Source organism: Saccostrea cucullata, unplaced genomic scaffold, assembly GCF_032062105.1.
Source record: "Saccostrea cucullata isolate Sc308-1 unplaced genomic scaffold, CSIRO_AGI_Scuc_v1 ctg3624, whole genome shotgun sequence".
NCBI lineage: Eukaryota > Metazoa > Mollusca > Bivalvia > Ostreida > Ostreidae > Saccostrea > Saccostrea cuccullata.
Genome location: NW_026932132.1, coordinates 1 through 51075, shown reverse-complemented (window position 1 = coordinate 51075; position 51075 = coordinate 1). Strand labels below are relative to the sequence as shown.

General features: G+C 33.8%; 3 protein-coding genes and 2 long non-coding RNA genes across 10 annotated transcripts; 4 read left to right on the top strand and 1 right to left on the bottom strand.

Moving 5' to 3' along the window:
* The first annotated feature begins 6 nt into the window (after nt 1-6).
* On the top strand, nt 7-1612 carry LOC134234501 (uncharacterized). Its single transcript, XM_062716579.1, has 5 exons — nt 7-153; nt 285-456; nt 557-657; nt 793-963; nt 1215-1612. Exons 2-5 carry the CDS (start codon nt 432-434, stop codon nt 1257-1259), a joined length of 342 nt encoding a protein of 113 aa, XP_062572563.1. The 5' UTR covers nt 7-153; nt 285-431; the 3' UTR covers nt 1260-1612.
* A 17234-nt stretch (nt 1613-18846) lies between these two features.
* LOC134234499 (uncharacterized) lies at nt 18847-26812 on the top strand. 5 transcript variants are annotated; one of them, XR_009985185.1, is made up of 8 exons: nt 18847-19114; nt 21002-21172; nt 21408-21549; nt 21903-22058; nt 23912-24158; nt 24474-24613; nt 25885-26080; nt 26263-26812. It is a non-coding gene; the product is annotated as an uncharacterized LOC134234499 (long non-coding RNA). The 5 variants fall into 5 exon arrangements; XR_009985187.1 differs by having other exon boundaries at nt 18849-19114; nt 21950-22058; XR_009985184.1 differs by having other exon boundaries at nt 18853-19114; nt 21954-22058.
* A 257-nt stretch (nt 26813-27069) lies between these two features.
* Nucleotides 27070-28142, top strand: LOC134234500 (uncharacterized). The gene is made up of 2 exons (XR_009985189.1): nt 27070-27767; nt 27919-28142. It is a non-coding gene; the product is annotated as an uncharacterized LOC134234500 (long non-coding RNA).
* A 2548-nt stretch (nt 28143-30690) lies between these two features.
* On the bottom strand, nt 30691-34567 carry LOC134234498 (uncharacterized). Of its 2 annotated transcripts, none has more exons than XM_062716576.1 (7): nt 34410-34567; nt 33626-33769; nt 33361-33454; nt 33077-33244; nt 32838-32935; nt 32122-32268; nt 30691-31390 (listed from the first exon to the last, which is right to left on the bottom strand). In XM_062716576.1, the coding sequence occupies exons 2-7, from the start codon at nt 33655-33657 to the stop codon at nt 31369-31371; spliced, it is 561 nt and encodes a 186-aa protein (XP_062572560.1). In that variant the 5' UTR covers nt 33658-33769; nt 34410-34567; the 3' UTR covers nt 30691-31368. The 2 variants fall into 2 exon arrangements, with proteins under 2 accessions (XP_062572560.1, XP_062572562.1); XM_062716578.1 differs by lacking the exon at nt 34410-34567 and adding an exon at nt 34270-34306.
* A 4325-nt stretch (nt 34568-38892) lies between these two features.
* Nucleotides 38893-40712, top strand: LOC134234497 (uncharacterized). The gene is made up of 5 exons (XM_062716575.1): nt 38893-38929; nt 39054-39115; nt 39336-39590; nt 39686-40056; nt 40163-40712. Exons 1-5 carry the CDS (start codon nt 38893-38895, stop codon nt 40710-40712), a joined length of 1275 nt encoding a protein of 424 aa, XP_062572559.1.
* Nucleotides 40713-51075: the final 10363 nt, after the last annotated feature.

Below are 51075 nucleotides of genomic sequence, written 5' to 3'. Positions count from 1 at the left end.
TCCGTCAACACTGAGAAAAAGGGCCACAACGTTAATGTATCTGTGCACCCTCCACTTCATGAACAAGGGGAGTTTGTTTTGAAGATTTATATTCGGGACCCCAATGCCTCAGAATTTATCAACGTTTGTAATTACCTACTGGAGAGAACAGAGGTTAGTAAATATTCACTTTCTCTTGAATTAAAATTGTTTTAGGACATCAAAGGGTAACTACCTCTTAAACTAGCTTACAATGACTTTTTAAACCCTTTTTCTTGCTAAAGATTCACTTTTCATTATAACAGACCCAAAGTCAACGAAAAGCAAGAGAGCGTCTTCTGAAGTTACTAAAGTCTGAAAATGCTAAACCGACAGAAGTTCAGAAAGCCAAAGAAGAGTTCCAGAAATGTGGCGGAAAAGACTTTGGGGAGGTTGCCAAAGCTGAAAGGAAAATGCATCACATATCACTCAGGAAAGGTGAATGATACATGAAGAGAAAGCCTGTTTATCGACAATCAGTAATCCCTACACCAGTCTGTGACATTCTCTAATGCCCCTTACATTTAATTCTTTTCAGCTTTAGAAGAACTGCGAACCTACCACGACCCGCCGGATTCGGTTTTAGTCATAATGCATGCTACATATATTATTCTTGGAAAAGACGAAAAGGATATTCTCGTAAATTATACTTGTACTTCCTTAATCTTGTAATCTTTGATACGTTTTGAAAGTTTTTACTTTTAAAATTTAGGATACTTTTATACTATAAATTGTAAAGATGTGCTTTTTCATGTTTTATTCTTTCTTATCTAGGAATGGAAAAGTCAGAAGAGACTTCTGCGTAAGATAGAGGTCACTCTGAGTGAATTTGACGTGAAGCATGTGTCGGCTGATTCCCTGACCAGGGCTAAAGATGTACTGAAGAGTATGGACAGTGCCAAGGCCCGCAAATCTAGCGCCGCAGCCGCCAAACTTTATGAGTGGGTAGGTATTATTTTGAGTTTTGATAAATAGAATTACATGTTCATGCCATTCTTTATCTGATATAGTGTTCATTTTTAAAAATTTTATGCAAATTAGTTCTACAATTTCATAACTCACATGTTAGTTTAGTAGAAAATATCTCAGAATAGAATTTCACTATCACTAAAGCTTTAAATAAAAGAGGTAAAACATGCTAGATGGTACTTAATTATCCCTTGAAAGAATGAAAATGTATTCTTATTCTAATTCAGGCAATTACTATAATAAAAGAGATGGAGGAACAAAATAAAGGATGAGTCCCGGAGACAACACAATCACATACTGAGCAATCTGTATCAATCCTGATACCTGTCAAACCGTTTAGAATGAGAATTTTCTAAACATCTCTAATGTTTGTAAAAAAAACTACGACAAATGTCTAATAAAACTAAAACTGAAACATTGTCTTTTTATTAAAAGAAAGAGAGTTTACCATTTAACAGAGATATTCATTCTTGGATTCCTGTTGATAAAAAGAAATATTTGTTATATTGAACTCTAAAACTAGTTTAATGGATGCCTTGATTGAAATATATATGGAGATATAAACAAACGAACAAAAGATCATTTTAATCAATACAAAATAGGACCAGAGCAAACACGGACCTCCAAAACATCAGAGATGGAATCAGGTGCCATGGAGGTGAGCATTCCCTGCCCACCGGTCACACATGCCGTATGCTCCTTGCCGTGATCGGGAAATAACGAAAAAATCCGTCGTCAATTCAGTGTATAAATAATGAACTAACACTTAGTATAAAAAACGGAAAGGCGGGCCTATAAAACATCAGAGGAGGGTTCAGGTGCCATGGAGGAGTGAGCATCCCATGCCGACCAGTCACACCAGGAATAATGGCGCATAATGATTAACATTTGTATCGACTGTAAAACTTACGAAATGATTACTTTAAACGGGAATGCTTTTACGCTAGTACTTGTAAAGTTTTTTTGTCAATAACTTACCTCGTTTTAGATATTCTTGCGTAGAGCATGCTCTTATGTATTCAATGAACTGGGAGATATAAAACCCGAACGCAGGTGATGAAGGTATATTGCTGCATACGTAAGAGAAGCTGGCCATTGAAAAGTTGGTTCACCATGTTTACCATTAAGCTAAATAACCATTAACGTCCTTTTTTAAGTAAAATATACCAATATGAAACAGATGTGTAAGACTCTGTGGCACCTGTATCTCAAGCTCACCAGGATATATCGTTTCAAAATAAGAATTGAAATTATACCATTGTTAATTGACAATACGCCGTCGGTATATCTTAATGTATAATTAAAGGCTATAGCAAGTGTTTTCTTCTTTTAAAGATTATAAACAAATTCTGCTTCATATGAACACAAAAATAGGATTCCTATTAACGGAGCGCAAATTGTGCCCATAAAAAATCCGAAAGATTGTTGGAGGACTTGGTCTTTAAAAACAACATAGATATTGTCAATCAGAAACTGAAGCATCTTAAAAATATCAGCTTCAGAGTACGCATCTGTACAACTAAAATGTTTTTTTGTTAATAAAGGTTATTTCATTTACGAGTTCGATTTTTATTGAAAAAGGAGTTGTCAATGATGAAGGATATAGAGATAACGAACATTATTGAATATCAAAGTCCATAAAACAATACAAAATATGAGCAGAGCAAACACGGATCTCCAAAACGTAAGAGGTGGAGTCAGGTGCCATGGAGAAGTGAGCTTCCCTTGTCGACCGGTCACAGCTGCCGTGTGCACCTTGACATGATCGGGAAATAACGGAAAAATTGGACGTCATTTCAGTGTATAAATAATTGTATAAAACATCAGTCAGCATTTGACTCAATAATAAATCGTATTTGCTGACAATGTCATTATTTCGACCATAGAACTTACGAAATGACGACTTCAAACGAAATTGCTGATATTCTTGTTTCATCAACATGTTTGTCAATAATTTACCTCGTTTCAGAAATTGTACATACATAGAGCATGCTCAACTGAGATATATAAACTCCATATGCAGGTGATTAAAGTATATTGCTGCATAAGTAAGGGAAGTTGACGATAAAAAAATTTAAGTCATCACGTTTATGACAGAGCTTGATTGTTAGATGATCCCACCTCTAGATTTTCTATAGGTCCGAGTTTTGTGTCATGTTTTAATTGATCACAATTTTCATACAACAACGTCTCCACACAAGTATCCTGTATTCATATTCGTTAGGATATTGAGCTCAGAGACGATATAAAAACCTTCATAACATGTAAAGTCAAAGGAAATCTTGCCTATCCTAAATTGTTGCACTTAATGTATATTTTAATCAGTTTTCAACAATTATCAAAATATCAAGAGCTAAATAAAATCTGTTTCTCCTTGATCACCACTGTCTTAAGTCATTTCACATTTTTGAGATGTTTATTATTTTGTTTCAATTACAGCAATCTCTTATACATCGGTTTTATCGATCGGTAAGACACATCGACATTCTTTAAATTATTGAACTTTCTAAAAATAAATTCATCGTATATTATGTCTCGTACGTGTATGCATTTGTACACATACCGTATAGCGGGTTTTATTGGCGGGTGTAAAATTTGGCGTTTTTCCTACTCGAAGGTATGGGAATATTTTTGGCGTAATTTATTTTAGCGGACGTAGGGTTTCAGCTCTTTGTAGATAGACACTTAAAAGAATCCTGACTATTTTAGCGATTACAATTTTAGCAGGCTACCAAAACGCCGAAAATAAGCCAAAATTGGCACCCCGCTAAAATAACCCGCTATACGGTATAAGGAGGGAAATACATGTAAATGCAGGTAATTTTAGCAACCGTTTGATGATAAGTGCATTGGCGTCGGAAACAAATTGAAAGTGGGGGGGGGGGGGGCTAAGTGTAAAAAAAAAATTATACCTTCAAAAAAACCTGACAAGCAAAAAAAGGGGGAATGTCCATTTCCCAAACATGAAATTCTTATTTCGTGGGGGAAAGGGGGGGGCGAACTCAGAACCAAATTTTTTTTCCAACACCACCACTTTCACCCATTTTTAACCTATACTGCGACGTGTCTGTTGAAAGTGGGGAGGGGGGCTAAACCTACGAAGCAATGTTCAATGTCTATGCTAAGTATATCTTTGGGAAAAAGGGGGGCGTATAAAGTGCTTACCGTATCTATTAAAAATCGCGGAAATTCACAAAATTGATGGCAGCGTTGTGACTCCGCCGTTTGGCGCTTCTGCATCAGGAAGTCTTAGAGCTAGCATCAGAAGCTCTAGGAGGAGGACTTTGTGTCCAGGTACGGACTTTGAATTCGTGGACGACTTTATTTGCCTAATCTAGAGGTCCAGTCACTCAGAGAGCTCATGCTACGGTCGAAGCTTCCGTAAGCGGGGGGGGGGGGGGGTAGCGGACAGTAATACAGAATGTAACTTAAACTGCCTCGCTAGTTAGTCGAGGTTTTCAGCAATAGCGAGCCTGTTTAACCCTTGGATGGGTGACCGCTTCACGTTACAATTATACATGTGCAATGTACATTATCATAGAAGCATAATAACCGACCCGACTACCACAAGACTAAATACAGAGTATGCGTGATTGTCAAAAGGACAGGGGTTGACATAGCTGTCATTGTTGATAATATTTTCTCTTTCAGACACGTAACATAAATATTTTTGTCGGTTCTTTATTTTTGAAAATATGTAACCTTATTAAGCTTCATATCAATAATGATTATATACTATAAAAAAGTACTATACTGTAGTAATAAAACCGAAACAGAGTAATGCATAGATAATGTCTTAGCTTAATCAAAAATAAATCTTTAGTAGGAAAAAAAATCAAGGAAAATACTGGCATAAAACACTGTGATAATTATGTTGCAGTCAAGATTTTGTACGCAGTAAAAGCACATCTTGCGCTTCAAGCGTGTATACATATAATTATGTATTATATTTTCGTACATGTATATACCAAATAAGTAAATAAAGGTAAGCATGATTGTATGGTATACTGGTTTTTCAAAATTTAATTTAGTATTTAAATTAATATCATGAATTTTGGGGAAATGGAGAGGGGAAAAATTCTTACAATTAATACACTTTCTCAAGGTGAAATAGTTTTCTCGGAAAATTATCTCCTAAAGGTTTAGAACAGATTAAATAAAAAAAACAGTGAAATAGACTTAAATATGAATTATATAAAAGAATATAAATTTTTAGGTTGAGAAATGTACAATTCTTAACGCTGTACCGGAATCATTACGTTGAAATTTGATAACGCCATGTGAACGTCATGACGTCGTCAGTGTTATTTTCTTAAGAAAACATTGCATTTTTAGTGAGTTGTGTATAGAAAACGGTTTGAGATATTTTCAAAAAATAAATTGATTTAGAACAGGGGTATCCAAGACAAAATATTTAAATATTATCACCAGATTTTGGGACTAGGCGGATTTTGGTGCCTAACGTACCTTCTTTTTACCATGACTGTTAATTGACAATTCGTCGTCGATATATCGAAATTTCGAGTTGAAGACCACAGCAAGTGTTTTCTTCGTTTCACGCATACAATTTTGCACGAATTCTGCTTCATATGAAAGCAAAAAAAGGTCTGCTAATAACGGGGCGCAGTTGGTACCCATGGAATTCCAATAGATTGTAGGAAGACATGGTCTAAAAAAACAACATAGATATTGTAAATCAAAAATCCAAGCATCTTTTTTGATGTCGACTTCAGACTACTTGTCTGTAAAATCAGAATGTTTTAACAAAATAATTTTGCAAATGACCAATGACAAGGTAAGTAAATTTTCGAGTTTCATAATGCGTCGTCGCTATATCTAAATGTAGACTTGAAGACAGCAGGAAGGATCGCCACCTTCTTATGTAGAAGTTTATTTAGATAAATAATATTACATTTTTTGAGTAAAAATTTATCATTTTTTGAAGCAAGTTTTGGCCGCCTGCCAAAATTTATGGTTAGTTTTGGTTATAATATACGAAATCGGATATAATCTTCAATGCAGAAAACTAAGGAAGCTTAAGCTAAATGTTTTAAGCTGCAAATATGTATTTATCTTGAAAGGATTCTCTGTGTTATTATATGATTGAATAATTTCTCTCTCTCTGATTGGCTAAGATACAACAATGTTAGAAAAATACTACATTATATTGACCTGCACGAATCTTCCAGGTATATAAGAAATCATTGCAGGTCAATATAAAGAATCATGTAACCTTCCAGGTCAATATAAGAAATTATTGCAGGTCAATATAAAGAAATTATTTTTTGTTCCTTATTTCCTGTAACAATGGGTTTTGTTGACATTTTTCGTTAAAACTTCCAACTAAAGCAAAAACAGACTTGTAGGAGTTTTCCATGATTTAAGGTAGGATTCTTCTCTGGTTTCTGACTAGATGAAACATTCAAAGTATATTTGCTTATATGTCTTATATCTTGAGGTGTAAGGAATTTAAAAGACCATATTTTTCTTTCCTCATCAGAAACGTACAACTTTAAATAGAAATGGTAACCTGCGTTTGAAAACTAGAAAGGACTATATTTTTGGCGGAATGGTGGCGTATGAAAATATCTTCTTTTCTTCGTTCCAACGCGCTTCGTACAGATGTAAACTACGAAAGTGCTTGATAGAGGTGTAAGGAATCTTTTAGAATCTAGCTTTCTTGCAAAAGAGGTAAGAATTTGGAAGAATTAATCCAGAACCGTGCGCACATTTTTGTGCACAATAATACAGTTTTTTCAGTGGTGGCACTGTAGCTCTCCGGTCTGTCAATTAATATATATTTTTTGGAGAGCTACAGATCTGCAAAAAGGACAGAATTAAGCTTAAGCAGGTGCATTTTTTTTAAATATGCACATTTTCTGATACAATTTTTCTCAAAAAATATCTTTTCAAAAATATTTGTTATCAAGCAATACTTTCTATCTTTTAATCAGTGATATATTTAAAAACTGTAAACGTTTTGACTTTATATCACACACAGTTTTTGGAGCAATTGTAGAAAATAATTTTTTAGACATGTTGACCTTTGACGAAACCTTAACTAAGATATTTTTAGCAGGATTTCTTCATAGCCAGATGCAATTGTTGTAGTTCAAAGTAAGTTACTAAAATTCAACAAAACTTGTTTTGTTCTTTTATTTTAGTATTTTTCACTTCATTGTTAGATGACGCAAGAGAAAGGTCTGCAAACAGAATCCGAAGCAGAGAATAAAATGGATATATTTACACAGACTGCAAAGGAGGTACACAAACTAGCTATTGTCCATCATTTTCAAGAGTAGAATATTCATTTCTCTATGCAACAATGTTTGGCAAGCATTCTAAGACTGAGCTAATCCTCCTCCCATATACGACCAGGTGCTTGTTTTAGTAAAAGACCATGCAAAAAATTTAAAACAATGAAGCATATGGAGATAACTAATAATATTCATGTTCAAAGATCCATAAAACAATACAAAATAGGAGTAGAGCAAACACAGAACTCCAAAATATCAGAGGTGGGATCAGGTGCCATGGAGGAGTGGACATGCTCCGCCAACCGGTCACACCCTCTGTGTGCTCCTTGTCATGATCGAGAAACATCTGAAGTAATGGCCTGTAACGATTAGCATTTGTGTCGACGGTTGAAGTAGCGAACTGGTTTACTTTCAATGATAAACTCATATACTTGTGATCAATTCATTGTATAAATAATGGACTAACAATTAGTTTGAAAAACTTCAGTCAGCATTTGAGTCAATGATACATTTAATTTGCTGACAATATACAATAAGTCTGCTAATAATAGAGCATAATTTGTAATCTTGGGAATGCCATGGTCAACAGATATTGTCAATCAGACACTGAAGCATCATTCATTATTAACTTCAGAGTATACCTGTGCACAATAAGGATGGTTTTTAAATAAAAAAGAAATAAATGTTATTTGATTTACAAGTTCCATTTTTATTGAAAAAGCAGCAGTCAATGATATTAAAAAGCCTGGATTTTAATTTTTCGTTGGAAAAGGTTGTATATAGAGTTATAATGTCGAAGATTTGATTTTGTTGATTTCGGTGAATTTTTATAATTTCACATTTTCCAAAAGGGGATGCTAACTCCTCCTTGACATCTGATCCCACCTTTGATGTTTCAGAGGTCCGTGTTTACTCTGCTTCTGTTTTGTATTGTTTCATGGACATTTGAGCTTGTAAACTCTTTGTTTCCCGTTCACTAGGATATATCAAATCGACATATGATTTAAAGAAACTATGTTAATTGATAATGCGTCGTCGCTATGTCTAAATGTTGAATTGAAGACGAAAGGAAGTATTGCCCTCTTCTTAAGTAGACGTTAATTTAAATAAATACAATTTTGACATTTTTTAAAATAAAATTTATAATTATTTTGAAACAAGTTTTGGTCGTGCGCCCACATCTGTAGTTGGTTTCGATTATAATATACGAAATGAAATATAATCGTGCGTCGTGTGTTGTGTGTCGTGCGTCGTGTGTTAACATTTGAACATTTTCAGCTTCTTCTCTGCAACCATTGAACCAATTTCAACCAAATTTGGCACAAAGCATCTATGGGTGAAGGGGAACAAAAATTTTGAATTTCAAGATCCCTGCCCCCCTGGGGCCTGAGGGGTGGGGCCAAAACCATTCAAATTAATGCAATCTTTAAAAATCTTCTTCTTTACTCCTGGACATCAAGCAGTCAAACTGTTTGCATGATTGTAATCAGCATTGAGTCCTCTACCAAAATTGTGAAATTCATGGCCCTGGGGTCAGGGGTTCTAGTGCTAGGGCGGGGCTAAATATTAAGTATATAGTGAAAATGCATTATTTCTTTGAAAATCTTCTTCTCTGCTCCTGGGTATTAAATAAACCAACTAAGTACATAGTTATGATGAGAATGAGTGCCTCTACCAAAATTGTGAATTTTATGGCCCCAGGTTCAGGGGTTCTGGTGTTAGGGTGGGGCTCTATTGATTATATATAGTGGAAAAACATGAATTCTTTGAAAATCTTCTTCTCTGCCCCTGGGTATTAAATAAACTAAGTGCATAGTTATGATGAGCAAGAATGCCTCTACCAAAATTGTGAATTTTATGGCCCCAGGGTCAAGGGTTCTGGTGTTGGGGGGGGCTCTAGTGAAAATACATGAATTCTTTGAAAATCTTCTTCTCTGCTCCTAGGTATTAAATAAACTAACTAAGTGCATAGTTATGATGAGCAAGAGTGTCTCTACCAAAATTGTGAATTTTATGGCCCCAGGGTCAAGGGTTCTGGTGGGGGGGGGGGCTGTATTGATTATATAGTGAAAATACATGAATTCTTTGAAAATCTTCTTCTCTGCTCCTAGTGTGCATAGTTATGATGAGCAAGAGTGTGTTGGAATTTTATGGGGGTCAAGGGTTCTGGTGGGGGGGGGGGGGCTTGATTATATAGTAAAAATACATGAATTCTTTGAAAATCTTCTTCTCTGCTCATAGGTATTAAATAAACTAACTAAGTGCATAGTTATGATGAGCAAGAGTGTCTCTACCAAAATTGTGAATTTTATGGCCCCAGGGTCAAGGGTTCTGGTGTTGGGGGGGGGGGGGGCTCTATTGATTATATAGTGAAAATACATGAATTCTTTAAAAATCTTCTTCACTGCTCCTAGGTATTAAATAAACTAACTAAGTGCATAGTTATGATGAGCAAGAGTGCCTCAACCAAAATTGTGAATTTTATGACCCTAGGGTCAAGGCTTCTAGTGTTAGGGGGGGGGGGGGGGCTCTATTGATTATATAGTGAAAATACATGAATTCTTTAAATTTTCTTCTCTGCTCCTGGGTATTAAATAAACTAACTAAGTGCATAGTTATAATGAACAAGAGTGCCTCAATCAAAATTGTGAATTTTTTGGTCCCAGGGTCAGGGGTTCTGGTGTTAGGGTGGGGCTCTATTGATTATATAGTGAAAATACATTAAATCTTTGAAAATTTTCTTCTCTGTCTCTGGGTATGAAGCAGATGAACTACCTATATAGTTATGATGAGCAAGGGCCCTAATCTTGCAGAATTGTGAATTTCAAGGCCCCAGGGTCAGTGTTGGGGGGGGGGGTGGGGGTGGAGTATACTTATATACTGAAAATGAATTAATTGTTTGAAATCTGCTCCTTTGTATTTATAAAACATTTATTTATTTTTTTATAGGAAATTTTAAGGGTGCCTTTTTAAAATTTGTGCAATGTGTGGACCTAGGGTCAGGGGTTTTTGTCACAGTGTTAGGAGCACTACTGTTTATTGCTGAATATTACTGATTAGTTGGAATGCATTTTTGTTCCCCTACCCTGCGTATGGGTATTCAGTAACCAAGCTAAGCAACTGCTAAGTGTATTGTTATGATGATCAATGGTGCCTCTTTCAAAATTGTGAATGCCATATAGCATCTGGCTTAAAACATGAATCAAATTCAATAATTGGAAAGTTGTTGCACGATGTAAGATATGAAAAACAGGTTGATTTTTGGACAAGTTCCATGACCGATATCATCGAAATAATGCAAGTCTGGGTAAATAAATAAATACAATTTATCAAATATGCATTAAATCGAATGTTGACTGATGTTTTTCATTTAAGGTCATTATCTTTATACTGTATTGTCTACGGCTTTTTGTTTGACCGATCAGGACAAGGAGATGATCGATAATGACGGGTCGAAAGGAGTCGCCATTTCCTCCATGGCACCCGATTGCGCCTCTGATGTTTTTAAGTCCTTCTTTGCCCATTTCAAAATTTGCATTATTTCAATGACTTTTTTAATATCTGTTCGTCATCTTCATATCTTATAATATATATTAAATTATATTTATATTTTGATCCTTTGCTGCATTTTTGTTAGATAAAAGAAGAGAAATGTATGCAGAAGGAAAGCCAGTTAGAAAATAAAGCGAATCTCATTACACAGGCTACTGAGAAGGTAAGAACACCAGTGCTGGTTCAATAATTTTACTGCCCAGATAATAATTGTCTAATAATTTACCAAAGTAATTTATTTACATACTTGTACATTCTAGAAAGAAAAACCAAGCCTAGTCTTACCGTACAAACGCGGACGTACACAACGTCAATCTAATAATACTATATTAATTTTTTTAATGTTTATTTATATTCAAATGAAAATTTATTTGCCAATGAAATCATCTTCGTTCCTTGGGTCAAATATTAGTTATATGAGTGGATTTCTTAGGGTGTTCTTACGAATTTACGTCTCGATGAATGGTACCTGGCATTTATCGTCATTACCAAACCTTCTTGATGAAAACATTATCCACAAAATAGCGTCCCATGAACGAGTAAAAATTTGGTTACCCAGGATAATAAACCTTTGAAATGAAAATGCTACTTCTATTTCGTATTTTGATGTTTTACTGATTAAAGATGGCCAAATAAACTTAACTATGTGACAAACGAGATGACCTCAAGCATTTTTTATCATGATCTTTCCTTGCTTAATTATTCCACAATTACATGTACCTTCATATGACATAAACTTTATTTGCTACCCAAGAGCATATCCTAGTAAGATCATTTTTAATCGATATAAACTATTGGCAGATAAGTTAATATTACATAGATTTAACAATCTCGTTTAAAGTCAGCGTACATTCTATTGTTGTAAGCACCCCTTTTAGCATTAAAACCTGTAGCTGTTCTGTATGTGTTGACAGAGTAATTTCATATAAATAGTAAGGCTTTTTTATTCTAAATCTGACTGCCTTAACTTTGAATCCCTCTTCATCTAACGATGTTTTTTCTAGATACATAGACCAAAAATTTACCATAATAATTAAAGTATACTGAAAAGGTTTTATTTCTATTTCTTATATGATTTGTGTTTCTTTGCAGATGGAAGAAAAAAAATTTCAAACAGACTTCCAAGCAGTAAATAGTGTAGTGTCTTCAATACCGGTATGAAAAATTAATCATCAACTTGTCTGTTTAGAGCAGGTTTTTTCTGTCTTCAGCAACTGCTTAAATCCTAATTGCATACTAGTTTCACATCTTACTATATATCAAAAGTCCATTAAACATAACAAAATAGGAGTAGAGCAACACGGACCTCCAAAACATCAGAGGTGGGATCAGGTGACATGGAGGAGTCAGCATCCATATATTCAGAATAAAACTTTATTTTTCATGTAAAGTACAGCTTTTTTGCTTCTTTCATTTATAGCATTTAGGATTTATTTATAAAATAATTGTTGACAACTGGGAACGTGCAATGAATATTTAAGGATTTTGGACATACTGGGCATCTGGTCGGGATCGGGATGGCAGGACAGCACGGCATTTTTGTTAGTATTATTTTTTTATGCTTTTTGTTAAATTTTAACTTGCACAAGGATTTTAAACCAGATATACCAGAATCCTATCAACCTCGACGATGCATCTTATCAGATTTATCAGACCATGAACTTATATCATCAATTTTATGTCAACCATTAACTAAAAACAAAAACAGTCAGAGGAAATTTGGGAAAGACTACCTAATCGAACACTCTGTACCAAATATCCCAATAGTATTAAAACCATCGTTAACATGTTTTGCTTGCCTTACACTTTTGAGAAGTGGGGATGTCCATATAAATCCAGGCCCAAAGACACGCACACCAAAACATCCGTGCCCTATCTGTTCTCGAGGTGTTATAGCTAGCAGCAAAGCTGCCGAGTGTACCAGTTGTCATCAAAAAACTCACGTGAAATGTTTAAAAACAGAAATTCGTCAGAGTTTAAACATCTGTGAAAAAAGGCAATATCTTTTTAATTGTGATACTTGTACGGGTAGCATGAAGCTTACGACAGAGAGAAATCAATCTTTCGAAATTCCATCACCTTCTCCATCCGAAAATGATCACTTAAGTAATACACCTATTAGGAACGATTTAGCAAACGGCATTGAAGATATGGATGGTGAAAAATTCCAATGCTTTAAGCGTAGAGGCATGCACTTTATACACTTAAATATAAGATCATTACTACCAAAGATGTCTGAAATCAGAATAATAGCACAAAAAACGAAAGCAGCAGTAATTGGGATATGTGAAACATGGCTAGACTCTTCAGTTAACGACTCAGAAATTCATATTGAGGGCTTTTCTGTAATTCGCAAAGATAGAAAAATAGAAATGGTGGAGGTGTGTGTATGTTCATCAACAATAAGTTTGCTTTTTCTCAACAACAAATCAATTCAGATGACACAGAATCTGTCTGGGCGGAAATCTACCTACCAAACACAAAACCTTTTATAGTGGGTACAGTTTACAGACCACCCCAGGATCAACAGTTTCTTGGACATTTTGAGGAGTGCCTAGGGTGTCTAAGATCTGACTTAGATAACATTATTCTTGGCGATTTTAATATTTGTATGCAAAATAAGAAAAATCCATTATATGAAGGATATAAGCATGTTCTAAATTTGTTTGGGCTTAGCCAATTGATTTCAATTCCAACTAGAATCACTGAAATGGGCTCTTCACTAATAGATCATATTTTGGTAAACAATGATGAAAAATATGTTCAGGCAGGCACTATCACAATGGGTCTCAGTGATCATGATCTAATTTTTTGCACAAGAAAAATTTCTAAAGGTCAAATTAAAGAACATAACACGGTAAAGATTAGATCAATGAAACATTTTGATTCTGCTCTGTTTGTTGAAGAACTAGAAAAGGTAGACTGGACATCTTGTATATCATCTGATTGTGTTGATTCAAACTGGAATGCATTCAAGGAAGTATTTTTGAATATTGTTAATAGATTTGCACCTGTAAAACAAGTGAGATTAAAACAGAGAACAGAACCTTGGATGAATCATGAAATCTTAGAACTTATAAATGAGAGAGATAGGCTTTTGAACATTTCTAGAAAAAGCAAAAAAGATGAAGATCAGAAAAATTTTTCAAGGGTTAGAAATTTGGTTCAAAGAAAGATTAAAAAGGCTAGGTCAGAGTATGTAACAGAAAAACTTGAAGAAAATAAGGATAATCCTAAAAAACTTTGGGAACATTTGAAAGATTTAGGTTATAGAAATCAAAAGAAAGAAGAGAAAAAAATTGTTTTAAATATTAATGATGATATTAGTCATGCCGTAAATCTGGAAATTTTTACGTCGATTTTATTTTGCGAATTTGAGTCAAAATGGTGTTGATTAATTTTTACGTTTCAAAATTTTGCGAATTAACATTGCTTTGTTAATATTTTCTTACTGGTAATTTATTTTTAAGAAAAATATTTTTGCGAATGCAATGAACCCGCAAATTTGCTAAAAATTTATCTACAGCAAAAATTTCCAGATTTACGGTGATGACATGGATATTGCTAATCATTTTAATAACTTTTTTACTACAGTTGCATCAAAATTGGTGGAAGCTCTACCCACTGCAAAGGGCACATACAATGTTTTGTCAAATCATTTTAGAGGTTTTTATTCAAACAGAAATTTGTACAACAATTCTCTTATTTTAAGTCCTGTGTCGGAGACTTTTGTGTATGAAGAACTATGTGGTCTTAGTACAACAAAAAGTACTGGTCTTGATGAGGTATCAGCAAAATTTTTAAAAATAGGAGCAAGGGTTCTTAAATCACCTATAACTTCAATCATTAATCAATCAATAAGTTCTGATGTGTACCAGAGAGTATGAAACAGGCTAGGGTTAAGCCTTTATTTAAAAAGGGTAGCCCACTCCAAGTAGGGAATTACAGGCCAGTGAGTATTTTAAGTGTAGTATCAAAGATTTTAGAGAAAAGTGTCTATTGTCAACTTAAGGAATTTTTACATAACAATAACATGTTGTATGAGTTTCAATCTGGGTTTCGGAGTAAATATTCTACTGATACATGCCTTATACATTTGTTGCACCATATTAGGGACAATAACTCTAAGGGATTATTTACAGGAATGATAATGTTAGACCTACAAAAAGCGTTTGATACAGTGGACCATGAAATATTATGTAACAAATTAGACATTATGGGAATTGATAATCAATGGTTTAAGTCATATCTAACTGACAGGTCTCAGGTGGTGGGTTGCAGAGGTGTTGTATCTAAGTCAAAGAAAATTACTTGTGGGGTTCCCCAAGGGAGCATTTTAGGCCCTTTATTGTTTTTATGCTATGTTAATGATATGTCCATCAGTATAGATACAGATTGTAAACTCATTCTTTATGCTGATGATAGCGCTATTTTATGCTCACACAGAGACCCTAATGTTATCTCTAACAAACTTGGGAAGGTGCTAGAGAAGTGTTCCGAGTGGCTAATAGATAATAAGTTATCTCTCCATCTTGGAAAAACAGAGTCTATCCTTTTTGGTCCAAGTCGCAAATTAAAAAATGAAGGTCAATTTGAGGTTAAATGTCACGATCATATTATCAAATCCAGTGACTCTGTTAAGTATCTAGGAATCACAATTGATAAATTTCTAAAATGTAACTTAATAGTAGATGAGATCGTGACCAAGGTCAATTCTAGACTGAAGTTCTTATACAGGAATGGAAAATGGTTAAATAAAAGATCCAGATTAACATTAGCATCTGCACTAATTCAGTGCTATTTTGATTACTGTTCATCAGCATGGTACGAAAGTCTGTCCAAATCTTTGAAAAATAAGTTACAAGTTCTTCAAAACAAAACAGTAAGATTTATTTTAAATCTGAATCCTAGAGCCAGGATCAATTGCGATATTTTAGATTCAATAAATACACTACGTGTATCTGATCGTGTAAAACAGTTAAGACTAAATCATGTTTTTAACATCAATCATAGCCTAGCACCAAATTATCTAAATGAGAATTTTGATAGGAATAATAATGCTACTAGGGGAGCGTCCAATTTTAATTATCATGTACCCAGGGTTGGAGCATACAATGATTCAAATTTTTATTATCAAGCCATTTTAAACTGGAATTCTCTTCCATTGGAAGTAAAAACTATAGCCAATAGAGCTAGTTTTAAATCTGCTGTCAAGTTGCATCTTACACAAGAAGCTCTAAGGATGGAAGAATGTATTTATATATAATATATTTACAAGGGAATGAAACTTTTTAAAATAATTTGTATTAACCTGAAACTGTGATTATGTATATATATTTCAAATTATTTTATTCAGGCTAGGAAAATTATGTAATCCTCAATTTTATTTTTTATTTTTGTCTATGCTGTCTTAGTCAATTAAATTATAATCAACTTGTACCATCTTAGGACCCCATTGGAAATAAGCATGTTTTATATATTGCTTTCATGGGTTATCCTAGGCAAAGATTGATTAAAAATATGTTTATTTGTGTTGTATGTGATAAGATCTGGTTCTGAGATCTGTATAATCCTGTGATAATGATAACTGTGATAATACCTGGAGTGATATTGTTTTAATGTGATAGCTACATGTATGTGCTAGAACTTTTAAGCGATCCCTAATTAATTTTGGAATGTAATTTGTGTTATGATTTGTAATGAATTTGACTCTTTGCCTGAATAAACATAATAATAATAATAATTCTAACAAGTAACACATGCGAACTTATTTGTAATAATACCGCTGTTCTCCACGGCAATAATAATGTACTTGTCGTTGTCCTTTCAATGCCGAAAACATGCCATAAAGGTTAAAAAAAAAAAAGCGGTTACGATCACAAAATGCTGAAGAATTAATAAGACATTTGAGCATTTGTCAAAACAATCCAAAGTTTAAAGATAAACCTTAAGCATACTCCTGTTTAGGTCATTTATAGTTTTCAGAGCTGAAATGGGATGGATACAGGCGAAAACTTAAGTAGAAATAAACACTCTACATATACTAGGTGCGCCATTTTTAATTAAATTACAAAAGATTATAAATGTCGAGGATCAACAAGCCTCCGATATGCCTCCTTTCAGGTTCCTTTGTTTTTTACCCGAGTGGATATTTCAAAATGCAGTGTCCCATTCAGGATATGACATGAGGGCTGCTCAGACCCTCTGATAAGAAATATAACTCTCCAAGTTAAAAATACGACTACTACTCATAGTTTCTTTTTCAGAGTTTCTTTTTTTAAAAACCTGTGAGTATTTGATTTGATCAAATATATTACAAATGATAGAAATATCACCTATTTATTTTTACTATACTTTTCAAATGTTTTTTTGTTTATTTAAAAAACATTTAAATCCAGTTTTAATATCCCTTTAAGTCGAATAAGTTCTATGTTTTTAATAACGGTTTTATCTTTCAAGTACCAAATACAGAATTTTTATTTAGTATGAAAATATTTAGAAGAAAGAGAACAGATGTTTTTTTTCCTTACAATCAATATACAATATAGCTAAACCATGACTTAGGAAGCAGCGTTTTATTGTTTTCTATATGATTTAATAGATATGATACTAAATATGATTTTCGTATAATCATATTTTAAATTTTTGTCTGTTTTAAAATTTCTTCATAGCATGATCTGACATAAAAATCATTTCTGAAAAAAATTAAGCAGCGCTTCAAATCTTAAAATGTTTACCATTTTAACCTGCTGGTATTACTCTTAATAAAAATCAATGTTGGGAAGTTTTTGAAGTTTTTTGAAAAAATGTGAATTAAAGAGAAGAGGATTATTAGTCCTTAAATGAATCTTTTCTATCCTCTTCTTCATACAATAGGATATTCATAAAATTAGAAGTGTATGAGCTAAACGTCCTGATAATCAGCAGATGTTCGAGTAATAAAGCATGACCTAATGGTCATTTCAATTATGCGACAGTTTTGAAATGTAACATTTATCAGGTTCTGAATTCCAAGAATGGTAATGTGAGCACAGAGGACAACAATGACACAAGACTGAGACAACAATCTACGTCACACATCAGTACAGATAAACAAAAAGAGAAAAGTAAAACAATGTAAGTAGGTCAAGGTCACTACAGCTCAGTAAAAATGGAGAAACAAACTGCCCAAGACCATAAACTGATAATAGACTGAAGTCAAAAATTGGATTTTTAATAAATTTAATTTCGTGTAACATATTAACTTACAAAATTGCTACTTTGTATAACATTAAAATTCAAACATATGTTGAAAATTTTGTTTCATATTATAACAAGTCTTTCAAAGGTTAAATTAGTTTGAAATTTTTACTTTAGTCTGTTCTAAGTTTATGGTCTTAGGCTATGGCATGTCAAACGTTGCAATATTTGATAATCTTGTGATGTATATTCAAAATCTTGTGATGTATGTTCGAAATCTTGTGATGTATATTCAAAATCTTGTGATGTATATTCAAAATCTTGTGATGTATGTTCGAAATCTTGTGATGTATATTCAAAATCTTGTGATGTATATTCAAAATCTTGTGATGTATGTTCGAAATCTTGTGATGTATATTCAAAATCTTGTGATGTATGTTCAAAATCTTGTGATGTATATTCAATATCTTGTGATGTATATTCTTAAACTTGTGATGTATATTCTATAATCTTGTGATGTATGTTCGAAATCTTGTGATGTATATTCGAAATCTTGTGATGTGTGTTTGATAATCTTGTGATGTATATTCGAAATCTTGAGATGTATGTTCGATATCTTGTGATGTATATTCGAAATCTTGTGATGTATATTCTATAATCTTGTGATGTATGTTCGAAATCTTGTGATGTATATTCGAAATCTTGTGATGTATATTCTATAATCTTGTGATGTATATTCAATATCTTGTGATGTATGTTCAAAATCTTGTGATGTATATTTAATATCTTGTGATGTATATTCGAAATCTTGTGATGTATATTCTATAATCTTGTGATGTATGTTCGAAATCTTGTGATGTATATTCGAAATCTTGTGATGTATGTTTGATAATCTTGTGATGTATATTCGAAATCTTGTGATGTATGTTCGATAATCTTGTGATGTATATTCGAAATCTTGTGATGTGTGTTCTACAATTCAGTGATGCGTGCAATAAAATTGCATGACGCAACAGAAAAGTAAGGACAATTTTCATTGGTTAGAAATAACGAAAGTAGCCGGAGCGGTCGTAATGCACACATTGACACAACTTCGCAAGCATGAAATTGACGAATTCAACCTAAAGTCAAAATTATAGGTAATAGAAAAATTGTTTTGGTATCAAGAAGCACTAAGTCAGTCATAACGTGAAAAGTTGGAATCAAGAACATTAATTTGATTTGTTTGAAGGTACATCAAAAACAATTTAGTGGCTTATTGCTGGACTAAACAGCTAAAGGATGTTTTATCCTATTTTTACGTCCTCATATTGTAGTGATGTTGATTAATCGGTATGATTTATTCTATATTGGTGCTAGTTAGAATAATCTAACTGTGTCTCGGGACAAACTCTCACCACGCAGGGTTCGAAATTGCATGGCCCATTGCAGCTGCATTGACCGTAGCCCTTGTCCAGGGACGACTTTGCAATAAATAAATAAATAACACGACAAATTTTTAGGAGAAGGGGAATGTCTGGAAAAGATTAATTGCTATGCATCATTGAATATTGTCATTCACAAATTTGTCCAATTATTTTTATAGTAAATGTATTGAGCCGGGCTCATTTACAGGATAATGAACAAGGACTGTGGTGACAGTTTAAAATCACGTTCAGACGTTTAGAGAATATGTAATACACACAAAAATATCTCAATGGCATGTATAATATTAAATAGTTTTAAAAATAAAATAAAATATAGCTAGAAATTAACAGCAAAAAATATTTATCACGTATTGTGTCGGGGTAATCCGGCTTTATATATAAACAGAAGTAAATAAACACCGATGCAGCAAGATTAAGGTCAAACGTCTCTGCACTGATGTGTCCTCAGCGGGGAGATTTGCATTAAGTCATTAATGATGTTCCCTGCATTTGTGTTAGCCTGATAGTACAACCTTTATTTATAGAATCAATCTAATTCAAATTAGATGTTAGATCCGCTTGCATACTCGCTACACTAACATCTAACAACATCCCGTTGAGGGTCACGTCAGAGGTCAAATTCTATCAATTAATCAAATCGCAGCTGGCAAAATCATCATATATTGTTGAAGCGAATAAATCTTGAGGCGTTCCGAATTTAACCTCTTACGTGACCCTCAATGGGATGACTTGTTAGATGTTGTGTGGCGAGTATGCGAGCAGATCTAACATCTAATTTTAATTATATTGTTTATAGAATATGATGCAGACAGGGATACCTGGTGAAAACCTTTCGCACCCGTTGAATTATACTTTGTAAAATATTAGTCAAAGGAGCCAGGAAAAAATATTAAACAATTTAATATTATGATAAAAATATTCAATTTACTATTTCTTAAGGTGTTGAATGGATTTTGTTTTCTCAACAGCGGCTGGTGCACGTACCATACTTTTACTCGTAAACTCAATTTGGCGGTGAAGAAGCAGCATTTTCTGTTGCTCACCGTCGCAATAGCTGAGCATTGCTCTACGAGCAATGTGCCCGGCTAAAAATCATAATATTTGTAATGATATATCATATTCTAGACTTGACATACAATAAACAATGATAAGAATTATTGTTGCATATCTGCAGTGATTTTCTTTGATCTTTCTGTGGTGATAATTTATCCCATAATATCACATGTGTGATAATACTTTCCAAACATGTTTCAAAGTTTTTACACTCTTTATCATACAGTTTTAAAGAACAGTTTTATGAGCTCATAAGTATATTAAATGGTTAATTTATCAAAACCTGCATTTAAAAATTCAGAAGTCTTAAGTTAAACCAAATTGTCCAGGGTATTCTTAGTAAGGTATGTCAAAGGTCATGGTTAAGTGACTTTGTAAGGCTGGTATTTTTTCTTTAGTTTTATGGCAATCAGTGCACATGGTAAATAGCATAAAATTACCCTTAAAGGTCTTATGCAAGGAGATAGCTAATTAAAATGAACAAATGTAGTTCTATGTATGATGTATATAGTGACAATAACATTTCTTTTCTTTTTTCATTTTCAGGAACTTTACGTAGGTCTACAGTTTTAATTTTGGACTCATGCACTAGGAATATCATATCAGCAGAATTGTGCCACTGAATCAAAGGGAACTCTTTTTTTTTAGGTACGCATGATCGATGTAACTTCCTCGATGGTGTGTTGGCTGTTTGCCCATGTGTATTTCGGGGTATAGGTATGTTTAGTCTCAATTTTCTTTCTTAAAAGCCGCATAAGGGGTATATTTTTTCTGATCTCAAATTTTGTCTAAGCATTAATCTTTTTTCTCATTCATGAATTATCTGCTGAGAGTCTAGTTAATTAATTTATTTAATTAAAGCTATATAGTAACATATAGTGAAATTATTTCCTTGTGTGAGACCTAAAGAAAATCAGGTTACTCATTTTTATGACAATTTCTTTGATTTCAGGAGTAGCCTCCCCTTTTAAAGATCAAAAATGGTGATTTTACAGTGCGGCATGCAGTCTGGTCTTCAACGAAGAGTTTTGACACCTGTAATACCCATATTTCTACCATTCACCTCTGTAACCTTTGTTGAGTTCATCAGACTGGTAAGAAAAACAATATTGTTAATTGAAATAATTTTATCAAGATAAATAAAATAATTAATGAAAAAAAAATTACATGAACACTGACTCCCTCATATAAGAAAATGTCACATTTTACACATTGCAATTATACATCATTTACATATTCACATTTTCCCCATTTACACATGCAGTTGAATAGATTTAGTGCTTAATAATACATAGCAACAATTATTACACGAATCCTAAGACAATTCACAAAATACATGAATGCATTAAACTGTGAAATACAGATTTCGTACATTTAATTAAAATGCACAGCATCAGAACCCCCCCCCCCCCCTTCACAATCTTGCAACTTTCTTTTTAATTCAAAGTCACTAGGCAACACTAAAGATTTCCACTTATTGCTTTTCTGTCCAAGACAGGAAGTTGAGGAACAAAGTTGACAGGACATCCTGAACTGTCTTCGCTACCAGCTTATGAGGGAACCAGCTGCAGTGGACAAAGTATGTTACATCATAGGATAATAGGTAAGTCTCCGGAGAGTAGTGTTTGTAGCAATTCTCGTACTTGGTCCTGCATCGAAGATTCAGGACTATTGATATTTATCTCTGCTTGGTTTGGTTCTTCCCAGAAACATGTTACTGGTGGTGGTCCCTATATTCTTCTGGCTTTTGTGGTGAGGAATGTTTCATTTCTAGCTCTTTTCTGATCACATTTTGTCTATCTAGCTGTTTGTCTGTCTGTCTGTCCATCTGTCTGTAAACTTTTCATATTTTCGACTTCTTCTCTAGAACCCATGGACCAGTTTCAACCAAACTTGCCACAAAGCATCCTTGAGTGAAGGGGATTCAAGTTTGTTCAAATAAAGGGCCACACCCTCATTCAAGGGGAGATAATTGGGAATGAATGTAAATTTGATGGTATGTTTTAAAAATCTTGTTCTCAAGAACCACTGTGCCAGGAAAAATGAAACTTATGGAGAAACATCCTCAGGTAGTGTAGATTTAAATTTGTTCAAATCATGACCACCGGGGGGAGGGCGGAGCCACAATGGCTGACCAAAGTTTAACATAAAAATATATATAGGAAAATTCTTTAAAAATCTTCTTCTCAAGAATGACAAAGCCATAATTGATCCTATTTATAAGGAAGCATCCTCAGGTAGTGTCGATTCAAGTTTGTTCAAATCATAACCCCCGGGGTAGGGCGGGGCCACAATGGAAGATCAAAGTTTTACATAGAAATATAAAGGAAAAATCTTTAAAAATCTTCTTCTCAAGAACAGCAAAACCCTGATTGATCATATTTATATGGAAGCATCCTTAGGTAGTGTAGATTCAAGTTTGTTCAAATCATGTCCTCGGGGGTAGGACGGGGCCACAAAGGATGATCAAATTTTATATAGAAATATATAGGAAAATTCTTTAAAAATAACCTTCTCAAGAAAAGCAAAGCCATGATTGGTCAAGGGACTACTTTTGGATTTAAACTTTTCAATAAAAAACCAATTTTTACTTTTTCCTAGCCACAGTGCTCAGGTGAGCGATGTGGCCCATGGGCCTCTTGTTTTTTTTTTTTAAGAAAATGATCAATCATTAAATATAAATAAATCAGTTGTTAAAAAATTTGCTTCATATTTGAAGTGCCTTAAACCGACCCTCTGATGAAAGTGACCAGTGTTTTTTGCACCTTGGAAGGTTTATTGGTAAAATATAAGAAGGAAGTTATGATTTTGGTGTTACTATTGTTGTTATTTAAGTTTGATTCGATTTTTATATTACGAGTATTATGAAACTGTTATTTTGTTACTGACCGATGGTTAATTTTAATTGTGAACAAATGTACAAAGATGAGGAGTATAATATAGTTGGCTATGTATAATGCCCAATTTTTGAACATACTATGTAATGAATATTAATAACAACCTTTGAATAATTGGAAAGACAATATTATAAATATGATAGCATTTTTGTACATGAGCATACATTTTTGAAAGGAAAAATAAATTATTCAATTGCATTAAAAAAAATATTTTGTTTCATATTCTTGCGAATTATCAGATCATTCTTCTATTATTTAAATACTCTGTCATTATGAAACCTTGTTAATAATTAAGTAAATATTAATTGTACATTTGCACCAATTTTTACATGGCATTTTCACACTAAGAATGCCACGTGCAAAATTATATACAGGAACAATTCTGAACAAATATATGCAAGTGAGTTGTAAATTTGATATGTAATGCATACATTACAAAAACCCATGACAGTGTTCACTAAAATGAAATGTATGGACTCTTATATAAATACTTGGTATATGTGATATGGATATTATGGATGATATTTTTGAGAATGACACAAGTAATGAAATTTTTCAGCATTGAATTGGATTCTTGAACCAGAGCCATGTGAACCTGGTCCACCTGTACCTCTCATTGAAGACCTGTTAACATCACCAGAGTATGTTCATTCTGATACCCCTATGGTATGGTTACAGCATGCATTATCCCTGAATCCATTAAAAGAGCTGCATTGGCAATGAAACAACCCAATGTGGTCGATTGTAAGGAAACATAGCATATCAGCTTCCAACTTTGGTGCAGTTCTCAGTTCTAAGCAAAGGCGGTAAGACGTGTGATTAAATTTTTTGCGAAATAGACTTTTAAAATTACAGTCAAACTTTGTTATCTCAAACCCATTATCTCATATTTCATGGATATGTCAAAGTAATTTTGAAGTCCAAACCATTTATAAAAGACTGGGACATTATATTCTTGATAACTCTTTATGTATTATTCTTGAATCCACGGATATTTCCAACATTTTTCTTGGTCTCATTGAGTTTGAGATAATGAGGTTCGACTGTAATGACTAGATATTTGTACATAAAGATGCAGGAAATATAAGATTAATAACCAAAAATCATATTTTCTTCTCCAGATTGACATTGTCACTGAAGAAACAGCTGATGTCGGCTTACAATCTGGAGTCCATCAAGGCTGTTGCATGGGGTATCACTCATGAAGATGATGCTTTGAGAAAGTATGAAAAGGACTTTGATGCAGCTGTAGAGCAGTCAGGTATACAGCACAAAATAACATTCATTCAACCTCTGACATGTTAACATTCAATGTGTCAAAACAAATAACAGGACTTATCCTGGTAAAAAAACAGAAATCAATTACTGAAGTCTAATTGTAAAAATAAAACTAGAAATATGTCCATAGGACATGAATGCCCCGCCGAGGATATATTAGTAAAGCAACATGAAATTTGTACATGTATAAAATTTGATCAGTTTGGTTCAGGCAGGGCTTATAGTTAGTTGGGAATAAAAATGTAGGTCCAGCATCCAAAGCAAGTCTGGTAGTGTCCATCCCTAGATGCATCATCCATGCAAGTTTGGTTCAGGTAGGGTTTATAGTTACTTGGGAATGAAAATATAGGTCAGATCCAGCATCCGAAGCAAGTCTGGTAGTGTCCATCCCTAGCTGCATCATCCATGCAAGTTTGGTTTAGGTAGGGCTTATAGTTACTTGGGAATGAAAATGTGAGTCAGATCCAGCATCCGAAGCAAGTCTGGTAGTGTCCATCCCTAGATGCATCATCCATGCAAGTTTGGTCTAAGTAGGGCTGATAGTTCCTTAGGAATAAATCTGCTCCAAAAACTTCAACCTGGTCACTCATCTGGAAAATGTAGGTCAGATCCAGCATCCGAAGCAAGTCTGGTAGTGTCCATCCTTAGATGCATCATCCAAGCAAGTTTGGTCTAAGTAGGGCTTATAGTTCCTTAAGAATGGACCTGCTCCAAAAACTTTAATTTGGTCACTCATCTGGAAAATTTAGGTCAGATCCAGCATCCGAAGCAAGTCCGATAGTGTTCATCTCTAGATGCATCATCTATGCAAGTTTGTATCAACATGTAAAGTTTGATAACACCATCTTGAATGGTATGTTTAAAACAGAGCTAAACACTATTTAAGAAAAGTCAGGTCAAGGTCAAAGGAAAGGTCAAGGTCAAAAAATGTTGATGCAGTTGCATAGCTCTCATCAATATCTATCAGCATATGAAGTTTGATGAAAATATCTTGGATAGTTTCTTTGAAACTTAGCTTTGAACAGAGCTAAACACGAAGTGGGACGGAAGGACAGAAGACGGACATGACAAACACTATATGCCCCGGCCATATTCATGGCGGGGCATAAATATTCAGTTACCAACATATTCCAGAAAATTTGCTTTTTGAAGTAGAAGGATTATAAAAGCTCTACTTAGACTTTGTTTGCATTACAAAATCAATTGTATTATGGTTTGTTTGCATTCAGTAGTATTATAATTTTTTCTGGAAAGGATATGGTTGCATGAATCCGGAGTGTTGGGAGCTTCACCTGATGGCTTAGTTGTTCGACCACCAACATGCAGTGTATTTTATCAAACTCCAGAAGCCAAAGACGCCATTCCTGATATTGTAGAGGTGAAGTGTCCATATACAGCATCGTCTTCAACAGTAGCAGATGGGGCACAAAATTTGAAGGATTTTTCATAGGTAAATAACATTAAAAATCTGTATTGTCCAGTACTTTGAAATTAAAAATCTTGGTGAGTAAATGATTTCAAAACATGTATTAATTTACAAGTGCAGCTGTTCAATATGGTATGAAGATATTGAAAAAGGAGGGGATATGTACTGGTATGACACAACTTAAGTGTTTTTTGATTTTTTTTTAGATCTTAAACAAGATACCCTGTGCCTGAAAACCAGTCACCCGTACTATCATCAAATTCAAGGCCAGCTACACATATGTAACAAAACATTCTGCGACTTAATTGTGTGGACAAGAGTAGACTGCATTGTGATTAGAATAGTAAAAGACATTGAATGGACAGCAAATGTTCCAAAGCTGATAGATTTCTACATTAACATTTTCATTCCAGCACTGATGGAAAACTGAGTTCTGGTTTGAACTTCTTGACACTTAGTTTTGTACCTCTAGAATTTTCTAACAATGGAAAATGGGTAATCATGTTAAATGTGTTGAATGTTCCCAAGTCTCATAAATGTATGATATGATATGTCACAATCCAATGAATCCATCATAAAACTTCTGGCTTATAAGACTATTTTAAATAGCAATGATGATTAATAAAATCTATGTACTACATAAAAAAAGAATATCAAAATTTAGAATCATTTTATTAATGAATTGAAGATGTTATTCTCAAAGTGAAAATGTAACATTTTTGTCTTTCTTAATAGATAAATTGTTGAAAACATGAATTTGTTGAGTTGTGCTTTAAAGGTAAATATACTTTAAACTAGAGATTTAAAATTATAAGTAAACCCTCTTCCAAATTATATTGTCAAATGAAGAATCGAATTGCCAAACATTCTTGTAATAAATCCATGCTAAACAAAAGGGATTTTCATTTTCTGAAGTACATGTATCACTGTGTGTTACCGACACCGGATATTGCTACCATCGAGGCGAGGAGTTCTTCACATTTGAACAGGACACAGGTTGGAATTTATTTTATTTGTCAAAGAATTTGTCCTCATAAGTGTTCTACATGTATTTCTGACGTAAAGAGGATGCTACACTTTTAGATTATATTCGTTCCGCAGCATTTTGCAACGTCATTTTATTCAAACTTATCAAAACATGCCACCTGGTACCGGAGGAAATTCTACCTGAGAAAGTTTGAAGTGCTTCTTAGATATGTTTCTACGCTTAAATGAAAAATCTTACTATCAGTAATTGTTAAGAATTTAAATGTCCTTCATGTTCTGTATGATTCGTGTCATGAAAAAGTGTTTTAATGATAAAACTAAACAAAACCTTTTTTGGGTACTGTACGGCTAATTGAGGATAACAGTACGGCATATTGCTAGATTGCGCATAACAAAGTGTACGGCATTTTGATTATTTCATTAACTTGTCTATCTTTTTTAACAGATTTTTTCATTTGATTTCAGATATTACGCTGTTTGCCTGCTTCTATTGCAAAGCAACAGTGTCCTCCTTTGAGGATATCGTTACCCAAATGTTATTTTATAATACACAAGAAATAATCGTTGAAAAAAATGTGTTACACACCTTCAATTTTCGTATTATACCAGACATTTGCCAGGAGCAAGCTATAGGGAATTTATTACAATAATATAAACTTTGATAAGGGGAAAATTGATATACTTTTAGGCCTACCCAAATTTTCTTGAGTAAAATCATTCCTAGGTAAGTCTTACCCCCCCCCCCCGAAAAAAAGAAGATTTCTGTCACTCAATATATACAACTCTTATTAATGTGATCTTAGAATGTACTGTATTTGAAAAATATCCCCAGAGAAGCCTATTCTATCATTATGTTTCTTTAATTTAATATATAGGGACCACGTATTTAATTCCGAAGAAATGACGAAAAGAACATGAGGCAAAGAGAAAATTTACATCGATGTCCTAGACGCAGGAGCCCATAGCTACGGAGTTGCGCCAGTACGACAGCATCATAAATGTGATCAAAACAAAATATTGACATAGCAAAAATATTAAATTGAGAAATTTCAGCGTTTCTGTGAAATTCACAAATAAAACGAAAAAAATAACTATAGAATATACATTTGCAACATATTTTATTTCTGTATAATGTGAAAAAAAAAATAAAATTCAATTATGAAAAGAAAGGTTCACACATCCTTGCAAAATAGACATTTATGCCCGGATCTAGGTGGGGTGTGTGTCTGGGGCCCCGGGAATATTTGTAGTTTTTAAATGTGTACATGTATACACTAAACCAAGTGAAAGTGGCCTTAAAGTCTTCTGTAAACACGGACCTCTTTGAAAACAGTTGGTATGAAAAGTTCTTGGTAGAAAGCGTTACAAGGTCAACAACTACCCCCCCCCCCCACACACACACACAACATCTCTGGGATTTTTTTTACTGTTGGCTTGGCTGACCACCCCCCCCCCCCTCCCCCCTCGGCAAAATTCCTGGATCTGCGCCTGAAAATTTAATATTTTAATGTGAGTGTTATCTCATTTATGATTTTAAAAATAATAATGAAAAAAGATTACCAGTAAAAATGTCTCAAAACTTATGCAAAGAAAAAATGGAGTAAAAAAACACGCAAGCAATCCTTATGTTAAAACTTCAGGACATACGAAACATAGTTTGGATTTTGTTGTGTTTTTCTTCGGGGTTGGAGTGTCAATACTTATGGGAACTGAATGCTACATTTTATTTTCTACACACATGCACACATGTAGCACTTAGTCTAGGTAAAAGAGTTCAATGAACATACAACTTTTTCACCTCATTTAATGTGCACTTAAATAAATATCAGTGACAGCACCAAACTTATGTCCAAGACACTTGAGATATACATGTACTCTAATCGAATTTTTACTCTAGTTGATAACGTATTTATTATACTGCTCTACACAGAATTTTATTTTTTCTGCTTTACTTCTGCGCAGAGTAAACGTCGAGTCAATCAATCGAACTTTAATTTAGGTAGTTGCCTGCATTTTCCATTGTCACTGTCGTTTCATTGATAAATTTATAAAAACTCAGAACTTGCATTTCAATGATTTATTTATGATTTGTATTCCTTTAAATTTTTCATAGGTAAAGTTTTCAAATCTGTTACAAAAGGCACTATCTGAAAAATGTCGGAAATGAAAACAAAAAAATGTCGGAAATGAAAACTAAAAAATGCCGGAAATGAAAAGTTGATAATTGCTCAAAATTCCGGAAATGAAATGCAGCCCTTTTCCAACCCTAAGGTAGGGTATGCTGAATTTTTGTCTTCCAACTTTTGATGGCACTTCAGTGGCGGATCCAGGAATTTTGTAGGGGGGGGGGGGCAATATACATATGTTGCAGTGTAGGTAAAAAAAATGAGAAAAGTAATAGCGTTTGAAAAAAATGGTACTGAAAGAAGTTCGAACCTAACACCCCCCCTTTCCGAAATAGGATTTTCGTGTTTTGACAATGCACATAATCATACCCTTTTTTCTTGTCAGGTTTTTTGGTAGGTCTACGCCAATGCATTAGAAGTCGGAAGAGGGGTCTGGTGGATGTACTGAAGCCTCCAATGGATCTTTTAATGAGGAGAGCTAATTTATACCTACAGGAGCAAATATATCTCAGTGTCCTTTCGTTAATGCCCATATAGTTAGTGTGTCCCTGCAGTTTGTATTTCCCCAAGAAGGATGTCCCACACGTACTCCACAAATGAAGGGTTACTGCTAAAATTTTTGTTGATCCTGGTCCTTTCATCACGGCTTTGCAGAATTTACTTTTTTCCAACGCAACACTGATTTGGTTAGATACCGGATACACATGAAACCTGAAATGAAGAGATTGGCTATTATATCGTGTGCCATAAATGTTAGATATGTCTTCAAATTATAAAGTGTATTTTCTTTTGCCAGTGGAGTGAAAGTCCAAATTGGGTACCGCAACATGTACTACAATTTTCACAAATGCATACTGTCTAAATGAGCTCTAGTTTAATTGTACTTGGTCTGGCGAGGTTTCACAGGCTTGTAAAAATACTTTAAGGGTGGGATATTCAAAACTGTCTTTATTCTCATACAAACATAGCAAATGCAAATAGTAGAATGAAAATTTAAAGTTCAAAATGTTAAAAAAAAGTTGCTTCAGATTGTTTAAAATCTCAAAATGCCGTACAGTGAAATTTCAATTTGCCGTACACAGTTGTTGAAACAATTTACAATAAGCCGTACACTATGAAAAATAATATTTGCTTTGTTTTGATGTAAATAAACAGTTTGTATCATTAACTTTGATATAAGAAGTTCAGAAATATAGTTTAAAAGGACTTGCGTGTGTGAACATAACTAAATTGTTTGAAACAATTAAGAAAGCAGCCTTCAAACTTTCTCAGGTAGAATTTCCTCCGGTACCAGGTTTCATGTTTTGATAAGTTTGAATAAAATGACGTTGCGAAACGCTGCGGAACGAATATAATCTAAAAGTGTAGCATCCTCTTTACGTCAGAATTACTTGTAGAACACTTATGAGGACGAATTCTTTGACAAATAAAATAAATTCCAACCTGTGTCCTGTTCAAATGGGAAGAACTCCTCGCCTCGATGGTAGCAATATCCGGTGTCGGTAACACACAGTGTGTATTACAACATACTACAAAGTTAACAAATATAACCATTGACATTGATAACAAATCAAAATTTGCTTATCCCTTGCACTTTGGTATGAATATCTTCACTGTTTAGTGTATACTGTCACACGCCAATGCAAATTTATAATAAGTACATGTATCTTTAAGTAATTTCTCTCAAAAGTGGAGCTTGCAAGTTTACAAGACAAGAACAGAGTTGAAATATTTTTGTTGAGATTGGTCTGTAAGTAGATGGTATGTGACGGAGAATCTCGTAATTCTTTATCCTCTCGTTGGCTCTTTCCACATGAATAAGTGCTTTAGCAATCTTGTAACAGTGCTGCTTCTTGTATGGTAAACTGGCCTCGTGTCGATAAAAGAGCTTTTATAATTAAGCAGACACCCTGGGGCAACTGGTCATGAATGGTGAAACCTTTGACCACCAAAATAAGGTCTCCAGCTTTGAACTTTCGTAAAACTTGGCTGTGACGTACAATAGCTACATCAGAAGTAGAACCTGGGTACAGCATGGAGCAAAATGTAAGTGCACCATTTGGAGGCACGCAAGTTACTGCTTTAAAAGTATGGCAACTTTTGTACATACTGTAGGCCATGGCCTGATTATCCATATGTGTTGGGATGTCCTGGGTTGTTTCATTTGCATCCATGGATGCTCTAGCAGAGGAAAAATCCTCAAAAGATTTTGGCAGAGACCCTGAAAAAAAGTTGGAAAAAAATTAATTTGATTATTTGTAATTGTGTAAAAAAAATTGTGTTACAGTCAATCTTTCAAGAATACAATAAATTTAACTGCATTAAATTTTTGCAAGTCATTATGATAAATTTTAAAACAAACCTTTGCATTTAAGCCGACTTGGAAAACATTCTACGCTACATTCTACACTACGCCATCAGACAGCATCTTGTATAGGGAAAAGACCACTAATTATTTTCCCATAGAACTCCATACAAACCTTAGGCCCTCTCAGTACTTTACTATGACAATTTCAGAAAAATCTTTAGCAACATTTCAAACTTTGTTCTAAGCCCTAACAAAAAATACTGAAAAAAATATATGGTCCCATGGCATTTATAGGTCAAAATTGCAGTTATTTTCAACTTGTAGAGATTCGCAGTAAATAACACGCGGCATAAAAAATTAACCCCCACTCCTAAAATCTTCCCTGGCATTTCTATAGTTTCTGTAATATTCCCTCATCCCATCATTTATTTCAAAGGTCATTAATTTTACTTTAAAATGAAAACAATTAAATACCTGATTTCAGCCAATGGCGTAACGCCTACCCATTCAGTATTCCGTTTAATGTTCCATAACAAACAAAGCCATGTGTGCATCCGGGGATTTGGTGCTCTCATTCCTATACTTACACACTTACCTGTCCCAGAATTAGTCAATTGTGGTAATTTCAAAGACTATACACCTACCTGTGAACATGTATGAAATTTGAGTCCTGTGACTTCAGTGTATTGGATACTGTGACCATCTCAAATGATGACACCTTACTGCTACCAGCACAATTCAAAGGAGTGAATGACGTCTGGGCCGGTGATGATATTTGGATATATTGGTGACTGTAATAAATAAAATATTTGTACAATGAATTGTTTTTGTGCTTTGATGTTAATAAAGTGATATTAAGTCAAAATTGAGTCAATAATTTCATAAGGGTGGATTCTACCCAGAATTAGGTAAAAAGCTCCAAAATTGGATAAATCATAGTTAATTAAGCAAAATTCAAAGGTTTTAAAAAGACTGATATAGAATTTTTTTATGCTTATGCAAAGTATATTTTTTAAGACTCTGATATACTAATTGATTCTTATCTAATCCCTCCTATTGCTTAAGTATGTACAAAAAAGTTTCCCCACCCCCCAGTGAAAAACACTTAAAGAAATAGCAGGTGCCCCCTTTTATTTTTGTTTACAATTAATTTAGACAAGTTTAAATCAATCCTTTTGATAACAAATCAAAGTTCAATGTCTGTAGTCTTATACATTACAATCAGAAGCTACTTTTTGAATTTTATTCTAAGAAAAGGAGAATTTAAATAATTTTTTTTAAAAATTAAAGAAAAGCAAAAACTGAACCCAAAATGTACTTTACAATAAGAGGCTGGAAAGTTAATAAATAAAATTTTTACCTGCAATGTACAGAAAACTGTCCGACAAAATACATCGGGTGGGTAGGGAGTCTCCATTTTCTTCTTATATAGAGAAAATGCCCCTGCTGATCAGAGACCTAAACTCCCAAATAATAACAAAATATGTTAACATAACAGTCAATCTAAGATGTTCATCCCTCAATGGCAACAAGTTTTTATTACAGTAACTGAAATTGTTAGGAAATAGGAAATCACAATTGGAATTCCTTTAAATGTACCTTCTCTTCGTTGTATTTAATATCGTGGATTGATATTGGCTTCCTTTTACTAGACTCTATTTTTAGGGCAAGCAATTCCTTTTCCAGTTGTATTTCTGTTGAGAGGCGCTGCATTTCTTGAGTACAGTTAAATGTGCAGGATGCTGAGTAGTTGTGCTCTGATATCAACTGAAAATATATTGTAAATCATGTACAGTTAAAAGAACTTTATATATTATTAAAAATTATTGAAAATGTTTCAGTGTTGGTCATTTGTCATCATTGGTGTTTTAAATGAGCTTTACTTTTTCTTGATATTGACATTTTGGTGCTTGTGGAATCTGCAACTGGTCCATCTGTGAAGATGACAGGGACTCCTCACTTTTGAGTTTTTTCCTCCTTTGTAAAATAATTAAACTTGAATTATTTTTTTATTCAGTTGTAAGCTACTCTGTTTATACATGTACCCTTTTAAAGATTTTTAGTAAAATATTCTCAATTAAACTCCACCCGGCACCCACCCACCATCCAAAAACAAGATGTCGGTCATATTTTGAAAAATAATTTCACCTTTTTGTACATTCAGGATCAGAGAAATCCATGGCCTTTCCTTCATTCCATGCAAAATATGCAGGGTCCCCCTCCTTCTTACCATCCTTAAAGTGGCAGGAGCAGATGCGATCATTCTGATCTCCTGGTTGGCGATCAGCTCATCTAAAAATATACATTATACAAAGACTGAGTGAAGGAGAATTAAAAAGCAAAACATGTTCATTTAGCATGTTATTATCAAATAGCCTAAATGACTTATTTTTTCATTATTTTTTTTTTTTAAATGTTACATTTACTTGCAAGTACAAGATAACCATGTGCATAACATTAACTAATCCGAGATTCCTCTGACTCTAACCCCCGCTTTTATATTGTGACTTGTGCGCACAAGTCACAATATAAAAGCGGGGGTTAGAGTCAGAGGAATCTCGGATTAAACATTAACAAACGGTAACAGTATTTGGTAGTAATAATACGAAATAAAATGTCATAAAAACAGCTGTTAAACAAAAATTAATCTTGCTACAAATTGCACAGTTTTTGTAGTATGTACTCTTCATTATTCTTCTGCTATATTGATTACTACGAGATTTAACTTTTTAGCATGCATGTATAAATACTGTATCTGACAATGCAGCATCGTGACATGTCGTTACAAGTACCTACAAATTTTGTCAATACATCTACGTTTACTGAGTTTTTTCTCTAGCAGGCCGAAATATCTCCATCATGTCACCAGGAACAACACTCGTGCATCTCGTAATTAGTGCTGCAATAAACAAACTTATGTGTTTTTTCTCACCTGCATGGTTTTCCCGACGCTTCAGCTACTTTCGTTATTTCTAACCAATGAAAATTGTCCTTACTTTTCTGTTGCGTCATGCAATTTTATTGCACGCATCACTGAATTGTAGAACACACATCACAAGATTTCGAATATACATCACAAGATTATCGAACATGCATCACAAGATTTCGAATATACATCACAAGATTATCAAACATACATCACAAGATTTCGAATATACATCACAAGATTTCGAACATACATCACAAGATTATAGAATATACATCACAAGATTTCGAATATACATCACAAGATATTGAATATACATCACAAGATTTTGAACATACATCACAAGATATTGAATATACATCACAAGATTATAGAATATACATCACAAGATTTCGAATATACATCACAAGATTTCGAACATACATCACAAGATTATAGAATATACATCACAAGATTTCGAATATACATCACAAGATATCGAACATACATCACAAGATTTCGAATATACATCACAAGATTATCAAACATACATCACAAGATTTCGAATATACATCACAAGATTTCGAACATACATCACAAGATTATAGAATATACATCACAAGTTTAAGAATATACATCACAAGATATTGAATATACATCACAAGATTTTGAACATACATCACAAGATTTTGAATATACATCACAAGATTTCGAACATACATCACAAGATTTTGAATATACATCACAAGATTTTGAATATACATCACAAGATTTCGAACATACATCACAAGATTTTGAATATACATCACAAGATTTTGAATATACATCACAAGATTTCGAACATACATCACAAGATTTTGAATATACATCACAAGATTATCGAATATTGCAACGTTTGACATGCCATATTAGGCACGGAAAACAATATTATTAGGTGAAAATCAATACAGCTCAGTAAGGATAAACAGGAGGACAACAGAGAAACAAAGTAAGTAGGTCAAGGTCAATACAGCTGAGTAAAAATTGACAGAAGGACAATGAAATAAAATAGTTTAATGTCATTTCTGTTCAGTAAATAAAGACAGGAGGAGGACAACAGTTTAACAAAGTAAGTAGGTCAAGGTCAATACAGCTGAGTTAAGAGACAGGGGTGTACTAGAGTGACATAAAAGTACTTATATTACTTGGAATAAATTTGGTAATCAATGATCTATAAAAGTAATGTTGCCAATCAATTGAGTTAATGTACAGAAAGATTTCTATTTAGAATAGATGAACTCGACCAATCTCTTAAATTATCACTTTTCACAGTAACAATGTCCATTTATTATTTATGTTTACTCCTTTATAAAAATTTTAAAAATAATTGTATCAATAATCTTTGTCTTTTACTTGCTTTTGTTTGAACAAATTACTTTTACTTTAATTAGAGTTGTTTTAATTCTTTCAGATGCTGTTTTTCCTGCGGACTCAAGAAGAAGAATAAAAAGAAATCATAATTGATAAGATTTTTATGCAACATATTTTTCTATGACATTTTATTGATTCTTTTAAGAGTGATTATATGTCTTGCCATGTCTGCTGAACTTTAATGATTATTTATATTAGAATTAATTGTTTGATGTGTATTTAAAGTTCATGAAACATATGGATATAACGAATAGTTTTGAAACATTTTAAATCCACAAAACAATACAAAATAGGAGTAGAGCAAACACGGACCTCCAAAACATCGGAAGTGGGATCAGGTGCCATGGAGGAGTGAGCATCCCCTGCTGACCAGTCACACCCGCCGTATGCTTGTCTTGATAGGAAAATCACAAGAAAATCCGTTTACAATTCAGTGTGTAGATAACGGCCTAACAATTAGTATGAAAAAAGTCAGTCAGCATTTGACTCAATGATAAATTGTATTTCCTATTAATGCCATTGTATCGACCATAGAACTTACGAAATGATGACTTTGAACGTGACTGCTGATAGTCTTGTTTCATCAACTTGTTTGTCAATAATTTACCTCTTTTTAGAAATTGTATATACGCAGAGCATGCTCTTGCGTATCGAATCAAATTAGATATATAAACTCGTATGCAGGTGATAAAGATATATTTCTGCATGAGCAAGGGAAGTTGGTTAATAGATTACCGTAAACATCTTTTTTTTAAGTTAAATATCCAAATATGAAGCAGATGTGTAAGACTTTTTGGTATCCATTATATCAAGCTTACTGGGATATATCGTATCGACGTAAGAATAAAAATTACCATTGTTAATTGACAATACGTCGTCGATATATCTAATTTCGAGTTGAAGGCCACAGCATTTTTTTCACGTATAAGAGTTTGGACAAATTCTGCTTCATGTGAATACAAAAATAGGTCTACTAATAACAGGGCGCAATTGGAACCAATGGGAATTCAAATTTTTCTCCTCCATGGCACCTGATCCCATCTCTGATGTTTTGTAAGTCCGTGTTTGCTCTGCTCCTGATTTGTATTGTTTGAATGGGTTTTTTAAGCTTGAATACTGGATCTCCATATTACATTCATTTGTTAAAATAAGTATGTGAATGATCAATAAAAGCTGAAAACTTCTTAATTCCATTTTGTTTGTGGTATAAAAAAGTATTTCTATCGCGAAAATGGATGTACTAGTATATATTATAAAAAGAATTATAAATTTTGATGTTACTGACTTTTGAAAAAAAATATGATTTCAACTTTTCTGATTTTAAAAGTTCTTGGAGCTTATGAGAACTTACATTTGATTAATCTCACTTAATGAATATTTCGGAGTACACTACGTGTAAAGTTCCCTGTTAATAATTTTTGATGAGTAAAGATAGTTATTTGTAGAGCAACTGTTTCACCCAGCAATGTATCTTCGTAAAGACTATATAAATGATTATGATGAATACCTTTGCACATCTTCTTGTTTTTTAAAAAGAAACGTACATTAATTTCAATGCGTATGTCATATCATGTAATCAGTACTTATTCTTCTGAGAAGTCAAATGACCACACACGGCTTTTTTCCGGCAAAAAGACGAAATTCTCTGACCGACATTCATTTTGTGTCACTTGACATTCTACTGTCTTATTATGTCATGAGTTGTTTCTGTATAAAAAAAAAAGAATTTCTGTACTCTCCCATCTGCGCATATTTATTTATTTATTTTTAAATCGGCTTGAAATGTTCTTGTCATCAAAGATCGCTTTTCCAGTTATGTAATGAACAATACAATTAACAAGATGACACTAAATTATAGTATAGAGCTTTAAATATCACAGTGTTCATTATTCAGATTACCTCGTTCGGTGCTATCAAGTTATACATCAGTGCTTCAGAATAACGTTTAAACATTGTACATGCCTCAATTTAATTTTTTTTTGGCACCATGACGATAAATCGGTCGTTCTTTGCAGATCTTTAAATAAATTACATTGTGCTGCTCAAGGTTATTGAGATATTTCCAAGAAACATTAGCATAACATTTTTTTTAATTCTAATGCATATATTGCCATATAAGAACAACATCAAATATTGGGGTAAGAGACAGAGATTGAGATACCGCGGGCATTATATATTCATACCTTTGGAAAGATCTGTGTGGAACTTATGGCGAATGGAACTGGAAACCATAATGCTTGCTCATTGCAGATGTTATAAGTAAGGAAAAATTATATAAAGGTAAATTACTGCAATATAACATGCTTTATATGAAAGTTATTTAAGAAATAAAGTCCGCGTTTTCGTGAATGTTGCAGAATAACCTCCGAGGTCGAGAAATGTTGTTTGAAAGATAAAAGCCGAGGCGCTAGCCGAGGCTTTTATATTTCAAACAACATTTCAAGACCGAGGAGGTTATTCTGCATCATTCACGACAACAAGGACTTTATTTCTATTCTACCAAGTATGGTACAAACGCTAAATTAGGGATAATCGTTTCCTCTATAGAGAAACGAATTAGGTCACCATGTCTCGATTACGCTGTTTCATTTAACACCAGAGGTAAAATTTGTTTGCTTACCTGTACATAGAATGTAGACGATTTGAGCTTTCGTTACATTAAAAATAGCCTTTTTAAATTACAAATATGTTCGTAATATGTATTGATCAGTTAAAAAGAATATACAATAACAAAATCATGTTCCTGTTTTACTGCTAAAATCACGTTGTTTAATGTGTAGGGAGGTCCGTGGAATAGCCCCGCTTAGCTATAAAAACCGACATTCATCAGCAACTTTATGCAGTGTTTATACTGCAAAAGACGACACATCGATGCAATCTAAACAAGTATTTCATTCTACAGCCAAACATGCATTTGAATTGTTAAGATTTGATACGTGTTTCTGATCTGATAATTTTTTGATGACGTTCGTGATTTATTGGAGAATAATGTCCGGCGGTTTCCTTTCATGTTTACGATAATCGTGGTAGAATAGTTGATAACGTTATGTTATTTAATTTTTTCATCCTATATACCGTATATTATTTCTAGGTTAAAAGTATGGTATCTAACGAAATTATCATTTCGGGAACCATAGGTACATCCATATATATCTTCGTCTTCTGGTGCAAGTGCTTCCGACAAAAGAATACACGTTTGGAAACCAATCCTGCCACATCGTTCAATACATAAACTTAAAGAAGACAAACAAACCCAAACAGAAACCGGTAATACCTGTAAGAAATCCAATGAAATCCAGATAGACTTCATCGCTGAAGAGAAGGTATTCTCTGTTACTCTATTATGAATGTAATTAATGTATTTAAATACAAATACCCTGCATTTAAAGTTTATTTATCATTTTTAAAATAATTTTTATATTTATAAAAATCCAATGCTTTACTGATTATTTACAAACATTAACAGTATTGCAACAAAATATTTAGAATATACAAGCAGATCCTGTCACAGCTTTTGAACATTTTATGATTACCTTGTTTCAGAATCCCATCGCTGATGACAAAAATGACAAAAGCGAACATCCTTCTCAGAAAAGTAAACGTATCAATATGGTCACACAGTGTGAGCTCCATAAAATGGGAAAAATTATCAACAGTTCCAACTTGTTAACAAAGTATGATCCCCCTGAAGCAGAACAATGTATAAGCAGTTCCGACATGTTCACACACTGTGAACCACCAGAAGTAGAACAATGTATCAGCAAATCCGACATGTTCACACAGTGTGATCCATCTGAAGTAGAACAACGTATCAGAACTTTCGACATGTTCACACAGTGTGATCCCCCTGAAGAAGAAGAAGACGTATCAGAACTTTCGACATGTTCACACAGTGTGAACCACCTGAAGTAGAACAACGTATTCTCAGTTCCGACATGTTCACAAAGTGTGATACTCCTGAAGTAGAACAACGTATCAGAACTTCCGACATGTCAACACAGTGTGTGACCGAAATGTTCACACAGTGTGAGCCCCATAAAGTAGAACGACGTATCTGCAATTCTGAAATGTTCAAACAGTGTGAGACCGACATGTTCACACAGTGTGATCCTTATGAAGTAGAACAACGTATCAGAACTTCCGACATGTTCACACAGTTTGATCCCCCTGAAGTAGAACAACTCATCAGCAATTCCGACAAGTTCACACAATGTGAACCACCTGAAGTAGAACAACTTATCAGAACTGCCGACTTGTTCACACGGTGCGATCCCCCTGAAGTAGAACTCATTAGCAATTCCGACATGTTTACACAGTGTGAACCACCTGAAGTAGAACAACGTATCAGAACTTCCGACATGTTCACACAGTGTGGAGACCGACATGTTCACACAGTGTGATCCTCATGAAGTAGAACAACGTATCAGAACTTCTGACATGTTCACACAGTTTGATCCCCCTGAAGTAGAACAACTCATCAGCAATTCCGACAAGTTCACACAATGTGAACCACCTGAAGTAGAACTACCTATCAGAACTGCCGACATGTTCACACAGTTTGATCCCCCTGAAGTAGAACAACTCATCAGCAATTCCGACAAGTTCACACAATGTGAACCACCTGAAGTAGAACAACTTATCAGAACTGCCGACATGTTTACACAGTGTGAACCACCTGAAGTAGAACAACGTATCAGAACTTCCGACATGTTCACACAGTGTGAGACCGACATGTTCACACAGTATGATCCCACTGAAGTAGAGCAATTTATCAGCAGTTCCAACATGTTCACACAGTATGATCCCCCTGAAGTAGAACAATTACTCTCAATACAACCAATGATCACCGTACTTGTATTCTGTCGTGTTGGATTTATTTTGTTAGTTCTCTATGTAATATTGTCCTATATAATATCTTAACTATCTTTTTATTTGTTTTGTATAATTTAACATTCCTTTGATTATATTCAATATATAACTGAAATTAATTAAGAAATTCAATCTAGCTCTTTTTTATTTCCCCAAAACCCCCTTTTGGACTTGAATACACATAGATTTTTTTTGTATATTGAATTACAAACTGTCTTGATTGCAATTTTTTCTTAACTAGGGTATACGGATAAGTGTTATAAAACCATTAACATCTTTTAAATTTAAAATTTGGTAAGAAATAGTTCCTTTTATAATAGATAGTGGAAATATTTTGCCTTATTTTTCAAATAAATTTTTTAAAAATAGTCCATAAAATCCCCCTTTTCAAAAAATGTTTGACAATTCCACATTAAACTTACATTGACATCAAAATGGTCACAGGGCACAGTTGACACCTCTTACTAATCAACAGTGTCACCACAAAGGTCGACAGATCGACAGTTGACACCTCTTATTGGCCTGCAATGTCATCACAAAGGTTGACAGGTCGACAGTTCACACTCTTTAAATTTTTAAACCCATCTGAGATATTAGGGTTAGTTTTCAAATCCACTTGAGAGATAAGGGTTAGTATTCAAACCAAGATGAAAGATTAGGGTTTATACTCAACCCCCTGAGAGATTAAGGTTAGTTTCAACCACTTGAGAGATTAAGGTTAGTTCTCAATCCAATTAAGAGATTAAGGTTAGTTCCAGAACCACCTGAGAAATTAGGGGTTTTCCACAACCACCTGAGAGATTAAGGTTAGTTCCAGAACCACCTGAGAAATTAGGGTTAGTTCCAGAACCCACCTGAGAGATTAGGGGTTTCTCGAACCCACCTGAGGTTGGGCTAGTAAACGAACATGATAATTTGGACTATTCCTCTATCCCACCTGTCAACCCGTCGACCTGTCAACAGTCGACCTGTAACCCGTCGACCTGTTACCTGTCAACCAGTCGACCTGTCAACCTGTCAACCCGTCGACCTGGCAACCCACTACCTGTTTCCCCTCGACCAGCACCCGCCAATCTGTCTAAATGTCAACCTGTCAACATGTCAACCAGTCGACCTGTCAACCTGTCTCCCCGTCGACCGTCTACCCGTTAACCAGTCTACCTGTTGACTTGTCAACCCGTCGACCTGTCTACCTGTCAACCATTCGACCCGTCAACCCGTTGACCTGTTACCTCTCAACTTGTCGACCTGTCAGCCCGTCTTCTGCTGGAAAAATTCTTCTAATTTCCTTTTTATTATCAAACAACGCGCATTAAGTCGAATTTGATGAAATCCGTTTAAAAAACAAGGCGCATTAATTCAAATTTGGCGTATGAAAATTTTTTTCCCACTTTACCATATATCCTAGTTGAGCCATTTTTTCCATTAAATCTTATGCGTGAAAATAAGAAAACACTTGCTGTGGCCTTCAACTCGACATTTAGATATATTGACGACGTATTGTAAATTAATAATGGTAATTTCCATTCCTACGTCGATACATATATCCTGGTGGTTAAATAAAAGATCCCACGAGTCCGACACTTCTTTTTCATATTTGGATATTTTACTTGAAAGACACTAATTGTTATCTAACAACCAAGCTATATGATAAACGTATGATTTCACTTTTCTATCTAATTTCCTTTCTTATCAGCAATATACCTTCATCACCTGCATACGGAGTGTATATATTTCAGTTTATTCGATACGCAAGAGCATGTTCTGCGTATGAACAATTTCAAAAACGAGGTAAAATATTGACGAGCAAGTTGACGAAACAAGAATATCAGCAGTCTCGTTTAAAGTCATCATTTCGTAAGTTTTATGGTCGATACAATGACATTGTCAGCAAATACAATTTATCATTGAGTCAAATGCTGACTGACATTTTCAAACCAATTGTTAGTCCATTATTTATACACTGAATTGACAGATTTTTTTCCCATATTTCCTGTTCATGACAAGGAGCACACGGCGGGTGTGACCGGTCGGCAGGGGGTGCTCACTCCTCCATGGCACCTGACCCACCTCTGAGGTCCGTGTATGCTATGCTCCTTTTTTGTATTGTTTAATGGACTTTGAGATTGAATCTGTTCGTTATCTCCATATCCTTATAAAGTCACTCACTTGAAATTTCGAATTTCTTCAAAAAAAAAGATTAGACTTCCCTTCCCTGTTCCAAACTTTTAATTACAAGAAAAGTTTGCAGGGCCTGGATATCGAATACTAGTATCAGAAATATAATCCTCCATCATGTTCATGTTGTTCTTCATTCTATAACTTAAGTCCTGCTGAATACGTTATTACTGATGTAAGTATGGTTAATAATGAGGACCTTGGATCACTAATTTTACAAGGTCCTGAATACAGGGAACCCTGATCCTTCAACTGGCGTCGTAATTTCATAAATATTATATTTGAGAAGATTACCCCAGGCCATGGGCCACACATGAAAAAGACCTTGACTTTTTTTTAGAATTGACAAAATTTCAGATGTAAATTCGCACATTAAACGAATGAGGGGCAATATGCAAACCATCTATCCTACTATGTATTAAAAAATCCAGAAGTCAGAAAAGAATTTAATTAAGATAGATTACATGATCAGTACGTACTGGTCCCTGCTGACAAGCAGGTAACAACATTGTCATTAAGATAAACTAGGTGACCAGACGTGTTTTAGAATGCTCCTCCTTATCAGTAATTACCTGTACTTCTGAATGTGATTAATAATGGAGTCAATCAATTTGAACGAAAATACAGGTTTATTTAAATCTATTCTGGATACCTTTGGACTTTCATTTTCACAAGGAAATTCAAATTCTTTACCTGATGATGATCCATTACTTGATGTCCATGTGCCAGATTTCTTACAAGTAAGATTCAACAAACAATGTAACCTGAACTATGAGGAAGATAAATTCGACACATTGTGACCATTCTTAACAATGATCTACTGTTTCCAAAACTGGTTTTAAAAATGGAAACATCTACAATCATGTAATGGTAATGTTACAGCTACGCTGTAAATCTCCCCAAACAATCCACATTCAAGGGAGTGAAAGACTCAGCTGGCTTAGAGATTTCCTTAATCAAATAAATCATCTACCAATAACTGAAGTCAGTAAAATCGAAGGAATAGAAATGCCAGAACCAAAAAATTTGTCTACGCCTAAACATTGCAAATCGCAAGAAACGGAAGCTCGGCCATGTCTTAACTGCAGTATTTTTGAGTTATTCAAAAACTAACAAAGACTGTGTCTGATCTCACCAAAGTTTTAGACTTAAGCTGGAGCTGCAATCTCTACAAGTTAAAAATACAAATTCTGGAACGCAACTACACAAAAAAGGGGAACCCGGTACAAAAGCTAAAGCGATTGACACAAGGGACCTAAAGGATTCCAAATTACAAGGTGTAACCAGACACACACAGTGTTCTAGAGTGGAGAAACAATTCTTCAACATCCCCAGAAACTGATCAGAAAAGCCAAAAAAATTACAATAAACCCAGCAAGAACCAACAACTGGAGTCAGACGTTCCATCTTGAAAGTCAGTATTGATAATTGGTGATTCTATCCTCCAGGAATAAGAACCCGTGGATTATTGAGGCGTGTTGCTGTCCGAACAAACAGAGGGGCTCGGCTGTCAGACATCAGGAGAATTCTCCAGGAAACGCCCTTTCGCCCTTTGGTCAATAATCCTACTTCCCGGGGGGTAATGATGCTGCCAACGACAGGGTCGTCCCCAAATACCAAACCCCCAAATCCCGAAATATTCATATCGGAAATACCACCACGACGAGATGCTGATGTTACCCACATGAATGAAATAATAAGATTTGTCTGTGAGGAATACGTGTCAACATGATTTCTCTACAAGATAAGTTCAAGTCATCAGGTATGTTTTGGAAGGATGGGGTTCATTTATCCGACAAGGGAACATCTACACTACTGAAATCCTATAATGCGCACTTCCAGTCATCAAAGCCCGCCATCAGAATGATACACAAAAACAACTGGAAATGTGAATATGTGTTATTATTGTGGTGAAAATGGTCATTCCTCACGGAATTTTAGGCATGGATGTAAAAATTTTTGCTGGAACTGCAACTCTTCCGGACATAAGGCAAAACACTGTTCCTATTAGGAATTCGGCAAAGAGGAAATTGCCGAAAAACCATTCCTCTTGAAATCAAACCCCTTTAGTGTTTTGGATAATATTTGTGATGAATGTGATGAAATATCATGCAAATGCAAATATCTCTGTAATTCACACAATACTAATATATTACTCAGATCCGGTCAAGATAAAGATTTTAAATCCTATACACGTTCTAATAATGAAAATGATGTAAATAGTTCTTAAAAAAATGTATCTCTTAGGAAAATTCATAAATGTACATCCCAAACTACCAGTTCATAAAGAAAATTTAATTTACTAAATCCTGAAATCAATGAGAAACCCCAGAAGAAAAATTCAAATTCATATTCATTTAATTTTGGCTCATAAAAAAGGTCTTCGATTTTTGGGGAAATTAAATATATGTCACATCTCGCCTAAAATTGACCAACTTAAGCTTTTTTTATCAGGCTATCATTCTATTGATGTATTTGGTGTCTGTGAAACTTTTTTAAATGAACAGACAGACAATTGTGAATTAGATATCATGGATATACTTTTGAGAGAAGAGATAGATTAGGGAAATCAGGAGGAGGAATAATTGTATATATGTCAAATAATTTGCATTTCAAACTGAGATGATTTTGAAATAGGGGGCATAGAAACAATATGGCTTGAAATTAACATCCCAAATTCAAAACCAATTTTTTATTGACCCATATAGGCCCCCATCTGCCCCACCTGCTGGGTAGAAAGTCTAACAAGGGAGATAAATTTTGCATCCTGCTTACATGCTGAAATTATTTTAACAGGTGATTTTAATATTGACCTGATGAAAACCCCCCCAAGATACTGGACCTCTGCTTTTGAAGAATATGACTTCACAGATATATATAATTAATGTACCCACGAGAATAACAAATGTCTCCTCAACCCTAATTGATCATGTATATACTAACCTACCTGAGAACATATGTGAATCTGTGTGCCAATTGCAATCTCTGACCACTATCCTATTTGCTTTACAAGAAAATTACATGATATAAAAAATAAAAGCACACAGAGATAACATATAGAGACTTCGAAAAGTTTAATGAAATAAACTTTCTCTCAGTTTTGGGAAAAAAGTTTTTTTCCAACCTTTAGATTCACTCTCTAATCCTAATGATGCATTAAATGATTTTTATTCACTTTTAATGCTATACTAGACAAACATGCAAAAATAAAATCTAAAAGAGTGAAGTATGATGAATGACCAAAATGGTTAACCCAAGAAATTCTTGAAGCAGAACACAAGCGCAATAATTTTCATAAAATTGGGCTTTGAAAACTACAGATTATGGCGAAATAAGGTAACCTCACTAATTAAAAATGAAAAATTAATTATTATAAATCAACTGTAGAAAAAAAAAAATACGCCAGATGTGGGATGCATTAAACAAATTAGCATCTCCCCCAAAAAATTATAGTCCGACGGCACTTGAACAAAATACACAGGCAACTTAGCCACATATGATTCTCATATGTGTATCATATGATTCTCATATGATTGGTTTCATATGAGAATCATAGAAAAGGGGCATCATTGTGAATCTTTGAAGCAAATCATATGATTTACATATGATCCACATATGTGAATCATATGAAAATAACTACATATGATTTTCATATGAATGATTTAAGTGTGTTCAAGCCATTTACATATGAAAATCATATGAAAAGGACATCATATGTAAATATATGAAACACTTGTGTGTTCTTTTTTCAATATTTTTCACATTCTTGTACACTTTAAAAATCAGATATTTCTTTTTAGATAAAAATTCATTACATTACAATGATCTATCTTCATTGGTTAAATTTTTTAAAATATCTTAAAATGCTTACACAACTTTGTTGATAAAATTATTTTCATCAAGAGAAATAACTTATTTTTCACAGTGTACATTCTAAACAAAAAGATATACAAACAAGTCAGTAGCATTTGTCGATACATGTATTTAACATATTCTAACAATTATAAGATTTCAGCAAAATGATTTAGTAGTTAAACATGTATACTGTACATGTACAAATGAATAACATAATTAGTTCATGTATAAAAATACCATATGACATTAAGGTGTTCAAAGCAAAATTGAAATAATCAGCAATTACATTTGTAGTATTTCTATTGAAAATTTATGAAAAATCAAGTTATTGATTATTCCAGCATACAATAAGAATATGGGAAATTTTCACAGCTCAAATTCAGACAAGATTGTGTACATCCTCCCCATTTCATGATTATTCCATATATTTCCTTGTTCTTTTTCCTTCTGTATCTTTCAGTTTTTTCAGTTGTCCTCCCTTTGATTTCCATGACCATTTTGAAAATCTGTTTGAACTGTACCGTACCAAAAATGAATATCCACCACTTCTCCTCTTCCTGAACAATTTCTTTGTGGCACAGAATGGCCACAAAAATTTCAAAATAAAAATAAAATAATTCTTAAATTCTATGAGTTATAAAAGTTACTTAGGATAATCAGCAAACAAATTTTGCCCAATTCACTAAAAGATATATACAAGATAAAATAACGTTATATATGTTATACTAGGTGTTTTGAGGAAACCTATGATGTAATTTCAAAACAATTACACTTTTTAAAGATATGCTTCATAATAAAATCATAAAAAGCAATTTTTTGTTATTTTGACAATTAAATTTGGAATGTTCAAACAGTATATATTTATTCAGATTGTCAAAAAATTAAGAAGATTCTGATACAAATACATGTATATTATTTTTGGACAAAAAATACTACAGACAAGTAGACAGGCAGAAAAACAGACATTGTGATTCCAAGATATCACAAACTTTTGGGAAGACTATAACAAAGTTTATTATACTTCTGTTAAAATGTTTCCTATATAAAGTTCTGGGGGTAAAAAAATTCCTTTATAGTCTACGCATAGCAAAACTATACCCTGGGGTATATTTTTTGCTATCCACCCTGGAAAATTTTCATGCAATTGTTGCCGCCAATTTTGATTTCCAGCGATAAATTTTTAAACTAATGATGTCATAATGACGTCAGTAGCTTTGTGACGTCATCAGAATTTCCGATTATTCTTGCAGAATTATCTTACTCCAAAGAAATTCAAACCTCAGAATTGAAAACCTGTCACGGGTCTCCCAATCTCAGGGAATAATAATGTCAACACAATTTTCCTAATGGATGTTCATATATTTATTAGATGACAATTTCTGCAGGTAATGAAAAAAAAGTATAAACGAACAAACGAATGAAGGTGACCTGCAATGAAAATGACACACTCGTACAAATTCACACACACTAATATATATTTAATTAGAACAGTTTAAAATAAGAATAAGACTTAATATTAATTCTTCCCAGTCACATCAATTAAGGCACAAAATTTCCCGAAGGAATATCTTAGACAAATGCTCACGTGGATTTCTCGCAAAAACATCCAAACTATCGTCAATGTATCGTCAATATTAAAAAGGAATATCCGTGCAAAAGTTATATCCCAGGACTCACACATGCGTACATAACTACCACACCCCATACATACTGGTTTTACAACTCACACCTAGGAAAAAAATAAACCACAAGACAATCACGTGACAACCAAACACTCACGTACCCCAAAAACCCGGACAAACCAGAAACAATACAAACACGATGACAATGAATGCCCAGATATGAATGAATGTGAAAAATTTACTACAGCTATCCTATACTGACTTACTATACCAGCTGTACTAAATAATTATACTAAATAAAATAAAAAAATAATTGTCCCCCTGTGACATTCCCCCCCTCTTTAATAAAATGTCTCCTGACATTTCTTAAAGAAATATTTACTACTAAACTTATCTACACTAACTTAAGTCTTATCAAAACTAAGTAACTATCAAATAATAAGACTTAATGACTAATCATAAAATTATGAACTACAATACACTCCACACATAATTAACTAAGTCACTGTAAGTGAATTCTTAAGTTAAATCATAGTAGTTCTATCCAAGATGAAATAAAAACAAAAATAAAAAAAAATATTAAATCCATATACAAAATTGATTACCTGTGACGTTCTCCCCATTTATACATACCACACTTGTGTCTCTATGGGACCCCCAGGAACCATACCTATCTGGTACTTTTTTGGTTCTGGCAGACCTGGGGGGCTTGCTACTACATTAGCTGGAATAGATGGTTCCATGCGGGTTAACTTTATACTTTCCTTTTTAAGTCTCCCTAGTTGATGGCTCTGTGCGGTTCAGTGTTGTTTTTTCTTAGTCGATGCTTCTCTATTTGATAGTGACTTGGATGACCTTGACCTATCTGAAACACTAGATATATACTTTTTAGGTTTGACTCTTTTATGCCTTACCAAAATTCCTCATCCTCAGATTCGGACTCTGTCTCTGATTCTGCAACTTCCTGGTCTGGTACTGCGTTCGGGACCCTGTTTTAAATGTTGTCTAAATTCGAAGATTTTGTAATGCACATAAAAGGTAATAAAAAATTCCTATGTAATGTTCTAATTTTTCCTGATATCTCATTTTTGACTCTATAGACTGGGATGTTTGAAACAGGCTGTTCTATTACTATGTAGGGTCTCTCTCCCACTTATCAGCTAATTTTGATCTACCAGAAAATACTAATGTTCTTACCAAAACCCTATCTCCAACTTCTAATTTTTCAAAACGGACCTGCTTGTCATAACCTTGTTTATACCTTACATTGTTTCTACCAATGTTACCTCTGGCCATCTTTATGCAAGTTTAATCTTTTCTTCAGCTTCTGTGCATAATTCTCCCTACTTCTGGTCTTTTTGTTGTTTCTTCCAATCCAAGATATGCATCGATCGCTAATCTAGGGTTCCCCCCAAACATAGGTAATGCGGCGAGAATCCCGTTGTCTCATGTTTTGTTGAATTTAGGCGTTGACTAAAGGTAAAACGTAAGTTTTCCAATCGTGTTCTTTCACTGTCTAACGTCCCTAACATCTTCAGCAATGTCTGGTTGAACCTTTCAAATTCCCATTTCCCATAGGGTGGTATGGAGTTGTTCTGCTCTTCTTTACTCCAGCAATCTTACAGAGTTCCTTGATAACCGAACTTTCAAAGTTCCTACCCTGGTCCGAATGTATACGCTGGGAAACTGTAATGGCAGATGAAATGTTCGTAAAGTACCTTAGCCGTAGTAGATGCTAATCAGTCTAGACGAAACCCAAAAAAGGCGTTAACGGAAGTGAGAATTTCAGTCCAGAAAAGACTCCAAAAAACGAGTCCCGCGCATGCTCAGTTATACCAAAACATAGTAAAAGTCGTGAAAAGTGGGCTCTTATAAAAAGTCTTTTTCAAAAAATTGGATTACCTTACAATGATGTAAGTTCTCAGAAATGATTAATAATAAATGGTTTTATAGAACGTATTTGTTAGAATTTTGATTTCATGTGCAAAAAGTTTTTAATTTCAAGTCAAAGTTGACCAACTTCGAGGTTCAGCCAGACCTGTACAAGTAGGATACAAAACACAAATTAAACAATTTAATTTATGAAAACATCTCTGTGGTTGATAATTTATTGCGTGACTAAGTTAGTAGGGATGTGCGATTTTTTCGGTATACCGGTATATCACGATTTTTTGTTGCGTGATACGTATCGTGATACGGAGAGTTAAATACCGGTCTTTAGGTACATATTATAAAGTACAGAAAATGTTCATTTATATGTTCAATCTTTCAAATTGCAATTGCAGAAAATAAAAAAAAATGTTGTAAAAAGTGAAAAGAACAGCATCTTACCGTTCAAACATAATTGATTTTATATACATAAAAAATTAAGAACGTAAAATTTTGTTTTTCTAGCATATTTTTTAGAAAAATAATGACTTTTCTTATAAAATCATTGTAAAAACTGCTTTTAAAAATATCATGATATTTCTGATATTGTGGGAAAAAAACGTGATATTCGCGATACGAAATTTTTTGGGGATACCCATCCCTATAAGTTAGTCATTTTAGAACTACTTTTACTGATTTTAAAGTTTTTTTGTAAGTAAGGGAAGCTGATGAATTTTCAGTTGTTCGAATTTCCTCTGTCTCTCATGTCTCTCGTGTACGAATGAATTTCAGCATGTTAAGAGCAGCAATGAGCAACTGCATTGTAAATACATCTTACCAATAATTAAAAAATAATGAATTATGGTTTTAATCATAAATAAGAGTCGATC

Bases quoted from the DNA above. Each gene is read 5' to 3' on its own strand.
- LOC134234497 (XM_062716575.1), top strand. From the start codon at position 38,893: ATGGTATCTAACGAAATTATCATTTCGGGAACCATAG. The intron at 38,930-39,053 runs GTACATCCATAT...AAACCCAAACAG, and splicing joins TATCATTTCGGGAACCATAG to AAACCGGTAATACCTGTAAG. The intron at 39,116-39,335 runs GTATTCTCTGTT...ACCTTGTTTCAG, and splicing joins ACTTCATCGCTGAAGAGAAG to AATCCCATCGCTGATGACAA.
- LOC134234501 (XM_062716579.1), top strand. From the start codon at position 432: ATGCATCACATATCACTCAGGAAAG. The intron at 457-556 runs GTGAATGATACA...AATTCTTTTCAG, and splicing joins TCACATATCACTCAGGAAAG to CTTTAGAAGAACTGCGAACC. The intron at 658-792 runs GTAAATTATACT...TTTCTTATCTAG, and splicing joins AAGACGAAAAGGATATTCTC to GAATGGAAAAGTCAGAAGAG.
- LOC134234498 (XM_062716576.1), bottom strand. From the start codon at position 33,657: ATGGATTTCTCTGATCCTGAATGTACAAAAAG. The intron at 33,455-33,625 runs GTGAAATTATTT...TATTTTACAAAG, and splicing joins GATCCTGAATGTACAAAAAG to GAGGAAAAAACTCAAAAGTG. The intron at 32,936-33,076 runs GTACATTTAAAG...TTGGGAGTTTAG, and splicing joins TTAAATACAACGAAGAGAAG to GTCTCTGATCAGCAGGGGCA.